The following is a 72,089-nucleotide window of genomic DNA, read 5'->3' on the forward strand; positions in this document are numbered from 1 at the left end:
CCTCTAAGTTTTGGCTATGGTGAGAAGTCAAGATAACCATGTTTTTTTCATGTTTTCTCTTAGGATCTCTTGTTCACTCACCATAAGCTCTAAGAAAACGTGATTTCTAGCTGCCTTGAGGTAAAAAAATCTTTCTTTTCATCATCGTGAAGCTTCATTCTTCATGGTTTATATAGTTCTAAAGTTATTTTTTATGTTAAAATATGCGTAAAAGTGCTTTTTGAAGTTTGTTCTTGGTTCAACTTTTGACAGCTGCAAAAGAGATAAAGTTTGATAAATTAATCAATGATTGGTTGTATTCTTGAAGTGTAAAATCAGATTTTGTTCCTTTAGGCTTGATTTTGAGTGTTTATGTGATGTTTTGATCATGAGATCTTGTTGTTTTAATGCTTGAAAATCAAGTTATTGAAGGTTGTGAAGTTGTTGTTGTTGATGCTGAAAAACGTGGCATTACAGCCATGATTTTCAAGAGATTTGATGTGTGTTTGATGTGTATTTGATGGCTGAAACGTTGCTCTTTGGTTTGGTGAAAATCAAGTAAAAATCGGTTATCGAAAAGATTGAAAAACTAGCTGAAAATCAGATAAAAATATGATGAATTTTTGAAAAAAAAAATGATTTTGGTTGTTGAAAGACAAGAAGAACATTTGGTTTTGTGGATTTTGGGGTCAAATCATAATTATTGAAAAGTTTGGGGTTTAAAGTTAATTAAAAAAAGTTGAGGGGCTAAGGTGCAAATATTAAAAGTTAAGGAAGTCAAAATACAATTTTCAAAAAGTTCAGGGGTCAAAATATAATTTTTGAAAGTTGAATAAAATATTATTATTTTAATAATAAAATATTATTATTTTAATAATAAAATATTGATAAAAGGTAGTTTTTTCTAAAAACCTCAGGAAGGCAATTTTGAGTCCAAAATTTCTTAATTCTCTTTATTAAACACCTAAGGAAAGGTATAAGAGAAGTTATTAAGGTATGTAAGGTAATGGAAAAGAATTTAGAAACTTAAAATTTGAAAATATATTAGGAAGAAAAGGAGTTAAAAGCTATATAGTAGTGTGCTTAACCTTACAGAGTAACCAGAGAATTATGAAATGAGATCACTGAGATGTTGTGATGCTTGATATATGATTGTGGAAAGATGATAAAGATGATTGCTAAGTGACGGAAAGTATGGTTATATGTGATTTATGAGCCTTCGGGCGATGCTTGAGAATATTGTGTGGAGACGCACCGTATTGTGCTGTTGCTTCCCAGACAGGCTGCGGTAAAGAGAGTACCAGCCCTGCAAGCTGAATGCTTGATAGAGGCCTGACTAGCATACCTACGGTATATTGAGATTTGAGCAAATACCAACCTTGCAAGTTGAGAGTACTTGGTAGAGAGTATGTGGTACTTAATCTGGGATTTAGTTCTGGGAAGGCCTTATCTGACCTAGAGGGTCGGATTGCGTCGGGTGCGGGTTAAAACCGACAAATGAGCTCATTACCTGCAGTAGGACCAGACATGCATCATACTTGTTGCACATAGCTGTGTGACTGCATATTGAGTGTGATTGTGCATATGTCTCTTGTTTCTTCTGCTATTTGTGTTTTGGCTATACTGTTGTTATGTATATATATTTTTGTCTGAACTTAATTATGGTTATGTGGTCACGGACGTTATAAATGAACTTAACTCTAAACCCCGACCTTACTAAGAACTCCCCAGTTCTTACCCCTTACACCTCTTCAGATGGACACGGGAGTCCTGCTCTACGAGATTAATCATCCGTATATCCACGACGACCTAGTGCGCGCCTGCGAGTATTACATCTATCGTACGGCACCTTGTGTATGAAATTATGTAGTACGTGGTAGACCTTTTCAGCATCTTATTAGTACACCTTTTTTTGAATCTCGATGTACCCTATAACTTTTCTCCTTCTTGGATGCAACCTGAGGAGGACCCCGAGATCGTAGATATCTCTTGTGGCAGTAATGAGCCAGATGAGTCACCAGCGAGTGAGAATCATCACCTGCCCAATGATTTTCTGTGAGGGGCTTTTGGATCAGAAACAGTACGTTAGAGTGTTTCCCTCACTTTTGCTAGTATGCTCAGAGAGAATAGGCATGTCGTAGAGTTAGGCTAGCTTGGGTGCCAGTTTAGGGGCTTTTTGGACGGGTCTGGCCCTGAGGCGTCTTATGTACATATATGTATATATTATATAAGTGACTAACTAAGGAATGCTATATCATAATTCTGTACTTGTATGATTGAACTACTTTTGTTTCATGATATATATTATATTGTGATGTTTTATATATTGCCTTCTATTAATCTATGATTGCGTATGCTTATATTTTCTTATATATTATATGTATGCGACCCTAAATTACTATTGTTTTAAAGAAAAAAATACTCGAAAACTCGCGAGGTGTTAACAATGAACAGACTTATATTTATTAAATATTACTTAAGTTGGGAAAAACGAGTTGGTAACGTTCAGCTTCTAGTATGATCATGACATGCTGGGAGTTGGGCCGTTACAAACTTCATGATTTTTGCCATTCTTAATGCTATTCCTGAGCTACCACCCTACAACGGATTGATTGTGGCAAAACTTGGCGATGGAGAACTTTTTCTTCTTATCAGTAACGTTGTAGGCCGTATGTTTTCAGCAGCCTATATGGTGTAAAACATTATGTTTCAAGGTCAGAATACTGTAATAGCTTATGACATAATAATATCATGTACATCTTTATCTTCTAAGAGTCGTCTAGTTCAGAGTAGGTAGGTTGAGACAACTCAATTTCGACCAGTTGGACATTGGTGGCTGTTGTAGTAACAGGTGATTCATCAATTGGTGATACATTTTCTCCTTCCACTTCTTTATTGGTTCCATCAGAGGTAGCAATACATGTTTAATTTGTTGGTTGTGCACTTTTTTCTTCACCCTCTTTCTTTTTTACAGCAACCTCAGCAATAGCAGCAGCATCAGCCAATCTCTTCTTTTTGCAACCCCTCTTAGTGTGACCCTTATTGTAAGATTTCGAATTTTCAAAAATTAAATAACGAGTTATTTGTAATTTATTATATTTATTCATAATTTTATTTTTAGAAAATTATTTTACAAAAAGTAATTAAATCAAAGTTATGAAGGTTGTCTTACATGATATATCATGGCTTGTGGCTGTCATTAGGGTTGCTGTTGCAATTTACACTTTTCTTGTTTGTAATGATGATATATAGGTAAGTGGCAATTTGAGTGTAAGATCTAGGCATAAATTGGGTGCAAATTGAGGCACTATATGCTAGTAAATAGGGGTGTTCGCGGTGCGGTTTGGTTCGGTTCGGTTATTTAGGAAAAAACCATTCGATCCGATCGTTTATTAAATTTGCGGTTCGGTTTGGTTCAGTTTTTTTGCTGAGACCATCCAAACCAATTAAAATCGATTTGGTTTGGTTCGGTTTATTCGGTTTTTTTAATTATTCAAAAAGATTTTAAATAAACAAAAAAATAAAAAAAAAACTACATTTAACAGAGACCAAACCCTAAATTCATTATAAGATACAAATGTCCCAATTTCACATACCCTAGCCTCAATTTCACAAACCCTAGAATCTAACTCGATCCAAATTTATCAATTACAGAATTCAAACCCTAAACCTAATCCTAATTTTACATTAACAGAATTCAACCCATAGCAATTTCATCAATCAAAAATCAAAACATGTATTAAAATCATTGACAACGGAGGAACAGAGGTAGACCAGAGGCAGAGGTGGTGGTGAAGCTGTGAGCACTGAGCAGGACGCAGTGAGCAACAAACTGCATAATTATGCAATTCACAAAATCACAAAAACAGAATTAAAGATCACCTGTAAAAACAAAATCATAGAAAAACAAAATGAGCAATCAAAATAAAATCATAGAAAAATAGATGCAGAAGCACAAAAAGCAAAATCACTAACAGAATCATAAAACAGAATTAAAAATAAAAAATATAAACACAGAATCATAGAAAAATAGAGGCAGAAGCACAACAAAATAAAATCACCAACAGAATAATAAAAACAAAAATTGAATACCTAACTTGGAGGCAATGTCATGGACGACGACGGCGCCTGCTTGTGCGTGGAGGAGACGGTGGCTCCAGTGCAAGGAGGCTAGAGAGACACGGCGTAGAGGAGACAGCGGCTGCAGTGCATTGAAGACGACGAACGAAGGGAGAAAAAGAGCCGCACCGAGGAAGGGAGGGACTGAGGGAGGACCGCGCTGAGAAGATGGAACCACGACGAGGAAGGGCCGCCGCGAAGGTGCTGTCCGCGATTCCAGGGGCTGAGAGGACGACGACTTTGTGAACGGTGGGAAGAGAGTGTGGAGAATGGGGAGTGGAGAGAGTTAGGGAATAGGGGCTTTATACGGTGAATGGCGGCTAGGTCATCTAAAGGGAAGGGGGTTTCACTTATTTATACTAGGGTTTTTAAATAAACCGATTCGGTTTGGTTTGGTTAGGGTTTTCACTAACAAAATCAAAAACCAAACCGAACTGCAAAAAAATAGCAAAAAATCATTTTTTTCGGTTTTTTTGATTTTCAGTTTATTCGGTTTTCGGTTTTTCGGCTCGGTTGATCGGTTTTGTTTGGTTTGGATCGATTTTGAACACCCCTACTAGTGAACATCGATGTCATGTTTGAATAGAATGAGTTGTTAGCATCTTATTTCATCTTTATTGAACTTGATTATGAGTAATTACTATATTTAGCTATCAAATAAAGCATCATAAAGTTCAGTAATTACTAATATAATTAGCATCAGGAGGTAATAATAGAATGCATAAGTCAACAATAAATGATGCATAATTATGAAGCTTGAGGGAGTCACAACATCACCACCTTCTTTACTTATAGTTGCCTCTTTTGAAACTTGATCATCCTCTTCAATAACTTTTGGGCTTTTGGCAAGCAGATTGGGTGTTCAATGTACACACAGACCCTACTTCCATTCCTCAATGCAACTTTATACAACTATATTATGTCCTTAGACCACCATCAACCTCCATTCCAGGTACTAATCAATAGCGTTCGCTGACCAAAGTGTATCCAATATATCTATGGAGATCAATAATAAAAAATTTATTCAAAGTGTCAACATTAATCCTTGGAATTTCAGATTTCTCACCACCTTCATACACGATTTTTACATCCTTTGTTCTCTCAAATTTTTCTCTATGATATATCTCTAAAGTAATATGCAATGTAGCTATCTCTGTAACACAATAAAAGGTCTAACATTAGTGGCCATCTCACAAACTATGAACTAGTGAAATTCTAACTCTGTAAATTCACCATGATTATGGTTTCAGACACAATAAACACAACAATATTCCAGCCACAAAATAATATTTAGCTTAAATAAAAGGATCAAATAGGATTCAGTTACTGAAAAACTAAACCCTACCAAAAATTCATTAACAATAATAATTCAATCTTTGATATGCGACAAAAAATTCTAACAAATTAGAGGTTACAAGGAATCAATAATTTTGGTTGTGAAAGGATTACCTCTTCAATGACTTTGACTGTGAGATCACTCTCGTACAGAGTCTCCTGAAGCAACTGCAACTAAAAACTACTCTGTTATGACATGGTTGAGTTTCGCGCTCAAGAGGTGATGCCTACTATTCTGTGCTTAACTGGAATTTGAAGGGGTTACTAATTTTTTATTATTTAAATAAATACAATATACATAAAAAAAATAATAAATGATCCACTTAAGAAAGCTCTCTTGCCATGTTAGGATGGAAATGAACACGTGAGACATGAGAGGGAAATAGATCCTCTCCATTTTTTTAATACTTGAGAAAATAAAGTGTGATCTCTCACCTTTTATTCTATAAGTGGGACCAAAATTAAATAGGAGAGAGAGAAAAAGCAATGAAGGGTGAAATCCTACACCGGACACCATCTAGTTTTTTTTTTTCACTGGAGAGGATCCACTCCCTATAAACAAAGCCTTCTAACGTTTTGGTCATATTTGACAAATGGAACTATATAACTGTGGATATTTGGGTGTTGTTTTCTAAATTTATGGGTACTCTTATAAGCAAATACATCTTTTATGGGTACTTTTGGTAGTTTAATCTAAATTTTGATATCATAATTTAGAATAAATCTCAATTTTAAAATTTTTATTAAATTAGACAATTTTATAATTTTAATTATATTATAATTTTATTTTTGTGTATTTAATTTATGGATAAAATATATTTTTTGTTTTTAAAGTCTGTCAAAATTTTTAAAAATATTCCTAAATTTTATTTTGTTTCAATTTTGTCTTTGGAATTTTCGATTTGTATCAAATATATCCTTGACAGCTAAATTTTCAAAAAGTTTAGGACCAATACAGTAAAAATGTATGACAACTATGTTTGATTTGCATGTGTTGAAGGTTGTTATTGTAAAATTGTTGCTAAATTGATTCTAAATTTTTTGAAGAATTAACCACTATGGATATTGAGTTTGAAAAATAAATAACATATTGATGATGACAAACATGTTGATTTAGGTTAATAACCCAAGTGGATTTTTGATGATATAATTCAAAGTATGCACGCTCAAATTGTCTTTATTGCAGCCTAAACCAATGAAACCAAAAGCTTCTAAGGGTAAAGAATGAAATTGAATCAAACCAAGCCCAATGCTAATCAAGTCAAAGGGAAGCAACCCTAAGCTAAGGCGAAGTAAACACTAGAAGAGAGGGAGCTTCACTTTTGTATTCAAACACCAAAGAAGAAGAAAGGAAAAGCTAATCAAGAAAGCTAATGTCAAATCAAGTTAATCAAAAGCATGTTAAGCAAGTTCAGAGGTTAAAGGTAATTTATTTCCATTTGCATGCAAGTCAATTACTTCGCATTTTTTTCTTTTTTCTGCACCACCATTTTGGACAAGATGAAGAAAGTGGTGGCTGAATTTTCTCCGCTGTAAATCAATGGCTTACATCGTTTCTTGGAGTCAAAGCACAATTTTAAGGGTGTGAATTTGGGAACCTCACTGAACAAACAATTTGCTGCTGCAATCATCTCTTCGATTAAGCCCAAATCAGATTTCAAATTCCTAATTTTGTGGTCTGAATTAAGAAAAAGATAAAAGGGATTACAGTTAGTTCAAGGACTAAGAAGTTGACCTTTGTAAAAAAAAATCCTAGCCATAGCTCAAAGAAGATACAAAAAGAAAAAATATTTTCATTTTAAAGACAAGGATAGAGAACCCGAATTGGAGAGTAGAGTGAAATCTCACAACAGAGTTTGAAGTCTTGGAAGCATTGCACCTACACTAAAGGGAGCACTCTACCAAGATGAAGAACAACGTTTTGAGTTCAGAAGTTGGGTCAGCGCATAGAGTCAAGACTGTGAATCATCATCTCCTCCACAGTTTACTGTTTGTATTTCTGTTTCAATGTTATATCTTTCTTTGTATTCATGCAGAGATAAAAAGCAAGAAAGAGAGGCATTGAGAAAAAGTCATTGAGAGAAAAGACGGAGAGAAATACTTGGAGAGAAAAGCCAAGAGTGATTTCGGATTTCTTTTGGTTGTATTTCTATTTTCTGTCATGTACTTGAAAGGTATCCCTTGCTAAGTTGGGTAAGCACATAATATGTTGAGTCTCGGTAGTTACATAGCCAAGTTAAGTTTATGTTGAAGCTTGATGCGTCTCTGATAGGATTATGTTGAGTTCATAAAAATTGGTGTATGTAATACTTGGAAAGATAGTAAAAATTCTACCAACATTGTAGTAGAGACTGGATGTAAATTGCATTGCACTAGACAACTGAACTATGATACATGGCTATATTATCTTCTTCTTCCCTAGCCAAATTATAAGTTCTGGTTTGAGGCTTTGTTAATCAAGTTAAAAGAAGGCCATAGCCTATAAATTCAACCCCCTCTTTAGGCCATCAAGAACTTTTAGGTATATTTGATGCAAATAAAAAATTTTTGAAAAAAATTAAAATAAAATAAAATTTAAGAATATTTTAAAAATTTTTAACAAACTTCAAAAACAAAAAATATATTTTATTCTTAATTTATTTTTTTAATTTTACATAAAATCTCAATTTTTAATTTTTTTTGTTACTACAATTCAATTTCAAATTAAAGAGAATTAGAATATTCTCTCTCTTTCTTTTTTTTTTCTATATATCTATAACAATATATAATGTGAGTACATGGAGTTTAATATCCAATTTTCTTTCCTATTTTAACCCTGCAAACATAATTTAAAACTAACTTTGCAAACGGTTACAAAAAATTTAGGCATAATTTCTTCCTCAATCTTCACTCAAATAATCTACTTTTTTTTTAATTTTTTACTATTTCTCTAATTTTATTTACTTCTCTTATTCAACTCTAACATTTTCAATTTTTGAATAACTTTTTAGATAACTTCTTAAAATAGATGATGACCATGTCAAATGTTAATTTTCGAGCCAGGTATGAAAAGAAGAAAAGAATAATTATGATGAAAGGAAGTGTTTAATCATCATCAATAGTTATAAGTAATTTTTGATAGATCTTATTATATTTTGAGATATTCAATTAAATTATATTTTGTTTAATTTTATGTTAATTTTAGTTTGTACCGTTTTGTTGTGAGTATATTGTACTTCTGATCAGCAGTTTGGTTTCGCTCTAATTATTCCATTAGAGGTTTTGTTGTAATTTCTTAAAAAACATTACCATTTTTGTATTTCTATTGATGTCTCTTTTCTCCTTCCTTCAACACACTCTGTTAGTCCTTTACCTTGCTTTGCTGCGGTTATAAATTTTCTTTTTCTTCAATTTACTTATTTGATCTATATTTTCAGTTATTTCTCAAATATTTTAATTTATTTTCAATTTTTCACGTAGAAAAATAGCATTATATCTTTTTCTCGCATCAATTTGATTTAGCAAGAAAAAAATTTCTTTATATCTGAATATGTATTTTTTATTTATTTTTTTAACATATCTGTATTTAATTATCTATCAATGATAGGATGAAAAAGTTTTATAAATATTTTTTTAATACTATTCTCTTTAAATTGCTTTATATGGGATAATTTTTTATTAATTTTTTAAATTATTAATTATATATAGTATTGTATTTAAAATTTGAGTACATAAATATTTAATTTTAAATTAAACTAAAATAAATAAATCATATTACAAAAAGGTTTATTAATTTTGTTTTTTATAATATTTTTTTGACATATTGACTAAGTTATTTAATTGGCATATATATAAAACATACAAGAAAATTCACACCTATCAAATATTCCTTAAAAAATTAGTATGCTAATTTTCTAAACTATTAATTATTTAGTGCACTTTGACATTTAATTATGTAGAGCACTGAATTTGACATTTATTAATTTTTTAAAGTATATTACAAAAATTTTAAAATTAATTAATTTAATATTATTCGTTTGATAAATAACAAAAGATTATTTGATTGACATACAAAGGACACAAAAAATATGCACATACTAATGACAGAATGAACAAACTCCATATAATATTAAAATATGACAGGATAAGAATTTTGTTAATAAATTTTGTTTTTTTAAATAATCTGACAACCAATAAATATCTAAATATATATTTTTAATATTTCAACATTCATTATTATTTTCTTCTTTTTTTTTTCCTATCTCATGGGGTATGTAAGTTTTAATTTATTATCTTTTTATATATCTTTTATTTTTTGAATTATTTTATTTTATTAGGTATTTTATTTTATTTTATTTTATTACTTTAAAAATTTTAAGGTCTAAAAATCTCTTATTTAAACGATTCCAACTATATAATTAAAAAGTGGTTCAAGAGAATAGGTTTAAACTTGGACAATTTAATATTTACTAATGGATAACTATTAGAAGAGAAAAATTATTGCATAAATAATAAAAATGAGTTGATAATATATAGACTAATTTGAACAATAAAAAAAAAGTAAAATAAGTAACAAAAATAAGATATAGAATTTTATTTTTTATTATATGGTACAAAGATAATATACAATATAATAAATCATAATCTTCTCATATATAAGAACGTGAAACTTAATATTACTATTTTATATTGTTATAGATTTTTGTCCTTAAAAAAAACTAATCTCATTTAATTTTAATTTTAAACTTTTAGGATAAATAAAAAGACATGACATTTTATATATTAAATAATTTAAAAGATACTTATTATATAAGAAATTAAAAATATTCTTACCTAAAAAAATATTTCATAACAAAATTGAGTTTGGAGAGAGAGAAAGAGAGAGATAAAAATTTCTAACTAATTACAAAAAATCAGAGCCATCAACCTATTAAATGAGTAATATCAAATGAGGATTAAAAAAGAAACTACAACGATGAATTTAAAAATTTTTTGTTTCTCTCTATGTAGTGTTTCACTTTAAGTAACTAGTTTTTATGGATAATAATCAAATGACAAATAAAATAGTAAGAAGATTCACATTAAATTATGAAAATTCATCTCACCTTTATAATACGATGACATTATTTTAAAATATGCAAAACAAAATAATAAAGTACAGTTTAATTAATGTGCACAATAAAATAAACATGAAACTTATATAATAGTAGTCAAATGTGGATAGTAATAATTGCCTTTTGTCTAAGGTAATATATTAAACTGCGACTTCAATTTATAATTATTAGTTAAAAAGCTTATATTATTTTTTATTATTTAGTTAAAAATAATATATTTTGATATTATCTTTTAGAATTATTGACATCAAATTTTAATAATATAGTAAAAATTTTGAATATTTTTTGTCTTAAATTTCTTCTTAATAGAACAAAATAAGACAACTAACAGGCACATAAAAAAAATTATAATTTTTATACATTTAGATATTGAAAAGACACAAAAATAATTTCTTTAACAAAACTTCAACAACTCATAAAAGTTAATAGAATATTTGGTTATAAATCAAGGTGATAGACAAAATTAAAAGTTGTGATAATGATATTTGGTGATAATTAATAACTATCGGGTGAAGAGAATATGGAAGGAGAAGAAGACGAAAAAGGAGAACAATGCAATATCACAGTGGCATTAAGGCAATAATAAAAATATAAATTAACAATTTTAAAAAAATAATAAAATTAAAGATAATTTTAAAAGTTGAATAAAATTTAAAAATATTTTTTATCAATTAGAAATATGCATAAAAATAAAAAATACTTTAAATATAATTTTTTATCTCTGATTTAAATTAAATACTGTTAAAAATAAATAAATAAACCTAATAACATTTATAAATGTTTAATTTGTAAATAATATTTCTAAATCTTTATTTTAATTTTTTTATACATAATAACAACATAATGAAATTTTTTAATATCTTATTTAATTTAAATTTATAAATCTTATACGTTCTAAAAGTTAAATAATTTAAAAAATATTTTTGTTTTAAATTTTTTATTCTTAATATTTAAATTATATTATTAAATTTATAATTTTAAAAATAAAAATTAATCTCTTAAAAATAATAGAAAAACAACTAATAGTGCCTGTTGAGCTGCTAGTTACAATAATGTTAGAAAGATAATAATGTAAAATTATCTTATTTAATTTAATATATATATATATATATATATATATATATAACATCTAAAATTAAATACTTATTGCATTTAATATTATGAATGTTTTTTTAGAAGTAATTAATAAATATAAAATAAAATCATTTTTAGCTGATCTTAACTTATTTTATTATTTTTCGAATATATATATATATATATATATATATATATATATATATATATATATATATATATATATTAAATTCATTAGTTCAGCAGCAACCACCTTGTAGAGCACTAAATAATAGTCCCCCATTTGACAATACAATATATTCAATTCTTTGTGGACGGCACCGCAAGGAAGTCTTACTACATATTTTTTTTCTCACTTAGTTAAGAAACATGAAATTAACTTTTATGTTTAATTATTAAAATATATTTTCTTATAATTTTATGTTATTTACCGTTAGATTCTTACAGATTAATCTTTAATTACGTTATACGAATTAATTAAATTTTGTGATCAAAATAAATCTGTAATAATGCTGCTTACGTATATACATATTTTTTTTAGTGAAATAAGCTTTTGTATTTAACCTTACAAAATTAGATAAAGGCCTATTAAGTTATAGTAGATATCTAATTGAAAATTGAAATAAACTAAGTATTACGGTGTAATTATACACCTAACTTTTATATACTAATACCACAAGACCTGCATCATATATATGTGTTAAAAAAAATCAAATTTATTAATATTTATCTTTTAAAATAATAATTAATTAATAATAATAACACAAAATTTATTTATGAAGAATCACTTTATCACAAATAATAAACAAATAATACTATATATATTTTCAACTTGAACATCACAATTAAACAAATCTTCGGGGTACACACTAGTCCAAATTGAGGAATTGAGCCACCTCTTATAAGTAGTAATAACAGTTTCTTGGATGTGCCCGACTGTTAAAACGTTTTTGCATTTGGATTTACAAACGTGCACAACATTAATTTACATATTGCAGAATGCATATATATTTGACTTATGTTACTCTAGTAGTAGTGTATATATGCTAATTTAAGCGTCAAATATACTGGACCACAAAGGATTTTTTTTCTTCTTTGATACTACTAATTAATTGCACAAATTAAAGGGTCCATTAATTTTGATTAGAAAATAGGTTTACATTTTGAAAAATAATTTTTTAAGATGGCAATTGCATAATTTAATTATTTTGTAGCGAAATACTCAACTATAACTATTAGCACACAATCAAATTTTTACTTGTGTTTTTTTTTTTTTTAAACAAAGAAGCTCAACACAAAAATAGAATAAAAATACAGAGAAACAAAAACTAACCAACATTAACTGTAACCACCTAGTAACTTACTAAGCAATAACATGTTTGTCATCTTCAATATTGTCATTAATAATAAAAGGGATCCTTACACCGCCACTCCTAGTAACTAAGACTAGACATATTAATAATCTCTTCTACGGTTCTACCCCCTTGCTAAAAGTGCCACCTATCAAAATGAAATAACAATGCGCACCACACCTGCCAAGTAAATTCACATCCAAAAAATAAGTGATGAACATATTCACAATCTTTTTTTTTTTTGTATTCACCCTGCCTATCAAGACAATGTAGGGGTTAACCGTGGGGAGCTTTCGACCACCGGGGAGATTTCGGGAAGGAATCAAGTGAGAGAACATAAGATGAGAAGACACCACATCCAACTCAAAACCTTAAGGTTTCAAGTTAATTGGTCTATCATCTTATAAACTCCTCACTCTTCCTTACTTTCTTTGATGTGGGACTAACTTCATGTACTCCTCACACTTGCAACACTAACAATCTCCCCCTCGAGTGTGAGCCTCCACATCAAGCATCAACTCCCTTCTAGCTCTTCCACATATGAGAATTCGTCCATCACACCGCCACAAAACACCGCGGGACACGCCGTTCGGACCACCTTTGCTGAGAAGACTGATAAACCACTATTTTGTGATTTATCTTGTGCTCAATTGAGTGGTTTTTATCTACTCTTTACCCACTTATTCATACTATTTGCATGGTTTTATATTTGCCTTCCTAATTATGTGCTTTGATTGAAAACATGCTTCTTTGATCTTATATTTGCTTATTATTAATCCTCTCTTATTACCATTAGATGCCTTGATATGTGTGTTAAGTGTTTTCAGATATTATAAGGCAGGAATGGCGTGGAGGATGGGAAGAAAGCATGCAAAAGTGGAAGGAATGCAAGAAGTTGGAGAAATTGCTAAGCTGTCCAGTCTGACCTCTCTGCACTCAAACGATTATAACTTTAGCTACAGAGGTCCAAACGACGCGGTTTCAGTTGCGTTGGAAAGCTAATGTCCGGGGCTTCGATTTGATATATAATATGCTATAGTTCCCCTAACACTAGGCGACGCGACCGCGTGATCCATGTGGCCGCGTCGCAGTGACGGAAATCCAGCGTGGCAAAATTCAAAACCAGCGAATTCTGGACTGTTTTTGACCCAGTTTGCGGTCCAAAAAACACAGATTAGAGGCTATAAAGTGGGGGAATGCATCCATTCATGGGGAGGCTCTGATAATTCATAATTAGGAGTAGATGTAGTTTTTAGAGAGAGAGGTTCTCTCCTCTCTCTTAGGATTAGGATTTAGGATTTCTCTTAATTTTAGGAGTAACTCTCGATCCAGGTTTAATATTCCTTTTACTTTTAATTTCTCTTTTACTTTCAGATACTCTCATGCTTTTATTTGTATCTGATTTATGTTGCCCAATTGGCTTATGAACTTTTCCATGTTAGATTTTCCTACTTTGAATGTATTTTATTCGAGGTATTCTCAGATTTAATTTTGCTTTGCTTTATTTATATTGATGCTTTTTAATTTAGATATTTTCTTCCTTTTGGAAAACTCATTGTTGATTGAAAATTTGATTTCTTCATTTCATTAATTCAAATTCCAATAACTCTAGTCTTTCCCAAAGAAAGACTAGGACCTGAGGAATAAAAATTAATTCATCCACTTAACTTACCTTCATAGTTAGAGGTTAACAAAGTGGGAGAAAAATCCAATTCTCATTACAATTGATAAGGATAGGATCTCCAGTTCTAATACCTTGCCAAGAGTTTATTTTTATTATTATTATTATTTTATTTTACTTGTCATATAACATATTCCCACCTTACTTCCAAAACCCCAATTTACAAACTCATAACCAATAATAAGAACATACTTCCCTGCAATTCCTTGAGAAGACGACCCGAGGTTTAAAATATTCGGTTATCAATTTCAAAGGGGTTTGTTACTTGTGACACCCAAAACTTTTGTACGAAGGGATTTCTGTCGGTTTAGAGACTATATCTACAACGCGACTGTTTTTATGACATTCTTTACTGGCAAAAATCCTAACGTCAAAATGCCGCCGTTGCCGGGGAATTGCAAACGTGTGCCTTATTATTGGTTATTGTAAATATTTTTTTGATTTTTGCTTGTTTATTTGTTTTTATTTTTGTTTTTATTTTTGCTTTTTCATAAATTAAGAGGTTATTCGTTTTTATTTAGTTAATAAAAAATTTTTTTTTCAAAAATTTGTTCTTAGTGACATCTTGATCTTCAAGTTGTTCTTCGCGTTCATCTTGACCTTCAAGCTGTTCTTAGTTGTTTTCTTTGTTTTGATCTAAAAATTTGAAATTTGGTGTCATTTTATTGTTTTTCTCTTTCCTCATTAAATTCAAAATTATTTTTAATTAATTTTTTTCGAAAAAAAAAATTTCAGATTTTTATTTTTAAAATTTTTATCTTATCTTATCTTATTTCAAAAATCAAATTTCAAAATTCAATTTAAAAATTTTCAAAATTTAAATTTAAAAATTTTCAAATTTCAAATTTCAAATTTTAATTTTCAAATTCAAAATTTAAATAACTTTTTAATTTAAATTTATTTTTATTTTTTTTTATTTTTTTATTTTCTACTATGAACTCTCACCCCTTTGGCTATGAGTCTGGTTACAATTATGTTGCAGGAAGAAGAAATTACAATGAGAACAGGCATCAAGGTTGGAACAATCAAAGATGGGAGGAGCCACAAGGATTTGATCAACCCTCATGGCAACAACCACCTCCAATGGACTATCAACAACCACCACCATATGCCTATGAACCCTTTCCTCAACACAACTTTGAACTACCACACTCACAAGCCAACTACCACCATTCACCTCCATATGACCCTAACCCTCAACCACCATACCAACCACCTTATGAGCCATATGAACCATATATAGAACCACCCCAATTCCAATCCACTCACTCCCAACCACCACCACTTCTCTATGTGTCCTGTCCAAATCCGGCAACCCGAGAAGCAGAGGTTCGCCTAAAAAAAATAGTGGATCGATTTCAGGCAACCATTCATCAATTGGGGCAAGCAATAATGAGTCAATTAGCTTCCCGACGTTCGGACACTCAAGGAATCCCCATGGCTTCATGTGGACAATCTAATGAAGAACGTAGTATGAAAGAAATACTAGAAACTTCAGTGAACAGTACGGAGCATGACTTTGTACTGGAACAAGTAGAGGAAGCCGGAATTATTGAAGAAGAAGAAGTGGTTGAAGACTTAGGAGATTCAGAACCTCCATGGGAAAGTCCAATCATAGAACCTCTTTCCAAGACGGTTGAATTTGATGCTGAGGAGGGTGTACAACCTCCAAGGCATATCACAGTTGAAGACTTGGAAGAGGTTGATCAAGTGATGGAGATTCAACAAGAAGAAGCACAGCCTCCTATGCCCTTGGATAGCAATGAAGAGGAGATTCAATTGGAAGAAAGCTACCAAGAGGAAGATGTTGAAATTGAAGAAGCTTGCAAAGAGGTGGTAGTTATCAGAAAAGAGCACAAGGGAGTGGAGCTTGCAATTTCATTAAAAATACCTCCCCCTAAGTTGCCATCATCCTTCACAACATTCAAGTGGGTAAAATTCATATCCCTTAGCTTCCTAATTCCACTTGAATATGGGCTACTGGAGACGGATGGTCAACTTAGAGCTCTTTGTGGCATTAAGAGTAAGAGGAAGATGGCCAATGATAAGAATTGCCAAGCAAGGTTCAACATGGTTGTGTGCTCAAAGTTTAAATGCAAAGGTTGGTGTAAAGCTCAACTGAATGGATCTAGGAAGTTTTTTGGCCGCTTACGTGAGAATTCAGACTGCTTGCCACCCAGAGGGAACAATATTGCTCAACCAAAAGACGGGTGCAAAGGCAAGGTCTGGGACCCCGGAATCCATTCTACCAATCACCACTCTTGGGGCCTTGTCACTTGCTTTAACTTACTTGAAGGCTTTCTGCGCCTAGTTTGGGACCCCGGAGGTTACTGGAGATACAAACATTGGTGGAGATTCCTGGATGAGTTCAAGCATAAGCCACCATAGCAGGAAGCTCATCAAATGTCCAACTTAAGGACTTTAACTAAAAGTGCTAGGTGGGAGACAACCCACCATGGTATGATCGTCCTTTTTCATTTTTATTTAGTTTTATTTGTTTTTAAATTTTATTTTATTTTGTTATATTGAACCTGGAGTTTTGCATCACATTCATATTAACACTGCATTCTGCATTTTTCAGATTACAAAAAAAAATTTCGCTACGCGACGCGATCGCATCAGCGATGCGTCCGCGTCGCAAGGGGAGTGAAGAAAAAAATAAATGAATAGAAAGTCATGCTGGAGCATGGCTGGAGGCGTGCCAATGGCACAAATCAACCCACGCGACCGCGTCACCGACGCGTTCGCGTCGCATGGGAACCATGGCCCCCCACGCGACCGCGTGCCCCACGCGGCCACGTGCCCTGGATCTCGACGTAACAAGGTGTATGGCCGAAAGTTGAGCTGAAGTTGGGCTGGACCCGTGCTAGTAGCACAAGCCCTGCCACGCGAACGCGTCACCCACGCGTCCGCGTCATATTGGAAATAAGGCCACCCGGGCGATCGCGTCGACCACGCGACCGCGTCACCCAGAATTTTGGCAAAAAGAGTTTCGAACAGAGAGTTGCGCGACCGCGAGGCTGCACCCGTGCCAATCGCACAAAACAGGCCACGCGATCGCGTGACCCACACGTCCGCGTCACCTGACCTTATCACGCACCACGCGACCGCGTCACTCACGCGTCCGCGTCACAAGCGGCGCACAGAATATCCAGATCAGCCAATTTTCTTATCTTTTCTTCTCTAATCCTTATTTTTCTTATCTTTTCTTTTTTCTTTCTTCTTCCTTATCTTCTTTCCCTTCTCATTCTTCTTATTTTTTTTATTTTATTTTAATTTATTTACATACTTTCATTCATTGCATTATTTTCATTGGTGTTAGAAATTTATTTGGGTCATTATTTCTATATTTTACTTGTGGATTATTAGAGGAATTATTTGACAATTATATATATTTATTTTTAAAGGGTTGCTTGCATGTTCAATTTATTATTTTCATTAGATTATTTACCATACATGCTATGTGTTTGTGAAAACGCTCGTATGGCATTGTGCACTGCTTTTCAGTATCTTTTATCCTACTACTCTGAATGCCTGCTTTTCACAAAACCCTTTTTCATATCATATTCATTCAATATAATTGTCATTACAAACATGTTGCTAGTTTGAAAGACTTGGTAATCTAACTTGGACATTGAATGCTTGATCTATGCTACTCATGCCTTTGCCTGCATGCCAATAAACACCTTACATTCAATTGTTATTATATGCACTAGCTATTTTCCATTGATGACTTTGCACATGTACTCATGAGCGTGTGTTAACGTCATTCTTCTTTATTGTGCATTGATTACCACCTTTCCCGCTCTCTTCCTTGCTCTAACCCTTAGCTTTATAAGTCACTTTCTTTTTCCCTTTTCAGGATGGCCACCAAGAAGGGTAAAGAGAAAGCTACTCTCAAACTACCGGCAAGAAAAGGAACAAAAAGAGCCCCAACTGAGGAACCACAACCCCCGTCCACTTGCAAATCTCAGCATGCACCGAGGACGGTGCAATCTTTAAGTGTGGGGAGGTTGATACCAATCTCCGTGGGTTAGTACTTTCCTGTCTCAAACACCAATATTTTATTTTCTTTGTTAATTGTTACATTTGCATATTTAATTGCATGATTATTTGATTTTATGCATTTAGTTACTACTTGGTTGAAGTAATATTTTCTTTTTCAAGAAATTTTTATACTATTTCACTAATTTAAATTGAAAATTTTTTTTTGTTAAATTTGTTTGAAGTTGTATTTGGAACATGGTTTTTGAGTCAAAGAACACACAACCTGTGAGATTTTGAGCTTATTTACATGGTTACATTATTTAACCATAAATATTTTATTCCTATGTGTTCCCTTCTCTATGATTGTAATCTATATTTTGTTCCAACCTATATGTCCATTATTTAGTGTATTTACATGCTTGCATATGATTGAGGCCATTGTTTGATTTTAGCTCACTTATCCCAAATAAGCCTACCCTTTAAATCACCATTGTCAGCCACTTTGAGCTTTTTAATCCCCATTTATTCTATATTTTACCACATCACTAGCCTTAAGCGGAAAACAAATTAATTATCCCAATTGAATCTTTGGTTAGCTTAAGATAGTGTGTTAATTAAGTGTGGGGAAATTGTGGGAACATGGGTTAATGAGGGAATGTATCATGTTTCTAATTTATTTGAATATTGGGAATTTGGGAACCTACTCATAAAAAACCAAAATAGAAAAATAATAGAAAATCCATGTGCATTGATAAGATATGTTTATTTCTCTACAAAAAAAAAAAGAGAGAGAGAAAAAGAAAAAAATATATATATATAATATAAGTAAATAAATAAGGGGACAAAATTACCCCAATATTAAGTTTAATAAAAGATCAATGCACATGTGATAAAAATTAAAGAAAATTTGGTACATGAGTATGGGAATTATACAAAAGTGGGAATTATGGGTAGCTAGGCATGAATTTAAAAGTATATATAGTATATGTATATTAGGTGAGAGCTTAGGTTAATTAAAGATTCAATTTATAAAACTCACTTAGCCATATATATACATTTACCCTTACCTTAGCCCCATTACAACCTTGAAAAAGATCTCATGATGTTTGCATTGGTATATTAAATTTTGTTGATTGGTTAGATGAAGAACAAGGTTTAGAAAGCATGACTAGAGAAGAGTAGAGTGAATAACCCTATACACTTGAGAGATTAGAGTGATATACACTTCCAGTGAGGGTTCAACGCTTAAATTTTATGTTCCCTGCTTTCATGAGCTGTCTTCTTACAAGTTCACTTGCTTTTTATTGTATGATTTGAATTAGTGGAATCTGATTTATATTTGTCTTGGAGAACTTATTTACTTTTGACCAAGTAGATAGAAATATTCTGCATATATTTGCATTCATATAGGTAGATTGCATTTCATACATCTCTATCATTCCTCTTCATCTTTGTAGTTTCTCTTGAGCTTAGCATGAGGACATGCTAATGTTTAAGTGTGGGGAGGTTGATAAACCACTATTTTATGGTTTATCTTGTGCTCAATTGAGTGGTTTTTATCTACTCTTTACCCACTTATTCATATTATTTGCATGGTTTTACATTTGCCTTCCTAATTATGTGCTTTGATTGAAAACATGCTTCTTTGATCTTATATTTTCTTATTATTAATCCTCTCTTATTACCATTAGATGCCTTGATATGTGTGTTAAGTGTTTTCAGATATTATAAGGCAGGAATGGCGTGGAGGATGGGAAGAAAGCATGCAAAAGTGGAAGGAATGCAAGAAGTTGGAGAAATTGCTAAGCTGTCCAGCCTGACCTCTCTGCACTCAAACGACTATAACTTTAGCTACAGAGGTCCAAATGACGCAGTTCTAGTTGCGCTGGAAAGATAACGTCCGGGGCTTCGATTTGATATATAATATGCTATAGTTCCCCTGACGCTAGGCAACGCGACCGCGTGATCCATGCGGCCGCATCACAGTGATGGAAATCCAGCGTGGCAAAATTCGAAACCAGCGAATTCTGGACTGTTTTTGACCCAGTTTGCGGCCCAGAAAACACAGATTAGAGGCTATAAAGTGGGGAAATGCATCCATTCATGGAGAGGCTCTGATAATTCATAATTTTAGGAGTAGATGTAGTTTTTAGAGAGAGAGGTTCTCTCCTCTCTCTTAGGATTAGGATTTAGGATTTCTCTTAGTTTTAGGAGTAACTCTCGATCCAGGTTTAATATTCCTTTTACTTTTTATTTCTCTTTTACTTTCAGATACTCTCATGCTTTTATTTGTATCTGATTTATGTTGCCCAATTGGCTTATGAACTTTTCCATGTTAGATTTTACTACTTTGAATGTATTTTATTCGAGGTATTCTCAGATTTAATTTTGCTTTGCTTTATTTATATTGATGCTTTTTAATTTAGATATTTTCTTCCTTTTGGCAAACTCATTGTTGATTGAAAATTGGATTTCTTCATTTCATTAATTCAAATTCCAATAACTCTAGTCTTTCCCAAAGAAAGACTAGGACCTGAGGAATAAAAATTAATTCATCCACTTAACTTACCTTCATAGTTAGAGGTTAACAAAGTGGGAGAAAAATCCAATTCTCATTACAATTGATAAGGATAGGACCTCCAGTTCTAATACCTTGCCAAGAGTTTATTTTTATTATTATTATTATTTTATTTTACTTGTCATATAACATATTCCCACCTTACTTCCAAAACCCCAATTTACAAACTCATAACCAATAATAAGAACATACTTCCCTGTAATTCCTTGAGAAGACGACCCGAGGTTTAAAATATTCGGTTATCAATTTCAAAGGGGTTTGTTACTTGTGACACCCAAAACTTTTGTACGAAGGGATTTTTGTCGGTTTAGAGACTATATCTACAACGCGACTGTTTTTATGACATTCTTTACTGGCAAAAATCCTAACGTCAAAGACTTTCAATGCTTCACCTTGAATACCCCTTAAAACCACCAGACCAATTAACCATCGACTCTGATATCACTTGTTGGGTTAACCGTGGGGAGCTCTCGACCACTAGAGAGATTTCGGGGAGAAATCAAGTGAGAGAACATAAGATGAGAAGACACCATATCCAACTCAAAACCTTAAGGTGTCAAGTTAATGGGTCTCTCATCTTATAAATTCCTCACTCTTCTTTACTTTCTTTGATGTGGGACTAACTTCATGTACTCCTCACACTTGCAACACTAACAGACAAACCAAACAAACAGCTCCACTCTTAGAGGAACCAAGCCGAAATAGTCTTGGTGAAACTATAACTTGTTACGTCATCCGATGGCGTTTCCTCCTGCAACACTTGCACAAATGAGTTAGTAGAAAATACACAATGTCTATCAAACTTCCACACAACCCTATCCTCTCTGTCAGCTGCTAGTTTAACTAGCCTCAAAGCGTCATGTAATTGATTCATAAGTTTCAACTCCCATTGAAAATAGCTCACACTTCTATTGAAAGTTCCAAATCCACTCTAACCCATCCCAGAACCCACAGTCTCCTATGATAGATCCTTTTTGGATTGAAACAGAGAAGAGCCTTGGAAATCTATTCTTCAAAGGACCACAATATAGCTAGACATCCTCCCAAAATCGAGTTCTTTTACCATTACCAACTTCCATAGTCAACCCATTTATCATCTTATCTCTTACATGTTGTTCCTTGATTTGTAGTTGACAAATATCCTTCTATAGACCTCTCTAGTAGGTAATGTTTGGGTAGAAAGTAGCTCGTTAGAATTAAGATTATTACAAGAGCATACCACCTTTTTCTACAACGAACATTCTTCCTTTGAAAACCTTCACCACCACTTAAACAAAAGTGCTGTATTACAAACCATCGCATCTCCTACTCCTAGACCACCTAGCTTTTTCAAAGCCTGAACCACTTTTCATCTAACCAAAGCCATACCATTTCTACCATCATCCTTACACCACAAGAATTTTTTCTGTAATGAAATCAATTTCTCAGCAACAGCCTTCGACATCTTATATAAGCTTAAATAATATATTGGCAGGATATTTAAAACAGCTTTAATAAGCACCAACTTTCCTTATTTGTTGAGCACCTTCGATTTTCGTAAGCAGAGCTTTTCCTCCACTTTGTCTATTATTGACTTCTAAATTTTGACCAACCTCGGGTTAGCTCCTAGAGAAATTTCAAGGTACCTGACTGAAAGAGTAGCTTCCTGGTGCGGTAATTTCTAGCCACAGACTAACCGGCAAGTGCACCAGGTCGTACCAAGTAATACCTCAGGTGAGTGAGGGTCGATCCCACGAAGATTGAAGGACTAAGAAACAAGGGTTGATTAATCTACTTAGTTAGGCAAACAGAAAATAGTGTTTGAGAATTCAAAAAGCATTAAACAGAAGACATGCAAATAAATAAGTTAGGAATAAAATATGGAGAATGCAGTTAAGGCTTCAGAGTTATCTATTTTCTGGATTGACTTTTCTTATTAATTTATTTTAATCATGCAAGATTTAATTCATGGCAAACTATGTGTGACTAGACCCTAATTCCTTAGACCTTTCTAGTCTCCTCTAAAATTCATTAACCGCCAATTCCTTGGACACTTAATTCTAATTAGAGGGTAAAGTTCAATTCTAGTTTATATGCCACAGAAATCCTAATTACCCAAATATAAGAGGATTATATATCACGTATCCTGTTAAGTCCAGATAATTAAAATTTAGGAGAAATTGTTTTCAAGCTGTTGTTCCAGTAAAGAGCTTTTCCAAGTTATACAAGAACTCAATTAGAAAGAGGGTCATACTTCTGTTCCACCCAAATTCATAAAATAAAGAACAAAAACAATCCTTGAAATATAAATCAGTGCATGAATTAAAATAGAAAAATAATAAAATCAATCCATACAATAGACAGAGCTCCTAACCTTAACAGTGGAGGTTTAATTGCTCATGGTTCAGAGAGAAAAATAAGGATTCTGATAAAATGTATTTTCGCTGAGGTGGAATGGAATCCCCCCATGGAATAATTCCAATCCCCTTTTATATCTAATCCTAATTAATTTAAAATCTATCTTCTAAAACTAAAATGATATCTTTTCCTATTAAAAATTAAAGTTTAAATCAGAATTAATAAGAATCAGCGTTTTCTGCACGTGACGCACGTCACGCGTACGCGTCAGTCACGCGTACGCGTCGATGGTCTTCTTCAGGTGTCACGCGTACGCGTTAGGTACGCGCACGCGTCGCCATGGAAAGCACCAAATCACGCGTACGCGTCAAGTACGCGCACGCGTCGCCATGGAAAGCTCCAAATCACGTGTACGCGTCAGGTACGCGCACGCGTCGCTCCTCGCTGGTCATCTCCTTTAATTCTTGTGCTCTTTCCATTTGTGCAAGCTTCCTCTCCATCCTCTAAGCATTTCTGCCCTATATAGCCTTCTTCTCTTTTTCTGCAGAAGCTCCATCAAATCCAACCAAATGCTACCTAAAATAAACAGAATTGCACAAGACTCAAAGTAGCATCCATAGTGGCTAAAAGATAATTAATTCTTGATTAAACTCAACAAATTGAATGCAATTTCACTAGAAAAAAATAGGAAAGATGCTCACGCATCACAACGCTAAACTTAAATTGTTGCTTGTCCTCAAGCAACCAAAATTAATATAGGCTTAGAGTGTGAATTTGCATGAGAATGAGAATTCGATTAAGCTCATGTCTCTTCTTATAGTGGGGTTTACAACTACAATCTTAAATAGTTTTGGCATCTCACTCTCCTCTGAATCAGAAGAATGTCACTGTCACTCGGAATTAGAATCTGGATAATATTATGAATTCTCTGGTCTTTGTAACTGAATTTAACCCTTGAACACAGCAATTTTTCTTTTCTTTGGTGCTTTGCACCTTGAGCCTAGTCGTGACTTTAAATGTTTTGTCTCAAGCTTTACTTGACATAGAAATACCACAAGCACTTAACTGGGGAACTCTCTTTAAGTTTTGATTTTTCTTTCAGTTACTCCCAGACAGTGGTGCTCAAAGCCTTTGGCATACTCTGCTAATTGCAATTGATCTCGACTCTAAATGTTTTATCTCAAGGATTACTTGACACAAGAACACCACAAGCATATAACTAGGAAAACAACTCTTTGAGCTTTTAATCATGTCTGACCTCCCTAGTCATTGATGCTAAGAGCCTTGGACCTTGCTCTTTTTTTTTCTTTTTTTTTGCTGTTTCTTTTGCTTCAAGGATTAAATTTTTGTTTATTTCAGAGAAGTCATAATAATTCTCTAAATCCCTGTTCCTTGTACATCAACATTCTTTGATTCAAATTTAAATATGCACTGTTCATGTCATGCATTCAGAGTCACAGAAAATACCACCACATGTAAGTGAATAAGACTACTCTTCAATATAAACTCAATTTCTCATGCAGTACATCACTTCCTTTTTCTTTTTCTTTTTAGATTCAAGTTCAGTGAGCGTTATATGAGACAAATAACAGAATAAAACTAATTCTAAGAACTGAAAGTACTAAAGACCATGCAGGCAATCAAAGCAACAGAAAACAGAAAACAACAAAATAAGAACGGAAGAGAAATAGAATGAAGGAAACTCAACCACCTCATTTATGCTAGTGGCCATCTCATTCCTCCATGAAGAACATTCATCTCTTTTTGGTGCTATTAAAATAAGCAGAAAAGCCATAAGCGTAGCGACAACACCAAACTTAAAGGTTTGCTTGTCCTCAAGCAAAGAAGAACTGAAAACAGAGAGGGACATAGAGAGACATAAAAATTAGTATGATGCAAGAAGAATAAAAGGATAAAAGAACAAGAGAAAATTAGGATTGGGGGTGGATGATTTGAAATCAGGCGCTGAGGGGTTTAATTTGGGCGTCGCATGCGACGCGTACGCGTGGATCGCGTGAATTTCAAGTGACGCATACGCGTCTGGCACGCATACGCGTGCCCTTGGTTTGTGCGAATCACGTGAAGGCAGCCGCACGCACGCACAACTCTCTGCTCACGTGGCCTGGGAATCAAAATTTTCAGATGACGCGTGCGCGTCATGCACGCACACGCGTGGATAGCCAATTTCGGAAAAGACGCGCACGCGTCAGGGACGCGTACGCGTGATCAAGTTTGTGTCTCTAGCACACTTTCAGCCCCAAACCATCACAACTCTCTGCCCAAACACTCGTTGACGCCGTTTTTCAGGGTCACGCGTCTGCGTCAGGGACGCGCACGCGTGGGTGGCCAGTTGTGCAAACGACGCGCATGCGTCAGGGACGCGTACGCGTGATGCGGCTTATGCGTCGAGCATAGTTCCAGCTCCACTCCTGCTCAACTCTCTGTCCAATTTTATTTTTCAAGCACACACATATGACGCATACGCGTCAGTGACGCTTGCGCGTCGTGTGCTCTTTTTTTTTTTTTGTGTCACCTGAAGTATTCGGTTCCTGTTATAAAATAGCTGCATGTTCAGAAAAACAGTAAAAACTCAATAAAAATCAAACAAGTAAGAAAACTACTACGATGAAAAATAACTAAGGATACGAAATTATCGGGTTGCCTCCCGACAAGCGCTTCTTTACCGTCACTAGCTTGACGGTCAGCTCCTCTAAGGAGGAGGATCATAGGGGCTCAGCTCTTCACCCCTTACTTTGAACTTTTTTCCTGTGTCTCCATAAATAAGCTCAATATGCTCCAGAGAGAGGATTCTGTTTACTGTATAAATTCACACTGGATTCCTAGTCAACACCACCTTTTGTTCCTAGGGAGAAACCTTCAGTAGGGATCTTTTTGTTTCTCCATCCCCTGAGCATTTTCTTCTTTTTGGGAACCTACTCCTTGGTGGATGATGCATTCCCGACACCAAACTTAGGTTTGATGTTAGGAGGAATTTTATTGATTGTCACCAAAGGAAGTTTGAGCTGCAGATTCTGTGGTGCATCATCAGGGAGTTTTTGAAGGTTTGGATCAATGAGCTCAGTCTGCATGCACCTCTCCTCTTCACCTGCTGAATGTATATCTTTGAAGACATGAATGACCAGTTACTCATTATACACTCTAAGCACTAATTCACCCACTTCTACATCAATTAGAGCTCTCCTAGTGGCTAGGAATGGTCTTCCTAGAATTATAGAGGCATTCTCATCCTCCCCTGTGTCAAGAATCACAAAATCTGTTGGGAGGAAGAACTTACCCACTTTGACCAAGATATTCTCCACTAATCCGTATGCAGGCTTCATAGATTTGTCTGCCATCTGTAATGCTATCTTTGTGGATTGTGCCTCTTGGATTTGCAACTTCTTCATCACAGACAAGGGCATTAGATTTATGCTTGCCCCTAGATCACATAGGACTTTCTCAAAGGTTGTGCTCCCAATGGTGCATGGAATTTGAAAGCTCCCTGGATCTGGCATCTTCCTTGGCAAGTTATTCTGAATTATGGCACTACATTCCTTAGTCAGGACCACTGTCTCATCTCCATTTACAGGCTTCTTCTTTGACAACAACTCCTTCATGAACTTGACATAGAGAGGCATTTGCTCCAAAACCTCAGCAAAAGGAATATTGATTTACAACTTTCTGAAGACTTCCAAGAATTTTGAAAACTGCTTGTCCTTGGTCTCCTTTTAAAGTCTCTGAGGATATGGCATTTTAGGCTTGTATTCAGGAGCCTTTGGCAATGTAGGATAAGTTTCAAGAGAGTCTGGGAATGGGTTGTCTGCACACTTTAGAGGGACGTGCTCTACTTCTTCCTTCTTCTCTTCTGGAGCTTCTTTTTCAACTAACTCTCCATTGACCTTGGTCTCAGAGCCAGCTACTTTACCACTTCTCAATTGAATAACCTTGAAATCTTCTTTTTCAGCTGGCCCCTCATTAACTTGTGCTTTAATACTTGCCACTTGTCCACTTATCAAGGTGATAGCCTTGCATTCCTCTCTTGGATTTGGAATTGTGTTACTAGGAAGGCTATTAGTGGTCCTCTGATCGATTTCATTAACTTTTGTGGCTAGTTGGCCCATCTAAATCTCCAAATTCTTGATTGATGCTCTGGTTTTCTGTCTAAAACTTGTCAATATTGCTTCCAAATTATTGTTCTGCTGGGGCTGAGAAGTTGCTTACTGAGATGACTGAAACTGGTAGTTATTAAAATTCTTCTGTTGAAAACCACTGACGTGGCAGAAATTGGCGAGTTAAGAAATTATTAGAAGAGATACGTTGCAAGTACAGTTCTTAACCAACCAAAAATTCGCTTATCAATTTAGAAGGGTTGTCACAAAATTTAAATTAAAATATTGGGAGTATGAATCCCAGGTCGTCTTCCAACGAGTTGCAGAAAGGTGTGCTATTTTATTAATCAGATGTCTTCAAGAAAAATGGGTTGAGTTGAACAACAGGAATTTAAATTAGAGAATTTATGTAATTTTAAATGAAAGCCTTGGTTGGGAGTAGATTAGTTGGAAGCCCTATTCTTGTTGGAGTACTCTCAAGATTAATTGATAATTAAGGGTTATTCTGTTTAGTTATCCCTTACTAGGTAAGGGAAAGTCAAACAAGTTGGAAAGCTATTTCTATTCACAAGTCCCAATCCGCTTACTTGGAAGGATTGGTGTCAGTGACTAGAGAGCAATCCAACAATAAACTCAATTACAATTTTTTTAAGCATTCCAACGCAAGGTCTTCCTTTCAATCAACTCCCATCCAAGTTATGGAACTACTCGCTCTTTGTGAATGTAGAATTCATAACATAGAAAAGGAAAATAAAGAAATACATGATAAATAATAATAAAAAGACCAATTAGAAATAAAAATAATCCAATAGTAATTCTGAATAAACAAAGGACATGAAAGAGAAAGAGACAGGTAAAGAAAACAAACTAGAATGACGAAGTCTTGCTGAGGTAATAACTCTTCTCAATATCCCAATGCAAAAAGCAATAATAATAAAATCCTAAGAACTATGAATGTGTAGAGAGAAAACCTAGAGGAGGAGTAAAACTAGATCTAAAACTAAGATTGTGTGGAATGAATGTTCCCCCCCCCCGGTTTCTGCATGTTCCTTAGCTCTAGTCTGCTTTTCTGGGCCGAAGATTGGGTCAAAGTAGGGCCCAAAATCGCCCCCAGCGAATTCTGCAGATCGCGCATGTCATGTGATCGCGTCATTCATACGGACGCGTCATTCGGCGTTTTGCCTTGCCACGCGTGCGCGTCGTCCACGCCTCCGCGTCACTTGTGCAGTTCCAATCCGCGCGGTCGTGTGAGCCATGCGTCCGTGTCACTTTTCGCTGGTCATCTCCTCAATTTATTGTGTTCCTTCCATTTTTGCAAGCTTCCTTTCCAATCTCCAAGTCATTCATGCCCTATAAAGCCTGAAACACTTAACACACAGATCACGACATCTAATGGAATGAAGGAGAATTAAAATACGTAATTAAAAGTCTTTAGGAAGCAAATATTCAATCATGTAATAATTTTAGGAAGGAAGTATAAATGCATGCCAATCATATGAATAAGTGGGTAAAGAATTGATAAAACCATACAATTAAGCACAATATAAACCATAAAATAGTGGTTTATCAACCTCCCCACACTTAAACATTAGCATGTCCTCATGCTTAGTTGAAGGAGATAAAATAAATGAGTAGGAACATGTAAAACTCATGCAATGCAATACAACCTATATATATGAATGCAACTAGATGATTTTTTGTCCACTTGGTTAAAAGTAAATAAGCTCTTCAAGACAATTACAAATCAAATTCCACTAATTCAATTCTTATACAGTAACAACAGATAAAAGTGCAAGAAGATAGCTTCTGAAAGTAGGGAACATAGAATTTAAGCATTGAACCCTCACTGATGATGTATGTATACTCTAATCTCTCTAGTGTATAGGGCAATCACTCTATCCTTCTCTAATCATGCTTTCTAATTTTTGTTCTTCTCCTAACCAATCAACAATATTTAATATACCTATGCAAACATCATGAGGTCTTTTCAAGGTTGTAATGGGGCCAAGGTAAGGGTAAGGATACATATATGGTTAAGTAAGCTTGTAAATTGAATCTTTAATTAACCTAAGCTTTAACCCACACATATGTACATTCTATATAACTCAAATTTCATACCTAGCTACCCAAAATTTCTCTTTCACATTCCATACTCATGTATCAACTTTTATTTTAATTTTATCATACATGCATTGATCTTTGAATTCTTAACTTAACCTTGGGGTAATTTTGTCCCCTTATTCATTTATTGAGAATTTTTTTTAAACATAAATATAAAAAATAAACATAGCTAATCAATGCACATAAATATATTTATTCTTATAGTTTCACACGAGTAGGTACCCAAATTCCCATTATATTATCATGACACATTCCCTTATTATCTTTTGTTCCCACAATTTCCCATACTTAATTGACACACACAATTCTATCTTAAGCTAACCAAAGATTCAATTGGGATATATAATTGTTTTTCCGCTTAAGGCTAGTAATGTGGTAAAATACAGAACAAATGGGATTTAAAGGCTCAAAGTGGCTAACAAAGGTAATTGAAAGGGTAGGTTTGATTTGGATAAGTGAGCTTAAACAAGTAATGGCCTCAATCATATGCAAACATATAAATATATTAAACATTGGACATATAGGATGAAACAAAATGTAGATTACAATCATATAGAAGTAAACACACAAGAATAAAATAATTATGGTTAAATAATATAACCATGCATAAAGGCTCAAATCTCACAGGTTGTGTGTTCTTTAGCTCAAAAATCATGTTCCAAATACAACTTCAAGCAAATTTCAACATAAAATTTTTGATTAAAATTAGTGAAATTTTGTTCTAAAGATAGGGTCTTAGAAGAAACTTATTGTCTTTTCAATCAAGTAGAACATGCATGCAACTAATCTATTACTATGCAATTTATCCTATTCTACAAAAGAAAAACTAACTAAATATCCTAATATATTGGTGTTAGGGAAGAGAAATTACCTCCGGAAGTCAGGTACTGACCGACCTCCCCACACTTATGGATTTGCACCATCCTCGGTGCCATCTGTCAGGAACAAAGGTAGGCTGGTGGCAGTATCTCCACAGTCGGGATCGTCATGGCTCCCTGTGTTGGTAAAGGAAGTGGAGTCCGGGGTGTCTGAGTCTAGGGGTGGAAACAGGCCAGGCCAGGCCAGGCTTTAGTCTTAACAGGCCAGGCCTGTAATAGAGTATATTGGCCTTAGCCTGGCCTGTAGCCTGATATAGGCTTTTTAATGAGTATTGAGCCTGGCCTGTTGTTAAATCTGGCCTGGCCTGAAGCCTGTTAATAGGCCTGTTTTTTTTTAATAATAATTAAATTAAAGATATAATTTAATTTTTAAAATTATAAAATATAAAATATAAAATAATAAATTTATGAATAATAGTGATACAAAATAAAGACAAAATATCAATAAATAACTACTATTAATTAAAAAAAGATAATATATATAAATATATTCCCACTTGACTACTTCCAAAATATGTAACATATCAAAATAAAAGAGTTCATCAATATCAAGAGTTGTAACAAACCAACTAAACATAACATCAAATAAAAGCTAATAACTATTTAAATCAAAATACAGTAAAGGAAATGTTGGCCAATTAATCGATTAACCCTCTAAGCTTGCAAGTGATTTAATCTTCATGTTCCAACACCTTGAAAAAAAAAAGCAAACATACACATATCATTAGATTTTTAAATAATATAAATGCAACAAATACTTAGTCATATATCATGAAAATTCAACTTTATTGTTCTAACTACTCACATCATACCAATATCAATGTTTTCACATTTAAAAAGAGAAAATATTTTCTATAACATAGATACTTAGTCAAAAAGAGAAATATTAGAAAGTTAATTTTTACCTTTGGTTTTTTCTTCAAACCATACTTGTTTCGAAGCCAATCTCCTCCACAAATGAGAGCTTCAATGGACTCTTGATTTAGTCGAGAACGATATTCATCAATAACTCTTCCTCCAGCACTAAATGAAGACTCTGAAGCCACGGTTGAGACAGGAATTGCTAGTATGTCCGTTGCCATTTTAGATAAAACCTTGAATTTCAAGCTATTATTTTTCCACCACTCCAAAGCACTAAAAGACTTAGAATTGCCTTCAGGAATGTAAGCACTCTCATCAAGATAAACTTCTAATTCTGATTTTGTTGGATGAATGGCTTCTTTTTCTCGAACCATATTCAACATTTCATCAATTCCACTAATTTCCGAACTAACCACGTTAGAAGAAGCAACTAGACTATTAGTGTTAACTCCACTTATTATTGTCTCATCATGACACTTTTCAGCATATTCATCATACATTTCTTGCAATGTATTCTTCACTTTTTCAACATTTTCAACAGCCACATGTTCAGGTTTGTAAATGAAAGGAAAACAGAATTTAATAACATGTAATTTGCACCTAGGATCCAAAACACAAGCAAGAGACATTACCATATTGCATTCTCCCCAATATTTGTCAAACTTTTCTTTCATTGAGGTTGCCATTTCTCTCATGAAGGAATCTCTATCTTCAATAGCATCATCAATTACTTGTTTCACTCTCCAAACTTCAGGAAGATACAAGTTTGCAGTAGGATACTCACTACCAGAAATGACATGAGTAGCAAGATTAAAAACTTTTAAAAGTTTGCAAATCTTCTCAACTTTCCTCCAATCCTCTGATGATGGTTCGTAATTGTAGTGAGGTTCTCTTTCCTTATACACAGGAAACACAGATTTAAACTTCAAAGCCACAGATAACATGTTGTAAGTAGAATTCCATCTTGTGGGACAATCAATGATGAGTTTTTTCTCCTTCAAACGCTTGTTTTCAGCAATCTCAACAAATGTTTTAAATCTTGAATCATTAAAATTGACATACTGGACACTCTCACGAACTTTATGAATAATACCTTTAATTTTACCTAGCCCATCTTGTACCAACAAATTCAGAATGTATGCACAACACCTAACATGAAACAAACTACCACCAACAGGTAATGAGTTGTTATCTGAAATAGTATCCTTAAGAGCCCTTAGACATGAATCATTATAGGAAGCATTGTCAACAGATACTGAGAAGACTTTGTTTTCAATTTCCCAAGTCTTCAAACACTTGAAAATAGCATCCGCAACATCAATGCCACGTCTAGGAGCAGGTACCTGAACAAAACTCAAAATCCTTTTTTGAAGATTCCATCCTGCATCAATAAAATGACCTGTGATAACCATATATTCAATAATTTGATGACTTGATCTCCACATGTTAGTTGTCAAACTTATCTTTCTAACACCTTGTAACAAAGCCTTCAGTTGTTTCTTTTCAGCCTCATATATTGCCAAGCAATCACTTCGAGCAGTTTTGCGAGAAATTTTATGAAATTCAGAATTGGCATATTGGAAGCCCCACATCCAAACTTCATCCTCAACAATGCTGAAAGGATGCTCATGAATCATAATTGCTGTAGCAATTATTTGTCTCATCTTCTCTTGAGAATATCTTGCACCTGGTGTCACAAAGGGATTAATACTTGAATTGGAAGGTTGAAATGGAATCAATGGTTGCTTCTTTTGTGCAGCAACATGCAATCTCCTTTGTAAGCAACTACTAGAATGCCTCCATAAATGTGAAGTACTTGCTCCTTTTCCAGCGTAAGAAAACACTGATTTGCAATACTTGCAAATAGCTTTTGTACCTTCAGAACTTTCAACTTGATCAAAATCGTCCCAAATTGGTGAAGTCTTCTTCCTTTTTTTTGTAACAATAGTTTCATTACTACCATTTTCATCAGTGACTGGTTGATTTGTAATAATTGTTGTGTGTGTTGGTGCAATGCCAGTATCTGTTGTTGCCATTGTTGGTACTGACGGATTAATTTCTTCTCCATTTAAAGAAATAGAATTTGTCAATGGATTACTTGGAGTTACAGATTCAGCCATTTCTAAAGCTTATTGTAATACCTAAACAAAAATTAACAGACAACATTATCTCATGATTTTTTTTTTGCTTTCATCATATCAATGGCATAAAGTAAGAACCTTTTAACGAAAAAAAAAGATAAAATTTTATGTTCAGAAAAGTAGAAGTAATATCACAACACAAACAAAAAAAATCAAACTTAAAAGAAGATCTTTGACAGAATAAAATCCTAATTGATGAAAAATAATTAACATTATAACAATAAATATAAAAATAATAAAATAAAAAATAATGACATGAGAAAGAAGAAGAAGTGCTTACAGTCAAAGGAAGAGAAGATGAAGAGGATGATAGATTGGTAGCTGGTAGCTGGTAGGAGCGTGTAAAGTGGAGAAGAGAAAAGAAAATGACCGTGTTAATGTGTATTTCTTTATTAGTGTGGAGGGAAAGATTTTAGAATTATTTTATTTGATTGACTTTTGATATTCCAACATCAAAGATTAAAGATATTAAGAAAATAAAAATACACCTATATAATTAAAGAGATAAATGGCTGAGTGGATAAAGGTATTTTTATAAGTTAGAAGACCCAAGTTCAATTCCTTCCAATAGCATTTTTATTAGTATATATATATTTGCAAGCTCAGGCCGGCCCAACAGGCTATTTCAAAAGCCTAGGCCTGGCCTTTTAAATAATATAGGCTTTTTTAATAGCCTGAGCCTGGGCCTATTTTCTATCAGGCCAGGCCAGGCCAGGCTAAATACAGGCCAGGCTACAGGCCCCTGGCAGGCCGCCTGGCCTATTTCCACCCCTATCTGAGTCCTTGAATTTTCCCATATCAGCTCCTTAAGGTATGTGAATCGGCGCTTGTTACGGCGCTCTCTCATCTTAGCTTTGTGTTCCTGCCGATCTAACTTTTCAAGTATCTGATGGAACAGTTGGTTTGTTGTAGGTGCTTGTGCTGCTGATGGAGGGATGTCCTCAGCCGGTTCAGTAGGCTGGCTAGTAGTGGCTGCTGGGAGTCTAATATATTTTTTGTTAGGGACGTATTGATCATCCCGTGGAAGCATGGCTTTGGTGTCCCCAGCTCTGTAGGAGACTCTGGCTGCTGAGACGAGATCTGAGACCAAGACGGGAAAAGATAAGTTGCCTGCAATTTGTACGTGTCCCATTGCATTCCGGATGTGTCTTGCTAGGTTCAGAGGCTGGTCTGTAAGGATGCACCATAGTAGAATGGCCATGTCTGCAGTGAAGGAGGATTCGTAGGTGCTCGAAAAGACATAATGGGACATGATCTGTGCCCATACGCGAGCCTCCAAGGTAAGTGCTGAAGCCGATATTCCCTTAGGACGGGAACGATGGTATTCATAGATCCATCTGCTGCCAGGTAGTGCGATAAATCTGAGAACAGTGTTCCAGTCAAATTGGTACATCTGGTGCTTAAGTGCGGCTTCTTGAAATGCGTCCAGTCCTTCTGGAGTAGTGGGAAGATCTAAAGCTTGTTGAATGGCCTCTTCTGTAATGGGGACTTGCTTCTGTCGGACATAGACAGACTGTAGGGTTGGCAGGTGGAAATTAGAGTAGAACTCAACTACCCAAGAAAGATTAACCTGCCGTGGCTGTCTCTGGAGGAAACCCCATTGTCTTCGTTCAATTTGCGGCTCAACAAAGGTAGCAATATTGGGTGGGAGGATAAGAAGGTATACGTTGTTGTAGCTCCATTCTGCCAGGATAGGGAACATCTGCTCACAGTAGCGATTGGAAAATCGCGCAGTGTCCTTTGCTGGGAAGGCTTTCTCTTTTTCATCAACCTTTATAATCCTCTTAATTCTTTTTGTTGAGGGCTTGACTGCAGTTGAAGAAGGTTCTGCCACTAATGCTATTTTTGTTCCTCTCCTTGCTGTTGATTTGGGAGTAGCTTTCTCTTTTCCTTTCTTAGTGGCCATCCTGAAAGGGAGAAAAGAGAAAGTATGTCAAAATGTCAAGGGGTAGAGCAAGGAAGATGATGGTATGGGTGGTAATCAATGCACATTAAAGAAGAATGAAGTTAACACATGGTCATGACTACATGTGAAAAAAATCATAAATGGAAATTAGCCAGTGCATATGATGACAATTGAATGCAAGGTGTTTATTAGCATGCAGGCAAAGGCATGAGTAGCATAGATCAAGCGTTCAATGCCCATGTTAAATTACCACAAAGTTCAAACTAACAACCTGTTTGTAATAACAATTATGCTAAATTAATAAAATAATAAAAATAGTTTTGTGAAAAGCGGGCATTTAGAGTAGTAGAATAAAAGAGATTCAAAAATAGTGCACAATGCCATACGGGTGTTTTCACAAACACATAGCATGCATGGTGAGTAAGTTATGGAAAATAATAAACGGAACATGCAAGCAACCCTTTAAAAATTAACATATAATTGCCAAACAAGTTCTTAACAATCCACAAGCAAATCATAAGGAATAATAATGACCCTACTAAATATCTAACACCAATTAAAAGAAAAAGAAAATATGGATAACGAAAGTAAAAAGAAAAGAAAAGAAGAAAACATAAGAATAAGAAGAAAAATAAAAAAGTAAGAAGAGAAGAAGAAAAAGAAAACCTTGGTAATGGTGGTGAGAGAGAGAAAGTAGAAAGTGAGGAAGAAGGAAGAAGGAAGAAATAAGGAGGGAAAAGAAAAAGTAGGATTTGGGGGGAGAAAGATAAGATATTTTGGCACAATAGGTTAAGTTGTGCGGCGCGCAGGCGACGCGGACGCGTGGGTGACGCGGTCGCGCGACTTGTGCTTATTCGGATTGACGCGGTCGCGTGACACAGTTTATGCTACTGGCACGAGGGCAGCCTCGCGCTCGCACAACTCTCTGTTCAAAATCTTATTTTGCCAAATTTTAGGTGACGCGATCGCGTGGTCGTCGCGATCGCGTGAGTGGCCATTATAGGGATATGACGTGGACGCGTGAGGCACGCATTCGCGTGGTAAGGGTTGTGCGTCTAGCGCTAGTCCAGCATCACTCCAGCATAACTTTCGGCTATGCACCCTTTTCACGTCGATTTTCAGGTGACGTGGTCGCGTGGGGTGATTTGTGCCAAAGGCACGCCTCCAGCCACGCTCCTGCGTGACTTTCTATTTGCTTTCTTATTCTTTCTGAGCCACCTGCGACGCGGACGCGTCATTGATGCGGTCGCGTCGCGTGAAATTTTTTTTTCGAAATAAAAATATGCAAATGCAGATGCAAGCTAAATGTGCGAATAAAAAGAAGAGTTATTGAAAAAGAAAACTGTGAATAAAGAAAAGAACGATCATACCATGGTGTGTTGTCTCCCACCTAGCACTTTGCTTTAACGTCCGTAAGTTGGACGCTCCGCTAGCTCAGTCTTCGGCTATGTGTGGATCTTCCAAGAGGAAGATCTCGAGCTCTTTGTTTTTTTTCAACTTCACGCCATGGTACAGCTTTAAACGATGTCCATTAACTTTGATGAGTTCAGAGCTTGAAGGATGACTTAGGTGAAAAACTCCGTACGGCTCGGCCTTCTCTACTCTATATGGACCTTCCCATCTTGATCTCAACTTGCCTGGCATGAGCCTCAGTCGAGATTTGTAAAGGAGGACTAAGTCCCCATGTTGCAACTCCCTCCTCTTGATGTGCTTATCATGTACAGCCTTCATCTTCTCCTTGTACAGCCTTGAGTTCTCATAAGCTTCCAGGCGAAGGCATTCTAATTCTTGCAGTTGCAACTTCCTCTCAGCTCCGGCTGTTTCAAATCCTATATTGCATTCCTTTATTGTCCAAAAGGCTTTGTGCTCTATTTCAACTGGGAGATGGCAGGCTTTTCCATAAACTAAGCGGAAATGACTTATCCCAATGGGTGTCTTGTATGCTGTTCTGTATGCCCAAAGTGCATCTTGTAGCCTGGTGCTCCAGTCTCTCCTATGAGGTTTGACTATCTTTTCCAATATACGCTTTATCTCTCTGTTTGACACCTCGGCTTGCCCATTAGTCTGAGGATGGTAGGCGGTTGCAACTTTATGAATTATCCCATGCTTCTTGATTAATCCTGTTAGTCTCCTGTTACAAAAATGGGTGCCTTGATCGCTCACGATTGCTCGTGGTGATCCAAAGCGACAAATGATATGGTTTCTAACAAAGAAAACAACAGTGTTAGTATCATCAGTGCGGGTAGGAATTGCTTCCACCCATTTGGAAACGTAATCCACAGCTAACAATATATAAAAATAACCATTAGAATTTGGGAATGGACCCATGAAGTCAATGCCCCAAACATCAAAAACTTCACAGAAAAGCATAATTTGTTGAGGCATCTCATCCTTTTTGGATATATTACCAAATTTTTGACATGGGAAACAAGATTTACAAAATTCAGCAGCGTCTCTAAAAAGAGTAGGCCACCAGAATCCACAGTCTAGGATTTTTCTAGCTGTTCTTTGAGGGCCAAAATGTCCTCCACTCTCAGATGAGTGGCAAGCCTCTAAGATGGACTGGAATTCTGATTGAGGCACACACCGTCTAATTACCTGGTCAGCGCCACATCTCCATAAATATGGGTCATCCCATATATAATATTTAGACTCGTTTTTCAGCTTGTCACTTTGATGCTTAGTAAAGTTTGGAGGAAAAGTGCGGCTAACTAGATAATTAGCTACAGGTGCATACCAAGGGACTACCTCAGATACTGCTTGCAAGTTATCAAATAGGAAATTATCAGCTATAGGAGTGGAGTCATGCTTAATGTGCTCAAGGCGACTCAAGTGGTCTGCCACTAGATTCTGGTTACCACTCCTATCCTTAATTTCTAAATCAAATTCTTGTAGTAGCAGTATCCAATGTATAAGCCTTGGTTTGGATTCCTTTTTAGCTAATAGATACTTTAGAGCTGCGTGGTCTGAGTACACTACTACTTTCGTACCAAGTAAATAGGCTCGGAATTTATCCAGAGCAAAAACAATAGCAAGAAGCTCTTTCTCAGTAGTAGTATAATTAGACTGAGCGGCATCTAAAGTTTTAGACGCATAAGCAATTACGAAAGGATCCTTACCTTCGCGCTGAGCCAGTGCTGCTCCTACTGCATGGTTGGAAGCATCGCACATTATTTCAAATGGCTAGCTCCAGTCTGGTCCTCTCACAATTGGAGCTTGAGTCAGGGCGGTCTTCAGCTTATCAAACGCTTGTTTGCAATCCTCACTGAACTCGAACTCAATATCTTTCTGCAGTAGTCTGGATAAGGGAAGTGCTACCTTACTAAAGTCCTTAATGAATCTCCGGTAAAAACCTGTATGGCCAAGGAACGAACGGACTTCCCTCACAGAGGAGGGGTAAGGTAAACTAGAAATAACATCCACCTTTGCTGGATCTACAGAAATGCCAGTATTAGACACAACATGTCCTAGTACAATCCCTTGTGTAACCATAAAGTGATATTTTTCAAAATTCAATACAAGGTTTGTACTAACACATCTATCTAACACTCTAGATAAACTATCCAAGAAAATATTGAAGGAATCACCATATACACTAAAGTCATCCATAAAAACCTCCATACAGTCCTCAATAAGGTCAGAGAAAAGACTCATCATGCACCTTTGGAAAGTAGCTGGTGCATTGCACAAGCCAAAGGGCATTCTCTTATAAGCATAAGTCCCAAAAGGACATGTAAAAGTAGTCTTTTCCTGATCTTCAGGAGCTATATGAATCTGGAAATAACCTGTGTAACCATCTAAAAAGCAATAATGTGATTTACCTGACAGGCGATCCAGCATTTGATCAATGAATGGAAGAGGATAGTGATCCTTACGAGTGGCTTGGTTGAGACGCCTGTAATCAATGCAGACTCTCTAGGCGTTCTGTACTCTGGTTGCCATGAGCTCTCCATGCTCATTCTTCACTGTAGTGACTCCAGACTTCTTGGGCACTACTTGTACTGGGCTCACCCATTCACTATCTGAGATGGGGTAGATGATATCTGCCTCTAGTAGTCTGGTCACTTCCTTCTTAACAACCTCTAAGATAGTGGGGTTCAGTCTTTTCTGGGGTTGACAGACAGGTCTTGCCCCCTCTTCTAAAAATATTCTGTGCTCACAAACTTGAGGGTTGATGCCTACTATGTCTGCCAAACTCTAACCAATTGCCTTCTTGTGCCTCCTCAGCATACTAAGTAGCTGCTCTTCTTGTTGAGAAGTGAGTTCCCTTGCAATGATAACTGGAAACTTTTGTTTATCCTCAAGGTAAGCATATTTGAGGTGTGGAGGGAGGGGTTTCAATTCTAACTTCTGCTCATGGTCAGGCTCTGGGTTGTCAATGGTAAAGCACTGTCATTGTTCTCAGAAAGTGTCCCCACACGCGGACCTTGTCCTATGTACTTCTCTTCAAATTCCTCCTGGTGAATTTCAGCCACGGTTTCATCTATGATGTCACACTGGAGGATAGAATAATCCTTCGGAGGATGCTTCATAGCTACATTCAGATTGAAGATTACTACTCGGCCATCTATTTCAAAAGAGTATGTTTCTGAAAAAGCATCTAATTTGGACTTTGAGGTCTTCAGGAATGGTCTTCCTAATATGATTGATGATGGCTTCTCTGAGTCATTTTGTGGCATCTCCAGGATATAAAAATTAATGGAAAAGGTGAGTCCCTTAATGCTCATTAATACATCTTCAGCAACTCCAGCCACTATAATAATGCTTTTATCTGCTAACACAAAATGAGCTGCCGACCTTTTTAAGGGAGGGAGCCCCAAATTATCATATATAGACAAAGGCATTATACTAACACATGCTCCTAAATCACACATGCAGTCAGAAAATATCACACCACCAATAATACAATTAACCATACATGGACCTGGATCACTACACTTCTCAGGTATACCTCCCATTAAAGCAGATATAGAACTACCTAAAGGAATAGTTTCTAATTCATTAATTTTGTCTTTGTGTATACATAAATCTTTTAGGAACTTTGCATATTTAGGTACCTGCTGAATAACATCAAAATGGAGAACAGTTACCTCAATCTTTTTGAATATTTCTACCATTTTAGGATCAGGTTCCAACTGCTTCCTGGGCTTCCTTGCAAGTTGTGGAAATAGAATAGGAATGGCGTTTTCTGCAGTGTCTGCGCCCTTTTGTGCTTCTTCCTGTGATTGAGCTTTTTCTTCTTCAGCCATGTCCTGTATGTCCTTTTCCTCTTCAACATCTTCTACTTCCACTACCTCTTCAGCTGAGGTGTGTTCTGGTGGGTTTGGCTCCTCTTGATTCCTCTCTTACAGTGTAGTTCCGGACCTTAGGGTGATGGCATTGATGTCACCCTTCGGATTGGGCAAGGGTTGAGAAGGAATTCCACTGGAGTTTGCCTGTTGAGTGTTTGAAGTATTGGGTGGTGCCAGCTGAGAGATGAGAGCTTGTATGGCGGATTCTAGGCCATTAAGTGAACTTTCCATCTTCCTTTGTCCTTGTGCAATGGATTGAATGGCCTCTTCACTCGGAGAGGAATTAGATTGAGGGATCTGCGAAACTTGTTGCTGGTTGTGCTGTGGTCCTTGGGACTGCCTCAGGTGAGGTGCTCTGTAAGGCTGGTTCTGGTTCTGCTACCTGTTGTTGTTATTATTCCACCTCTGATATCCTTGATTGTCTCTGCCTCCTCTGTTATTGTTGTCCCTCCAATTCTGTTAGAATTATCTCTCCAACCTTGGTTAGAATTGTCCTGCCATCCATGGTTGTAACTGCCACCTTGATTGTACCCTTGGTTGGGGTGGTCATAGAAGTTATGAGTGGCTGCCACGGTGTTGTCTTCCTATTGGAGCTGCGGGCATTCATCAGTATAATGGCTGTAATCAGCACATATTCTGCACACTCTCTGTGGGACTAGCTGTTGGCTTTGATGCGCTTGTTGTTGACTCAACTGCATCTGCTTCAGTAAGGTGGTCATTTCACTTATACTCTGAGCCAGAGCAGTAGTCTCCTTGCTAGAAGATACCTCTGCAACAGCTTTTGACCGGCCTTGTTTCTGCCTGTGATTCCTTGTAGATTCAGCTAAGTCGCTGATCAATTGCCATGCCTCATCAGTGGTCTTGTACTTTTTCATAGACCCATTGCTAGCACTTTCCAATGTAGTCTTATCTTGGGGCCTCATGCCCTGTGTTACGTAGCCGAGCAACACTATCTTGTCAATCATATGGTGGGGGCATGCTTCCAGAAGGTTGTTGAAGCGCTCCCAGTATTCATAGAGAGTCTCAGATTCGTCCTGAACAATCATGGAAATGTCTTTCCTCAGTTTATCAGTAACTTCAGCTGGAAAGAATTTTTCCAAAAATTCCCTTCTAAGTGTATCCTAGTCGGATACAGTTGCTGCGGGTTGAGTGTAGTACCACTCTCTCGCCTTTCTCTCAAGAGAGAATGGAAAGGCTTTTAACAAAATAAAAGTTTCATCTGCACCATCGCGCCTGACAGTAGAACAGGTTGCTTGGAAATCTCTCAGGTGCTTGATAGGCTCTTGATCATGTAAGCCATGAAACTTAGGCATCAAGTTTAGCAGTTCAGTCTTTATTTCAAAGTTCGTAGCCACCGCTGGATGATGCGCTTGAAACGGTTGTAATGAAAAATCAGGGGCTCCAGCCTCCTGGATAGTAATTCTCCTAGGTGCTGCCATGTCACCTGCACATAAAATCAACCGAATCAGCAGAAAGGGAGCCTGTTTCTTACTCAAGTGACGTTTTAAATCCGCCCTCAGAGAGGACTAACTGACGCCGAGCTTGCCTTATTCGTGAAATAGTTCTTTCAATCTCAGGATCGAATACTGGCAAGCTTGGATCAGGAAGTGAACGCGTCATTTAACGAAAGAAACATGAAGCTCATAGTAGCAAAATAAAATAAAATGCAAACAAATAAATTCCAATTAATAACTTTAGCACTCTATTACAACTCTCCGGCAACGACGCCAAAAATTGACGTGGCGAAAATTGGCGAGTTAAGAAATTATTAGAAGAGATACGTTGCAAGTACAGTTCTTAACCAACCAGAAATCCGCTTATCAATTTAGAAGGGTTGTCACAAAATTTAAATTAAAATACTGGGAGTATGAATCCCAGGTCGTCTCCTAACAAGTTGCAGAAAGGTGTGCTATTTTATTAATCAGATGTCTTCAAGAAAAATGGGTTGAGTTGAATAACAGGAATTTAAATTAGAGAATTTATGTAATTTTAAATGAAAGCCTTGGCTTGGAGTAGATTAGTTGGAAGCCCTATTCTTGTTGGAGTACTCTCAAGATTAATTGATAATTAAGGGTTGTTCTGTTTAGTTATCCCTAACTAGGTAAGGAAAAGTCAAACAAGTTGGAAAGTTATTTCTATTCACAAGTCTCAATCCGCTTACTTGGAAGGATTAGTGTCAGTGACTAGAGAGCAATCCAACAATAAACCCAATTACAATTTTTCTTTTAAGCATTCCAACGCAAGATCTTCCTTTCAATCAATTCCCATCCAAGTTATGGAACTACTCGCTCATTGTGAATATAGAATTCATAACATAGAAAAGGGAAATAAAGAAAGACATGATAAATAATAATAAAAAGACCAATTAAAAATAAAAATAGTTCTTATATTAATAAACTCTAAAAATAATCCAATAGTAATTCTGAATAAACAAAGGACATGGAAGAGAAAGAGACAGGTAAAGAAAACAAACTAGAATGACAAAGTCTTGCTGAGGTAATAACTCTTCTCAATATCCCAATGCGAAAAGCAATAATAATAAAATCCTAAGAACTCTGAATGTGTAGAGAGAAAACCTAGAGGAGGAGTAAAACTAGATCTAAAACTAAGAATGTGTGGAATGAATGTTTCCCCCCGGTTTCTGCATGTTCCTTGGCTCTAGTCTGCTTTTCTGGGCTGAAGATTGGGTCAAAGTAGGGCCCAAAATTGCCCCCAGCGAATTCTGCAGATTCTGCAGATCACGCATGTCACGCGATCGCGTCATTCATGCGGACGCGTCATTTGGCGTTTTGCCTTGCCACGCGTGCGCATCGTCCACGCCTCCGCGTCACTTGTGCAGTTCCAATCCGCGCGGTCGGGTAAGCCATGCGTCCGCATCACTACGATTTCCTGTATGTCGTGCGGTCGCGTGAGCCATGCGTCCGCGTCACTTCTCGCTGGTCATCTCCTCAATTTCTTGTGTTCCTTCCATTTTTGCAAGCTTCCTTTCCAATCTCCAAGTCATTCATGCCCTATAAAGCCTGAAACACTTAACACACAGATCACAGCATCTAATGGAATGAAGGAGAATTAAAATATGTAATTAAAAGTCTTTAGGAAGCAAATATTCAATCATGTAATAATTTTAGGAAGGAAGTATAAATGCATGCCAATCATATGAATAAGTGGGTAAAGAATTGATAAAACCATACAATTAAGCACAGTATAAATCATAAAATAGTGGTTTATCAACCACCCTGAGAATTATTATTAAAATTTTGTGGCCTCTAAGGTTACTCTCTCCACCCAAATTTTGGGTGATTTCTCCACCCCTGATTGTAGGTCTGAGAATAGGGATCATTATTGGGATTTCTAGGAGCACTACCCATGTAATTGGCCTGTTCAGAAGAGGATTGAGCATAATCATAATTATCATTTTGCACAAAATTACCTGTCATGTCATAAGAGACCTCTTGAGATGGATTTTGGGTGTTGATAGTTGAGACTTGCATGCCACCCATCCGCTGAGTAAGTAGATTTATTTGTTGAGACATAAGCTTGTTCTGAGCAAGAATAGCATTAAGAGCTTCTACTTCCATAACACCCTTCTTCTGAGGAGTCTCAGAGTTCACAGGATTCCTGTTAGATGAGTATAAATATTGGTTGCTAGCAACCAATTCAATCAGCTCAATAGTCTCCTCCGGTGTCTTCTTCTTGTGCAGTGAACCACCTACAGAATTATCTAAGCACATCTTGGACATTTCACCCAAGCCTTCATAAAAGATGTCTAGTTGGGTCCATTTCGAGAACATGTCCGGAGGACATTGCCTAGTCAGTAGCTTGTATCTCTCCCAAGCTTCATAAAGAGTCTCACCATCCTTCTGCCTGAAAGTCTGAACCTCCACCCTAAGCTTAGTCAGCTTCTTTGGTGGGAAAAATTTAGTAAGAAACTCAGTAACAACCTTGTCCCAAGTATCCAAACTCTCCTTGGGTCGAGAATCTAGCCATAGCTTTGCTCCATCCCTCAGAGCAAACGGGAAGAGCATGAGTTTGTACACCTCGGGGTTCACTCCATTTGTCTTCACATTATCACAAATCTGCAGAAAATTAGAAATAAATTGATTTGGGTCTTCCTGGGGAAGACCATGATACTGGTAGTTTTGTTGCACCAGGGTGACCAATTGTGGCTTCAACTCAAAGTTGTTCACAGCTATAGGAGGCACCACAATGCTTTTTCCATAAAGATCTGCAGTAGGAGCAGAGTAAGAGCCAAGCACTCTCCTTTGTGGCTCATTCTCATTCGAATTTTCCACATTGGCATTAATAGCATTATTAGGATCCATAGTGGATTCTGCAGTCTTGTAGAGTCTTGCTTGTTGCAAACGTCACCTGAGAGTTCTTTCGGGTTCAGGATCAAAGTCTAAAAGAGGTTCCTTGTCTCTGTTCCTGCGCATAAATAAACAGAAAACAAGAAAAGATGGGAATCTCTACGTCAGAGTGCAGAGAACTCCCAGTGAGGTAACCTGTATAAAATAATAAAATAGAAATACTAAATAAATAAAATAGAAAATTTCGAAAATGATAACTGAAATAAAACAAAAAAATTCGAAAATTAAAAGGGAAAATAACAAGGAAATTAAAATGAAATTTACTAGGTGACACCAAACTTAATTTCAGAAATTAAGGAAAAATATTAGTTCTATTTATTTATTTAAATTTTTTTTTGGAAATACTAAGCAAAATTTAAATAAAATTAAAAGTAAAACGCCTAATCTAAGCAATCAAATAATTAATAGTTGTTAATTACTATCAATCCCCGACAACGGCGCCAAAAACTTGGTGCAGTAATTTCTAGCCACAGACTAACCGGCAAGTGCACCGGGTCGTACCAAGTAATACCTCAGGTGAGTGAGGGTCGATCCCACGAGGATTGAAGGACTAAGCAACAATGGTTGATTAATCTACTTAGTTAGACAAACAGAAAATAGAGTTTGAGAGTTCAAAAAGCATTAAACAGAAGACAAGCAAATAAATAAGTTGGGAATAAAATATGGAGAAGGCAATTAAGGCTTCAGAGTTATCTATTTTTCGGATTGACTTTTCTTATTAATTTATTTTAATCATGCAAGATTTAATTCATGGCAAACTATGTGTGACTAGACCCTAATTTCTTAGACCTTTCTAGTCTCCTCTAAAATTCATTAACCGCCAATTCCTTGGTCACTTAATTCCAATTAGAGGGTGAAGTTCAATTCTAGTTTATATGCAACAGAAATCCTAATTACCCAAATATAAAAGGATTATATGTCACGTATCCCATTAAGTCCAGATAATTAAAATTTAGGAGAAATTGTTTTCAAGCTGTTGTTCAAGTAAAGAATTTTTCCAAGTTATACAAGAACTCAATTAGAAAGAGGGTCATACTTCCGTTCCACCCAAATTCATAAAACAAAGAACAAAAACAATCCTTGAAATATAAATAAGTGCATGAATTAAAATAAAAAAATAATAAAATCAATCCATACAATAGATAGAGCTCCTAACCTTAACAGTGGAGGTTTAGTTGCTCATGGTTCAGAGAGAAAAATAAGGATTCTGATAAAATGTATTTTGGCTGAGGTGGAATGGAATCCCCCCATGGAATAATTCCAATCCCCTTTTATATCTAATCTTAATTAATTTAAAATCTATCTTCTAAAACTAAAATAATATCTTTTTCTATTAAAAATTAAAGTTTAAATCGGAATTAATAAGAATCATCGTTTTCTGCACGTGACGCACGTCACGCGTACGCGTCGATGGTATTCTTCGCGTGTCACGCGTACGCGTTAGGTACGTGCACGCGTCGCTAAGCAACTTTACTTTTCACGCGTACGCGTCAGGTACGCGCACGCGTCGCTCCTCGCTGGTCATCTCCTTTAATTCTTGTGCTCCTTCCATTTGTGCAAGCTTCCTCTCCATCCTCTAAGCATTTCTGCCCTATATAGCCTTCTTCTCTTTTTCTGCGGAAGCTCCATCAAATCCAACCAAATGCTACCTAAAATAAACAGAATTGCACAAGACTCAAAGTAGCATCTATTGTGGCTAAAAGATAATTAATTCTTGATTAAACTCAACAAATTGAATGCAAATTCACTAGGAAAAGATAGGAAAGATGCTCACGCATCACTTCCTTGCATCCCAACAAGTTGCACATACTTTGCACCCATTGTTGGTCACAATTGATTAAGATCAAATCGGATTTGTCAAAATTGATGCTTAACCCCGACATCAACTCAAAGCATCGTAGAAGCCTCTTGTATTTCTTAATAGTCTCCTCCTCTAGCGGACAAAACAACATAGTGTCATCTGCAAACTGAAAATGCGACAATTCTATGTTGTCTCTCCCAACTAATAATGGGGATATACGTCTGTTCCTAACTGCATTTCCGACCATTCTATGTAGGACGTCAACAACAAGTACAAACAAAAAGAGAGATAGTAAGTCCCCTTATCTCAAACCTCTTTCCATCTTAAACGACTTTATTGGTGAACCATTTATCAAAACCGACATAGAAGTTGTGCCGACACACTCCATAACCAACTCCCTTCACTTTCGCCCAAATCCCATCTTCTGCAAAACGATATCCACAAAGATCCACTTGACTTTATCGTAATGCTTTTGAAAATCTAGCTTGAGTTTTTTTTTTCCTTATTTTAAGCCAATGCACAGTTTCACACACAATAAGTGCCCCATCATGTATTTTACGACCCTTAACAAATACACTCTGAGTCTCCCCAACCAGTCTTGGTATCACTGATCTCATCCTCCTAACTATCACCTTCGAAATCACCTTATACACACATCCAACCATACTGATCGGGCAAAGGTCTTTGATTTCCTTAACCCCAGTGAACTTGGGAGCCAACGCAATCCATGTAATATTAGAGTCTTTTGGTTGTCTGAATGTCTGAAAAAAACCAGTCACAGCTGTCGTAAACTCAGTCTCAATCTCATCCCAATACTTCTTAATAAAGTTCATGTTATACCCATCACTTCTTGGTGCTTTAGATGATTTACAGTCCTACACAACCTCTTTAATCTCTTCAACTGACGGCAATACCTCTAAAGCCACAGAATCCTCTTCAGATATCATATCCACCAGTCTATCCCTGAAGCTCACCACATGAGACTCCTCTTGATGATACAGTTGCTTATAAAACCCTCTGATAGCAATCTTTATTCTAGCTGAGTTTCTAACTAATCTTTCATTAATTACCAGAGCATCAATCCTGTTATTCCTCCTCCTCGAAGAAGCTATGTAGTGAAAGTATCTGGTGTTTTTGTCCATGTCCTTCGCATGCTGAGATCGTGACATCTGTTTCTAGTGCAACTCTTTTCTAACATACCATATTTCACAGCAAGTCACCAATGCCTTATTTCTTGCCTCCACTGTTCCATCATACTATGTCATCTATCTTCATTATCTCTTCCTCAAACTTCATAATTTTCTTATCCATATCACCAAACTTGCCCTTGTGCCATCTTCCCATAAAAACTTTCAAAGCCTTCAATTTTTCTGTGAAATATACCTCCCCTAAGCCCCTATATTCCTCCTTAACCATTATTAGAAAACCTTCATTTGTAAATCATGAGTCTAGGTTTCTGAACGGTCTTGGGCCGCCTCTCATCTTTGTATTTTTCACTATCATCGGATAGTGATCTGACAAGCCCCTTGGTCCTCCTCTTAGGCGAGTCTCTGAGAACTCCTCAATCCATTCCAGACTAACCATCACTCTATCAATCCGACCACATGAACAACCTCTAAACCATATATACTTATGGTCATTAAGGGGTAAGTCCACTAAGTGCATATCTTGTATCCAATTCTTGAATACGTCAACAGATACTGTTAAGCTACTAGTACCTTTTCTTTCCTCTACCTAGATAATCTTATTAAAGTCCCCCATAAAGTAACAAGGGACCTAGCATAATCTAGCATTATAGCTCAACTCCTCCCACACAACAAGTTTCTCATCTCTAGTATGAGCGCCATAAACCAAGAAGAAAGTGCAATTAAAATTATTTTTTAATAAAATCCCTTCAACACACAACCATCTCTCTCTTTTATAGCAATTATTCTTTCTAAACTTAATTTCATCCCATAGTAACAAAAACCCACCCGATGTACCATTAGACGCAATATATTCCCATCCCATACTATCGCACCCCTAAAGCCGCACTATATCAAATCTCGTCATTACATACCTTTTAGTCTCAATTAATCCTAACATATTCAGTCTATATTTCTTCTTTAAGCCCTTTACCATGCTTAACTTTCCATCTCCACTCAACCCCCTAACATTCCATGAACTAAAAATCATTCTAAAAGATTATTACATACCTTTTTTTTATTTTTGGGTCTGTAGTGTTTTGCTTTCGACATTTGTTTTGCCAATCCCTTTTTTTTTAGCATTTTCTTCATTATGAGCTTGGAGAATTGCGATAATATCATCTTTTTTATTGTATAATATTGCACCAAATTCCACTGCTAATTTCCATGTCCTCTTGTTTTTCATCGTTTGCTCCTCCACTTTCAAACTCTGATTGTCGCTTGTACCGCCATCAATTCCATCACCTTCTCCCTTGTTAGAGTCTCCCCAATTTCATCTCCACCGTGCCCAAACTCACCTTGCCTACTGCCGAACCTCTATGTTTATTAACAACATGAAATTCATGATCCACATGCTCATCAGTCCAGGTCCTATTTGCAGTTTCACTACTAGCCTTGTTCTCACCCTTAGTACCCGTGTTCCCAACATCATCCCCTGCATTACACACCTCCCTGTTACCCCCCATATCGACAACATCTTCATCATCTCCATAGCCTCCCATTACCGAGTCCTCAGCATCCGCAACCCCTGCTTCACCTGGGTTTATTATGTCCCCTAATAATTTAATTTTGATGCATTGTCAATACAAAATAATTTTATACATGTATTCAATTACGTAATATCACATCAGTAAAAATAACCACCATCTTTTAGATTATTGATTGTACTGCGTAAAAAGTCACCCAAAAAATGAATATAATTGAACGATTGTGTAAACGGTAATGTTTAGGAGACAAAAAATAATCAATTTAAATTTAACTTATTTAACATTTATTTATTATAGAGTGCATTAAATAAAATCAAGAATAGTAAGTTTTGATAGTTTTTGACTAACTTTTTGTTTTTCAAAATTTTTTTATTATACAAAATATTTTAAAAAACTGTTAGTGCATTAAAATTAATCTGATATATCAATTGTAAATACTTATGTAGATACTTGTGTGTGCAAAGGTATATTGTTCTAAGATTGAATTAGGACACGCATAGCATTTTTTCTTTCCAAAGATAAGATGTGTAATTTTATATAATAAAATGGTTCTGTTAGATAGACAACAGAAAATTTGAACAACATAAATAATGGGCCGTTTTTTGGTCCATCGAAGATAAAAAAAAATTCACCCCAATCAAGTAACAAAACTTTTTTACCTTATCTTTTCAAATTTCTAACCATCCAACACTATTGCCTCTCCTGAAAATCCTATCAGCACCATTGTTGTCCAACCAGTTCCCCACTGAATTTGCAACAAGAACAATCATCCCTTTTGTATGTAAATAAACATCCATCCCTTTTATATGTAAAATAAAATATAATAATGAATTTACAATAAGAACAACCATCCCTTTTGTATGTGAAATGAACATCCATCTCTTTTGTATGTAAAATAAAATATAATAATAGATTTGCAACAAGAACAACCATTCCTTTTGTATATAAAATGAACATCCACAGGCAAATAAAACCTCTAATAAATACCTTGTCAGAAATTTGCTCCTCCACAATATTACCATCTGAGTGAGTATTGTTCTTATATGGATACTTGGAGGGAGAGCTCAGCCTCTAGGAATCGATGTCGAGTTGTTATCTTCGGTGCCGACCTTTGAGCTTTGTGGTAATCCGAGCTTTACTCCAAGAGGATGTCCAATCGCGTAGAGCTTTGAGCAAGAAACAGGGGAGAGTGTACCTGCAAAGGCACTCCGAAACTTAAGTCAGTATTGAGAATTCAATGTATCTTTTAGGATAGAACATCATACCTTTTTATAGGTGATAATGTATAAATTGGTTATGTTCCTGCTTTATTTCCTGTATTAAAGAGCAATAATAAGGGTGAAACGTTAGGTTGGACGTTTCACTTTTGTGAAGCAGTCCGTTAAGCTGATTTGTAACGTCACTTTTTAATAAATGACATTGATTGTCGATTAGTAACTGTAATACCGATTAATAACGTAAATTGTCGAGTAATGACTGCAATGCCGAACTATAACGCCAATTTTCTGGGTAATAATGTGAACAATGCCGAGTTATGAATGATAAAGCCGATTTATAATATTGGATTTGTAATGACCAGACCACAGCCCCCAAGCTTAGCCTGAAAAAATGTTTAATGAAGCAGGTTGAGCTTTTAATGATGTATGAGTCGGCTGCTGAATAGTTCGGTGTGTGCTTCTGTCTTGTAGCCCCCAGGTTAAGGTGCTTTATTGAACAGTTACTGAGACTATAGGCATTCATGATTAGGATAGAAAAATAATTAAATGAAGGTATTAATGAGTTTGCGTGTTTCCAAGGTGGGTTTATTGGGTTTGACGTGACTGATTTGATGGGAAGTGGAAGCGAGATTTTGGGTTAAAGTGTGTGAATTAAAGTTTAGGAATTCTGAAGGTTTGCATGCTTGCTGTTTTATTTTTCTCAAGCGTTTTCAACCAAAACATGAGTAAAAGAGGTGAGTGTCTCTTAGTTCTTTTTAGTTTTTCTGCTTAATCGTGTTCTCTTCTTCTCCTTCTCTGCTTCTGTTTTTCCAATGGGTTATGAGAAAGAAACGAAAGGGGAGGTAGATTGGTCTTATGACTGGGTGAATGATGATGTAAGGGATCGTGTTTCTCTGTTTTTGGATGTTGGTGCTGTGAATGAGATAGATAAGTCTAAGGTTGCTAGGGCTAATTCTGGGGTTCGATTGGAGCTGCTCTCCTGTACGGTTGACGATAGAATTTTTCATAGAGGGGAGGGTTTTGAGCATTTTTTTATGTATAGTTGTGTTTTGGAGGAACTAAGGGTGAGAATTCCTTTCAGTGATTTTGAGCGTAAAGTTCTGAAGCAATTGAACTGTGCGCGCTCACAACTTCACCCCAATGGTTGGGCTTTCCTTCGGGCATTTGAGATTCTTATGGAATTTTTGGAAGAAAATCCATCAGTGGAGTTGTTTTTCTCATTGTTTCAGGCGAAGGGTGTTTGGAAGGGTGGTTGGGTGAACTTGAACAACTCTCCGGGGTTTGGTGTGTTCAAGTTATATAAATCGTCTTTTAAGAACTTTAAGGAAATGTACCTTAAGGTAAGTAGTTGCGAGGATGACTTTCCGTTCTATGTGGACGAGCATTTGGGGAAAAAAATTTTTCTCTGGTGGTGTTCAGAGCCTCAAAATATTTTAGGACCTGAAACTATAAGTCCAAAAGATGAGTGCATAATTGAGCTTTTGACTGAAGTTGTTGATCGGAAGGAGTTGATTTCTGTTTATGCTCTGCTGCACTGGGAGGAAAATAAAGCTGCTGTTATAGATTATCTGGGTAAGATTTTGAATTGTGGATGTTGTATCATATCTGACGTTTTTTGAACATGTTTTTGTTTTTCTTGGTTTTCAGGTAGTAAGTACCCAGGTGTATCTGCAGCGAGTTTGAGGTCTCGTGTGAAGAGCAAAGGTTTGGATAAGGAGGTATCCTCATCGAAGGCAGATAAGGTCGGTATTGGCGAGGTTGATCAGCCAAGGCTAGGGAGGAGGAAAGTTATTGCTAAGAAGAGAAAAGGTGCTGTGGTGGATTTGTCCGACATTTCTGATGATGAGAAGGATGATGTTCCGATGGAGGAGGTTCATAGGTTTTGTGATAACCAGAAGAAGTTGCATGATTTTGTTGAGCAGAGTGAGAGGTCGTCGCTCTAGGGGAAAGATTATCCTTTCATGATCACTGCTGATGAGGTATGCCAGACCCCGTCTGATGTTAGTTTGGCGGAAGAGGTGGGGGATGTGGCGATTGATCAATATATGCAAGTGACTTCTATTTTGTGAGGTAAAAAGTTTATATTTGTGTTTTTGTTTTGTGGAAAAGTAATGTGTTAATGTCTGATCCTCAGGTTGTGGGTCTGCCGCTGGCGACTTTAGGATGGAGCCGTGAAAAGATTCATCGGAAGTTGGTTGAGAAAAAGGAGGATCCGAGTTTGAGGGAAGAGTTGGCTATAAAGGTTGCTAAGGTTTCCGAGCTTGAGGTGAAGTTAGTTGAGGTTGAGAAACATTTGAAAGAAGTGAAAGAGAGCTATGCCAAAGATGTTGAAGATTTAAAGAAGAAAGAAGCAGACTTATCTTCTATGAGTACCCGTATGATCGAGGTTACTGCTCGGTTGAAGGTGGTGGAGAAGAACAAGCAAGGAGAAATTCTTGATTCCTTCCTTGAAGGATTTGAGAGGGCTGTTCTTCAGGCGAGATTTCTGGCTCCCGAGGTGGATTTCTCGGCAATGGATCCAGGCAAAATAGTGCAGGATGCGTTATAGTTGAAGATGGTGGTGCTGCTGAGCAAGGAGATGAAAATGTTTAGTTTGTGTGTTGTTTTGCAGCTGTTTGACTTAATTTGCTCTTAATTTTGTGATATTATGTATGCTGCTGTTTTGTGAACAACAAACTGTTGGTATTTCAGGTTACATGCTGTCTTCTGCATGTTAGGACTATAATATGATATTGTTATTTGTATGATATGTGGGTGGTTTTCTGGTTTGTGAATGTGGCATTGATGCGAAATATAGTAGTGGTACTAATGGTGTAGTGCTATTATTTTGATGGAGAAGTACCATGTAGAGGACTGATTAGGCCGAATTCGTGATGCCGAATCAGATAGTGAAAATTGTATTGTGTTTTAGTGAGCAGCTATGATTTTAATTTAAAATCGGTTAACATGTATTCAGTTGCGAAGGATTTGTTCGGCAGTTTGTTAGTCTGACCCGTTATTTGTTTAATATTTGCGGCATAGTCGGGTTATAGCATTCTGATTCTTACTAAGAGATTTGATGGATTTGTTGAATTCGGAATGACTGGATTCCGATTTAGATCGGTAATTTGTTTGGTAAATTCGGCTTGCGATTAAGATCTGATATTTGTTTGAATGAATTTCTATTATAAGGTCTGCTATCGGATTCATTGATTGTATCTGAGTATTGGGTTCCGTTTTAAGGTCGGCAGTCGGATTGACTGATTGTTTCCGAGTGATTGGGTTCCGTTTTAAGGTCGGCAGTCAGAATGACTGATTGCATCCGAGCGATCGGATTCCGTTTTAAGGTCGGCAGTCAGAATGACTGATTGTATCTGAATGATCAGATTGATAGTATAGATCGGCATTATATGTTTATGCATGAAGCGAGAAATGTAGAAAGTGATGAGTTGATAAAATGAAATATTTATTGAAGAACCTTTGATTCCAAAGGCCCAGGTAGGCTAGCCTCGTTAAAACCTCTCTAAGCAAAACCCTTGTGGGAAAAATCTTGGTAGTAGGAAAAAGAGTACTGGCATGTCCCTGGTTTTAACTGTAATATGACTTTAAGGAAGATACATTCCAAGTGTTAGGGAGATTTTTACCCTCTAGGGTTTGTAGTCGGTAGGCTCCATTGCCGATTACTTCTGTGACTCGGTAAGGGCCGTCCCAATTAGCTGCTAGTTTGCCATGTGGTGATGGTTTCCTAGCTTGTTCTGTTTTTCTAAGCACAAGGTCATTTACACGGAAGGATCTTGGATGAAGTCGTTGGTTATATCTTCGGGCAATGTGCTGTTGCATGGCTAAATATTTGATTGCTGTGGATAATCTGAGTTCTTCAATGAGATCAAGTTCTGTTTGCCGAGCTATGTCTTGTGTAGTTTGGTCGGCCAATTCTATGCGTAGTGAGGATTGGGAGATCTCCACTGGTATCATTGCGTCTGAACCGTAGACTAAACGGAAGGGTGTTTCCTTTGTGGTTGAGTGAATTGTTGTATTGTATCCCCATATGATCTCTGGGATAAGCTCGGCCTAGAGGCCTTTGCATCATCCAGTTTCTTTCTTAGAGCATGTAGTATTACTTTATTTGCGGCTTCAGTTAACCCATTTGTTTATGGGTGCTCTACTGATGAGAAGTGTTGTTTGATTTTCAAGTTCTGCAAGAAAGATGTGAATTTTTGATCGGCAAACTGGCGAACATTATCTGTGATAATGTGCCGAGGAATGCCGAATCGACAAATAATATATTTCCAAACAAAGAAAAGCATTTCTTGTGATGTAATCTTGGCTAGAGGTTGTGCCTCTATCCATTTGGAAAAATAATCAATTGCTACCACAAAGAATTTTACCTAACCTGCTGCTGTGGGGAAAGGTCCGAGAATATATATGCCCCATTGGTTGAACGGCCAACTAACCTCGGAACAGTGTAGGAGTTCGGCCGGGAGATGTGTAACCGAACTGTGTTTTTGGCAGTTGTTACAGCTTTTAACTTTTGCTTGACAATCCTTTCGTATTGTCGGCCAATATAATCCAGCTCTGAGGATTTTTGAAGATAGACTTCGGGCTCCGAGGTGTGTACCACAGATCCCTTCATGTGCCTCAGCAAGTGCAAGCTCGGCTTCTGTTCTACAAAGACATTTAAGTAATGGATGAGAGAATCCTCGTCTATATAGGCAATTATTATAAATTGTAAAAAAGGAGGCTTGTCGGCGGAATTGTCGAGCATTTTCGACGTCGCCTGGCAAGATCCCTGTCTGGAGATACTGTATGTATGGGGATCTCCAATCTGCTTCCTGTGTTACACTTAAGACTTGTGTTAGTTCAATGCTTGGTTTGAGTAGTGTTGACTGATAAAGTAATGACCCATTTGGTTGAGTGCTGGCGAGTTTAGACAGAATGTCAGCTCGGCCATTACTCTCCCTTGGTATGTGCTGTATTTAATATTTAGAAATTTTTGAAAGTAAATTTTGTACGACATCCAGGTATTTTGAAAGCAAAGGGTCCTTTACTTGGTATAAGTTGTTTACCTATTGGACGATAAGCAAGGAGTCGCAATATACATTAAGTTCAGTGATGTTTAGGTCGGCAGCAAGTCTAAGGCCGGCAATTAGTGCTTCATACTCACTTTGATTGTTGCTTGCTTTAAATGAGAAGTTGAGGGAATGTTCGATGACGTTGCCATGGCCATCATCAAGTATGATACCTGCTCCACACCCTTGTGGGTTGGAGGATCCGTCGACGTATAAAGACCATTCGATGTAGTCTTCAGTTGTACTTGGTACTGAGAATTCGGCAATAAAGTCGGCCAAAAACTAGGATTTAATGGATGCTCGGCTTTCTTACTTGATATCGAATTCTGATAGCTCCACCGACCATTTTATTAGTCGCCCAGCCAGCTCAGGTTTCTGCAGGACTTGCCGCAAAGGTTGATCTGTTCGAACATGGATTTCATGGCTCTGAAAGTATGGTCGGATTCTTCTGGCTGAGAAGACAAGGGCGAGGGCCAGTTTCTCAATGTTCGGGTATCGAAGCTCGGCATTCTGTAAGGTTTTGCTGGTAAAATAGATCAAGAACTGTTTCTTTTCTCTTTCTGCGACAAGGGCGGAGCTTATAGCCCAGTTAGTGACAGATAAATATAAGAATAATGGCTCCCCTTGTAAGGGGATTTGTAAAATTGGTGGTTTTGAAAGAGTTTCTTTGATAGTTGTAAATTCTTGTTCGCATTCATCAGTCCATTGGAAAGCTTTTTTGTTTTTTAAAGTTTGGAAAAAAACATGAGGACTTAGAAGCTAGGCAAGGTAAGAATCTAGAAAGTGCAGCAAGTCTCCCTGTTAACCGTTGGACTTCCTTGATGGTGTGTGGACTTGTCATGTCTAAAATAGCTCGGTATTTTTCTGGATTTGCCTCAATACCTCGGCTAGTGAGCATGAAGCTGAGGAATTTACTGCTTTGAACCCCAAATGCACACTTTTCGGGATTTAACCGCATGTTGTATTTTCTTAGCTGTCCGAAGATTTAGGTGAGGTCATCAAGGTGATTTTTGCCGATCTTTGTCTTGGCAACCATATCGTCGACGTAGACCTCAATATTCCTGCCGATTTGTTTGGCAAAGATTTTGTCCATTAGACGTTGATATGTCGCACCTACATTCTTAAGGCCAAATGGCATGACTTTATAACAATAGTTTCCATAGTCAGTAATAAAGGCTGTCTTATTTTGATCGGATGGATACATTTGGATCTGGTTATAACCAGAATATGCATCCATAAAGCTGAGTTTTTCAAAATCAGAGGCATTATCAACTAAACAATCAATAGAGGGCAAAGGGTAGGAATCTTTGGGGCATGCTTTGTTGAGATCGCTGAAATCAACACACATGCACCATTTACCGTTATGTTTTTTAACTATGACGACGTTCGCCAACCATGTTGTGAATCTAATTTCTCAGATGAAGCCCGCGTTGATGAGCTTCTTGGTTTCTTCTAGGGAAGCCTGTTTTCGGTCGTGGCCGAGGTTTCTCTTTTTCTGTGCTACAGGTCGTACAGATGGATCTAACGCTAACTTGTGTGATATGATGGATGGATCGATGCCTGACATATCAGCTGGGGTCCAAGCAAACAGGTCGGCATTTTGCTGTAAGAATGCTCGGAATGATGATTTTTCTTTTGAGGATAAAGTTGAGCCGACGTATGTGAATTTGTCCGTGTTTTCTGTGAAATAGATTTTATCTAAGTCTTTTGTTGGGGTTGGCCTTTCTAGTGTTCCTGCTCTGGGATCAAGGTCGGCCAGCATGTGTTGGTCGTTCATGTTGCCGATATTGTGAACATGTGTTCTTGTGTTATGGTTAGGTCTTTTGAGACTATTGTTGTAGCACTCCCTGGCTTCCCGGGCATCACTGTGAATGGTTGCAATTGTGTTGTCCTGCAAAGGAAACTTAACACAAAGATGAATTGTAGATACTATAGCGCCGAACCTATTTAAGAAAGGTCGGCCAAGTATTAAATTATAGGGACTGAAGCATCAACAACTAAATATTGAATGTCTGAAGTTTTTGACGAGGGAAACTTACCAAGTGTGGTTTGTAACCACATAGAGCCCATAATCGGGACTCGCTCACCTGAGAATCCTACCAAGTCACCAGTGGAAGGTTGGATGACGTTATTGCTCAGTTTCATTTTCTGGAATGTTGAGTAAAAGAGAACGTCGGCGCTGCTTCCTGGGTCGAGCAACACCTTTTTAACTAGGAGATCTCCAAGCTGTAGGGAGATTACAACGGGATCATCCAGATTTGCTATACTATTGTCATGATCGGCTGTCTGGAATGTTATCTGTGGAGATCGCAGCAGCGGCTACTATTGACTTTGATCGGCGTTGATGGAAAGTATAAGCTCGGCAAGATCTCTTTCTTGCCGAGCTTGTGGCTCCTCCACCTGCAAAACCTCCGGAAATATAGTTAATTGTAAGTGTTGGTAGTTTGGGATGGCTATTGTTCGGTCGGTCTCTATCTCGGCCATGTTGTGTAACCGAGCTCTGGTCTCCTGAAGGAGGTGCTCGCTGCTGCATGTGGCCGCTGATGTATTTGTCTAGGTGACCCTGTTGAGCTAGTCGCTCCAGTAGGTCTTTGGCGATGACGCAGTCGTCGGTATTGTGTTCGTACTTCTGGTGGAAGGAGCAGTATTTTGATCGGTCGGTGCCTTTTGAATCTGGGTAACTGCCAGCTTTTCTTGGTAGCTTGATTAATTTCAAATTCAAGATCTCCTTGATGATATCATCGCGCTTGGTGTTGAATTTGGTGTAGGTCTCATATCGTGGGATTGGTTTGAAATTCTTCTTGCTGTCCCGTGTTTTGTCGTCGTCTCTATAGTGAGGCTTTTCTACTTTCCGAGCTTGTCGGAGTTCTTCGATGTTGATCTATCCTTTAGATTTTTCACGGAATTCGGCCATAGTTTTTGGTTTGGCCATAGCAATAGTTTCCTGGAATTTTCCTGGTCGTAATCCACTTTTTATGGTGTGTAGTTCCACCTCGGGGTGGAGGTCGGGTATACTTATGGCTATCTTTGGGAAGCGCGTCATGTAGTCCTTGAGGCTTTCGTGCTGGCCTTGCTTGACTGTGTTCAGGTAATCGGAGTCATGTAGGTAGATGGCTGATCCAGCGAAGTGCTCCTCAAAGGTCTTTGATATGTCTCGAAATCGAGAAATAGAACCTGCAGGCAAAGAACAAAACCAATCAAGTGCAGGACCGTCTAAGTAAGATGGAAAACAACGACATAAAACTTTATCAGATGCACCGTTTACTATCATTATGGAGGTGAATTTCTTGATGTATTTCTTTGGATCACCTAACCCATCATAGGGAGTTAGGGTGGTCGGCAGAGTAAACCTTCGGGGTAGCACGAAGTTCATCACCTCCGCCGTGAATGGTCCAGGGGAGCTTTCCTGATCGTCATTCTCTATGTCTTTCTGAGCTTCCTTATTATGTTCGGGTTGCTCCTCTTCCTGTCGAGCAGTGTCTGAGACATGTGTTGGCCCTGACTGCTGCTCGGCTTCTTCTGTCCGTTCTTGTCGGACATTGTTGTCTTCAGTTCGAGTGTTATTCAAGTTGGCAATTTGATTTGCCATTCTTTGGTTCTCCTCGGCAACGGCTTGCCGCAACTCGGTCACCATCCGAAGTAATTCAGATGGTGTGGGTGGAGGTTGTTCATCCATGACTTCAAACGGGAACCTCGAGGCCGATGATATATGGAGAGGTTTATATTTTCGGCCCCACGGTGGGCGCCAATTGTTCTTGTATAGATACTTGGAGGGAGAGCTCAGCCTCTAGGAATCGACGCCGAGTTGTTATCTTCGGTGCCGACCTTTGAGCTTTGTGGTAATCCGAGCTTTACTCCAAGATGATGTCCAATCGCGTAGAGCTTTGAGCAAGAAACAGGGGGGAGTGTACTTGCAAAGGCACTCCGAAGCTTAAGTCAGTATTGAGAATTCAATGTATCCTTTAGGATAGAAGATCATACCTTTTTATAAGTGATAATGTATAAATCGGTTATGTTCCTGCTTTATTTCCTGTATTAAAGAGCAATAATAAGGGTGAAACGTTAGGTTGGACGTTTCACTTTTGTGAAGCAGTCCGTTAAGCTGATTTGTAACGTCACTTTTTAATAAATGACATTGATTGTCGATTAGTAACTGTAACACCGATTAATAACGTAAATTGCCAAGTAATGACTGCAATGCCGAACTATAACGCCAATTTTTTGGGTAATAATGTGAATAATGCCGAGTTATGAATGATAAAGCCGATTTATGATATTGGATTTGTAATGGCCGGACCAAGTATAATGATCACTAATGTAGGACGATGGAGTTGTAGAACCTTCTTCACTGATTGAGGAATCCATTAACGAAACAAAAACTAACGTATGCAAACCCAAACACGTTAATAACAGTGTCTGGTGAAACAACAACGGCAATGAGCGGGATTACTGTACACGGCTGCATCAGCATGGGCTGTGGAGAGACAACGGTACGCGGTTAGGCTGCGGCGGTATCGCCGTGGGGGTGCGGCGATGTCGACACAGGTTGCGGGTGGGACAGCAACGCAGGGTGAGGCTGCTGTTACAAAGTTTCCCGGCAGTTCCGAGGCTTTTGAATTGGCTGCGAAGTTCTACTACGGTGTCAAAATCAACTTGTCCCCTTCCAACGTGACTTCTCTTCGCTGCGCCGGAGAGTTTCTAGAGATGACGAAGGAATACTCCGAAGACAACCTCATCCAAGACAGAAAAGGTTCCTCTCTAGCTCTGTTCTCAACAACATCAAGGACTCCATTACAACATTAAAATCCTGCCATTTGATGCCTATGGCAGAGGAATTAGGCATCGCGAGCAGGTGTATTGATTAAGAATGTGTTTAACTGTTAATCCTATTTTTTTAAATTTTAAAATTTGAAATTAAATAATTAATTAAAAATCTAATTTTTAATTTTTAATTTATCTTTTTAAAATTATTGTTCACATTGTTTACAATCACTATTTTCTTATACTTTCTCTTTATTTTATTCTGGGATTTTTGTTTTTTTTTTTTCATTTATTTATTTTGAGATGTTTAATTCAAGGGATTAGTGGGAATATATTTTCTCAATTTTTTTAATAATTGAGGAAGTAAAATATGATCTCTTACTATTAATTTTATAAGTGAGACAAAAAAAAAATATGAAAAAAAAGTAATAAAGAGTTAGAAATTATACTTTACTTTCTTAATTTTTTTTAACAATAGAGAGAATTCATTTCCAGAATTAGTTAATTTTTGGGTGAGTATGAGAATGGGAAAGGAAAGAACCAGGTAATGGGATCGGTGGTCGTTTATAGTAGTTTCAACTTTCAATATTAAAGTTTGAATCAGTGATCACAGTGCTGCTATTTATTCTTTGATCTGAAATTTATTTTGGGTATAATTTAGACCTTAATTTGCTTACAAGACATGAAGTGAATAAAAAGTTTAGAAGTAAATTAACGACGTTTTAAATTCTATCCTTATCATGAGTCGTGTCTTGAATCTTAAACCTCGAAAAAAAAAAATCATAGTAGAAATTTGATTTTTACGTAATCTATGGGTTGTAAAAAAAATTATGTAAATAATTAATTATACATTATTATATTTAAAAAATAATTAATTTTTAAATTTAATTATTCTATAAGTTCTTATAATTTTATTAAATTTTTAATTAGATCTTTATAATATTCTATTAGTTATTATATTTGCCCTCTTCTAGAGTTTTTTTTGTACTCTTTACAATGAAGTAATCATTATTTTTATTTATTGTAGTTTATTATTATTATTATTATTATTATTATTATTATTATTATTATTATTAAGCTTCAATTTTTTTACAACAATGTCTGTTAATTTTAGTAGTGAGAGAAAGAGAAGAGACAAAGAATAAGAGGAGGTAATTTAATATGATAGAAACTTACTTCAAAAATTTTATTGGAAGATTATTAGCGGATAGAACTTTCAGTATTGGTATAATTGAAAAGGGTATTATATTTCAGTTCTTCTTTGTCAATGAGGTGGATATTATAAGGATTGAAAAGGGTGTGTCATGGCTATTCAAGAACTATATCTTGAACCTGAAACAGTGGAAGGAAGACATGCCAATATATGAGAAAGAATTTGCACAAGTTTTAATCTGGATTCAATTATGGAGTCTTCCAAGACACTGCAAAACGAAGAAATTAGGCTGGAAGAATAAAAGTGTATTGAAAAAGTATTGAATTTGGATTTTTATCTACATAAAAAAAAAAAAGAGAAGATAATAAATATTAAAATTAACCTAGACATTACAAAGTCTCTGCAAAATTATCAAAATTGTAGGGAGAAATAAGAAGATAACATAATTAATATGATAAAATATGAAATTTTTGTCACTATTGTGGTATGGTTAGCTATAAAACAAGAGGCCGTAATGAGTAACTAAAAGATACCGTTAAAGGTGATGTGAAAGAAGATGAGCGGAGTGCTGGCTAAGGGCGAATCAAATTAGGAAAAGAGAAGAAGAAATTTAGAAAGGGAATAAGAATCATGATTCAATATTTGGAGGAAGTAACGACAAAAAATCTAGGAGGCCTATTTTAATTAGTTTTCTCAATGATTTTGCTAATTTCAATATCAAAGAAGAAATAAGGAAGGGCTATATATATATATATATATATATATATATATATATATATATATATATATATTTTGCAAACTCAAAAATTGTAGATATCAGTTAGTAGAATAGCATAAATCTACCTCTTCTAACTTGCAAATCAGGATCTCTAAGCTGAAAATAAGACTAAAGCGGGAGAAAGAACTGGGGATAGTAAGTTAGGGAGAGGTTATTAGATGCTTGGAGACTAAATTGAAAGATGCTTATGATAGTGAGGAGGTATTGGAGAGAGAAATCACGTGTTTAATAACTGAATTAGGGTGATAGAAACATGAAGTACTTTCACTCTAAATTCCAGCAAAGAAGTAAGAAGAATATTGATTAACCAGCTGGAAGATGAAAATCGTGAGGTGAGAACAAAACCATCTAAAATCGCTACCATAACTTAGATGTATTTTGAGAAAATTTTTTAAACTTCTAATTTGACGTAACCAAAGATGAAACTAGAAGACTTGAAAAGAAAAATCTCCAATAAAACCAATAGAATGCTCACCAGACCACTGAAAATTAAAGAGTTTGTATTTTTCTATAAATTTATTCTCAGCACCAGAAGATGATGGCTTCACGTTTAATTTTTTTAAGTTCTTTTGGGAAACAATAAAAAACATATGATCTAGGGGTGGCAATGGGGTGGGTAGGGGAGAATTTTTGCCCTATCCGACCTCTCCCCATCCTACAATAACTCGCATCGAACTCGCCCCATTTCTACTCGCAGATAGTAAAAAGTTAAATTGTAACCCGTCCCGTCCTATCCGCCCCTATAATTATTAAATCTAATAAATAAAATTAAATTTTAAAATTTATATAACCATCATTACATACATAACATAAATTAAAGTAAAAAATTTAAATATAATATAATATTATTAATTATTTTATATATATTAAAAGTATATATATTTATATACACCGGGACGAGTAGGGGCGGGTTTAACTTAAACCCAATCTCGTTCCGCTCCGCACAAAAACCTGTCCCCTTAAAATCATGACGGGTAATTACCCGCTTCGAGCGGGTAAAAACGGAATGGGTATCCACGATTCAAATAATGTTGCCACCCCTAGGATTGTGATCAGAGCAGTGCATAGTTTGCATAGTTTCTGCTCGAAAAAAAGGATTCTCAAAACTTTTAACTATACACACATTTACCTTATTTCTAAAGTTCTTAATACTACAACTATTGACTTAGGTGCAACCTATAAATTTGACTAGTGTTTTCTACAAAATTAATTTTAAAATTCTGGTACACCAATTATAAAGAGTGATAAATAATAGGGAAAATTACACTCTCCTCTCCTGCGAGATGCTAAAATGACACTTTCTTCCTCTCTATTTTATAAATGTACATTTTCCTCCCTTCTAACTTTTAAAAAACCTCCTCTTTAATCCATTTTAAACTTTTTGTGTTAACTAATGTTAACTTTATCCATTTTTTAAGAAAAAATAAATTATTTTTTAAAAAAATACCTATTATTAAAAATTTTACTTTTTATCATTAAATTTTTCTTACCAAAATATCTTTTAATAAATTATTCTTTTATTGATTAAATTGTATTTTTTAAAAAATTTAATAATTATATAATTTTTTTAAAATATCCTTTAATAATTTTTTAATTATTAAATTATAATTTTACCAAAATTTTCGTTAATAATTTTTTTATATTTTATTATTAATTTTTTAATATCTATATATATTATTTTAACATTAAATAAAAAATTTTAGTAAGATTATTTTTTAATATCAATATATATTAATTGTTATATATATTAATAGTGGTAAGATTTTTTTATATAATGTTAAAATAATATATATTGATATCAAAAAATTAATAGTAAAATATAAAAATAATTATTAACAAAAATTTTGGTAAAATCACAATTTAATAATTAAAAAAATATTGAAAGTAGGTATCTTAGAAAAAAATAATTTAATTATTAATTTTTTTTAAAATTATTTTAATAAAAATAAAATTTAATCAATTAAAAATAATTTATTAAAAGGATATTTTGATAAGCAAAATTTAATAATAAAAAATAAAACTTTTGTTAATGGATATTTTTTCAAAAAATAATTTATTTTTTCTTAAAAAATAAATAAAGTTAATATTAGTTAATACAAAAAATTTAAAATGGATTAAAGAGGAGGTTTTTTTAAAGTTAGAAAGGTGAAAATTGTACATTTATAAAATAGAGGGAATGAGCGTGTCATTTTAGCATCTCGCATGGGAGAGAAGTGGAATTTTCTCTAAATAATATGATCAGGGAAAATCAGAGTATTTCTATAAAGGGTAAACTCATTAGTGATAATGTAATGATAGCTCATGAAAGAAAGAGTGAAGGACTCCAATATCCTTTCAAAGTCAAGTTCTTTTTGTGGAAATTGCATGATGGAGTTCCTTCTCGTCAACGCCTGAAGCAGAGTATAAAGCATCCCAACGAACTGCCCACGTTGTCAATCTGTAGAAGAGTCGACGGTGCACTGTTTGGTCACTTGCCAGTTGCCCCTATGCACTGAATGTGGAGTGTCTCCGGTCTACTAAGGTTGCTGTCGATTATTGAAGAAGATGAATTTTGAAGGTGGTGGCTGATGCTTGTTGATATAGTGAACAAAGGATCAGATGATGTTCGAAGACTCTCCTTTGCTGCAATTGTTCTTTCGCAAATATGGAAGATAAAAAATCAACTAATTTTTTAGAGCAAAAATTCAACTCCAATAAGCATTTTTGAAGGCGCTGCTCAATTGTAAGAGGAATTTGCTATTAGAGTTTTAAGACATTACAGCTCAATTGCTATGTTGTGTTATTATTAATGATTTTTTTAGGAGATCCCTTTTTTTATGGTTTTTTATTATTCTTTTCATTTTTAATAAATGAATCTATCTTAGACAAAAAACAATTTCGAATCTAATTTAATGATTGTATAAAATTATTTATAGGTTAAATTCATTTTGCCAACCATGAAATTAGCATATATTTTATTAAATGGCTCCGTTAGATAGAAAATAAAAAATTATGATAAAATTAAAAGTATTTATACGTGATGTGAATGTGTTTAATTATTAATTTTAAATTTTAAAATTAAATAATTAATTAAAAAATAAATTTTTAATTTATTTTTTTTAATTCATTATTCATATTATTTACCATCAACATTATTTTCAATACTTTCTCATAATGAAAAGATGGTATAAGAAGGGATCATAAAATTAAATGTCAAAACAAAAACAAGTAAAAAAGCATATATATTTTTTATGAATCCATATATTTTTTTAAGGTTTAATTACTCTATTGGTCTATATAGTTTTATCAAATTTTTAATTAGGTTCTTATATTTTTTTGCTTTTCAATTAGGTCCCTATACGGCTATTCTGCTTTAATTTTGTAATTAAGTCATTCCTAGTGTAAAAAATATTAGAGTTAATTGAATATTTCTTCGCAAATTGAAGATATTTATAATTAAAAACTTAATTAAATATTTGAACACGTGTATTTTGGTAAAAATATTATGTTAATTTTAACATTTTTAACATAAAAATGACGTAATTATAAAATTAAAAACAGTATAAGAATCCAATTAAAAAAAATATAGAGACTCAATTAAAAATTTGATAAAATTATAGAGATTCACAGAATAATTAACATTTTTTTAATGAACCCAAACAGTAACTCTAAACATTAGAGTTACAATCTAGCTAATAAACATTTCGAGATGGTACACAAAATAAATTTACATTAAATTAAATTTAGAAAGGAAAATAGAAGGATATCAGCATTCTCTTCCATCTTAACTTTTATATAATTCAATATTAATTAGCAATGAGTTTTTGAATTTTTTTTACTAATAATAAATTTAAGTTCAATTTAAATAAATAGTTTAATTAAACTCTTTTTAAAAAAAAATTAAACAACAAATACTTGTATTTAAAATAACTTTTAAATAAATTATTTGTATTTAGTTTTTTAGTCCTAAAAATATTTATTTTAAAAAAAGAATAATAAAAACTTTTTTATTATAAAATTTTTTTTTTAACTTCTTCATAAACACTTAAATAACTTTTTAAAAGGTTATAATTTAATTTTAAAAATTATACCAAATATTAATGTTATAATTTTTTATAAATTAAAAATAAAAAAATTACTTATAGACCTATCCAAACTGGTATATATAAGGTGGCCTCTTTAATTTCGACAAAAAAAATTAAAGGTTTATTTAGTTTATGTTTTATTTTTTAGTGTTTTTTTATCTTTTAAAAATAAGATTTTATTGTTATATCTTTTTTCCGTAAAATCCTAGAAAAAGATAAAAACTCAAAATAAACAGATTTTAGGGGTGAGTTTGCGAGTTCCAAGGGAGAGAAAATGAAAGACTTTAAAGGGAGAAGAAGGAAAAGAAAACAGAGGGCTTAAAAATTTTAATCGTTATTATCTTTTTCACAAATTTAGAATACATAAAAAATATTCGTTTGAAGAATTTATTGTATATATTTTTACAAATTTTATGCTTGCTACAATATAACATATTAGATCTAATATTTTTTAATACAAGTAATTAAAAATAAAATCAAATGAAAATCTTTCAATTTGACAAAAAAAAAAAAAAAACTTGAAAATGAGAGGCTTGAAAGGATTTGGACTTTTGGAGTGCTACTAAAACTTTCCAAAATCTTCACCTTTGCAAATAATAGTCTTTAACTGAATTATTAACATTTTTTATTTTTGATATTGGAAGAAACATGGAGTATAATAGGGTTATGGGAGTGTGGGATGTTTCACACAAATGTGACGACTGTGATCAAGAAATTGGACGGCCAATTTGAAGCACAATAAAGGGACGGTCCGATTAGGGGTTGGAAAGGTACACAAATCGGACCGTCCGATTTGCACTCCCAGCCACGTGTCAAGCATGCATGCTGCCGAGTCCCTCTGCTTCTTGTATACTCTCCAAACTGAATACCCATTCTCCAACTTTCACTTTCGTTCTAACTTTCACTTTCATTTTCCAACCCCACCACCTTTACTTTCATTCTCCTCCATTGATGAAATGAAATCCGACCTTTGAAGAAAAAAATATTGGACCACTAACCTTTAACAATGTCAAGAAGAAGGAGAATAAAAGACGTCAATCGTCCGGAACTCCACATTACTAATTATCTTGATTAATGATCATCCTAATTATGTAAGTTTTTATTTTAAAATATTTTAATTTAATTAAAATAATAGTTATAATGTTAGAGATTAGTAGTTTATTATAGTAATAATGTTAGAGATTAGTGTAGTAATAATTTTTAAATGTTTTGATTTAACTAAAAAATAATAGTAATAATGTTAAAGATTAATTGTTTATTATGGTGATAATATTAAAGATTAGTGTAATAATAAGTTTTAAATATTTTAATTTAATTAAAATAATTTTAGGAATTAGTAGTAAATAATTATAGTGATAATGTTAAAGATTAATGTAATAATAATTTTTGTTAAGATTATAGTACAATGTATGATAATAAATTTATTATTGTTATTAATAGATTGTAGTAATAATTGTTATTAGGTATGATAAAGAAATAAAATAATTAATATTAATTATTATTAATAAATTTATTGTAGTAATAATTTTTATTAAGATTATTATACACGTGTGATAATAAATTAATTATTATAAGAATATAGTAATAATCTTTATTAAGATTATACGTGTGATGATAAATAAATTAATTAGTATTAGTTGTTAGTAATAAATAAATTTATTGTAGTAATAATTTTTATTAAGATTTAGCTACGATAATAAAATTATTATAGTATAATATAGAAGATATATAAAATTTATTGAATTAATTATTTTTATTATGAGTATAATATAGATATTTAATAAAGGATTAATGATTTATTAGTGTGTTGTTAGAATAGAATAGAATAGTTACTTGAGATTGTTTGTTATGTTGGAAGTGTAAAAATTAGAATATAATAGAATAGTTACTTAATTATTATTATTATTATTATTATTATTATTATTATTATTGATTGTGTGTTAATATGATTATGTTTTACTGGTTATTTGATTTTATTCTGTTAAATTTAATTTGTTAATTAAATATAGTTATATTTGTTTAACGTGGTCTATGGCTACATTTTGTAGGGTTTACGGATGTTGCAATATGACTATTACATACCGCCGGATCCGTACAATCAACTTGTGGAGGGACATTTACGAGAAACTGGCTTTTATCATCTTTTTTAGATTGAAATTGTCCAATGTCAATAGGCATTGGTTAATACTTTGATCGAGAGATGGTGCTCTGAGACTCACACATTCCATTTTTTGGTTGGTGAGTGTGTTGTGACGCTGGAAGATGTGGTGATAATTCTTGGTCTTTCGACGAATGGTTTGCCAGTTACAGGACCGACACTCAGTAATTATGAGGCGTTAGAGGCTGAATGCTTGGATTAGTTTGGTGTTGCACCTAAGAAGACAGAGTGTAGAGGAAGCTTCATCAAGTTGACGTGGTTTCGAGAACTGAAAGATCATTTAGTGTTCGCTGATGGTGCAGATTTTACAACCATAAACTAACCGGCAAGTGCACCGGGCCGTACCAAGTAATACCTCATGTGAGTGAGGGTCGATCCCACGAGGATTGATGGATTAAGCAACAATGGTTGATTAATTTACTTATTTAGACAAACAGAAAATAATGTTTGAAGGTTCAAATACATTAAACAGTGAATCAGAGAATTAAACAAGCAAGCAGTAAATTAGTTGTGAATAATATATGGGGAAACAGTTAAGACTTCATAGTTATCTATTTTTCGAATTGAGTTTTCTTACTAACTATTTTAATCATGCAAGATTCAATTCATGGCAAACTATATGTGACTAAACCCTAATTCCTTAGACCTTTTTAGTCTCCTCTAAAATTTATCAACCGCCAATTCCTTGGTCACTTAATTCCAATTAGAGGGTGAAGTTCAATTCTAGTTTATATGCCACAAAAAAATTCTAAACTCAAATATAAGAGGATTATATGTCACGTATCCTGTTAAATCCAAAAAATTAGAAATTTAGGAGAATATGTTTTCAAGCTGTTGTTCACGTAAAGAGCTTTTCCAAGTTATACAAGAACTCTAGGGTCATACTTCTGTTCCACCCAATTTCATAAAATAAAGAACGAAAATAATTCTTGAATTATATGAATCAATACATGAATTCAAAAAGAAAAATAATAGAATCAATCCATACAATAGACAGAGCTCCTAACTTTAACAGTGGAGGTTTAGTTGCTCATGAAAAAGAGTGAAAACTAGGATTCTGGTAAACTGTAAATTGGGCTGAGGTGGAATAATGTGAAATCCCCCTGTTGGAATCCCTTTTTATATCTAATCCTAATTAATTTAAAATCTATCTTCTTAAAACTAAAATAATATCTTTTCCTAAAAATAAGATTTAAATTTAAATCAGAATTAATTAAATAATCAAGTCTTCAATTGATGGAAGGGGACCACTTATTTCGTTTATTCTACAGCTTCTAATCTGTGTTTTCTGGGCTGAAAACTGGGTCAAAACAGCAGTCGAAATCGCCCCCAGCATTTTTTGCGTTTTCTGAATGTCGCGCATGTCACGCGTACGCGTCAGTCACGCGTACGCGTCGATGGCATTTTTCGCGTGTCACGCGTACGCGTCAGGTACGCACACGCGTCGCTGAGAAACTTTGCTTTTCACGCATACGCGTCAAGTACGCGCACGCGTCGCCATGAATAGCTCCAATTCACGCGTACGCGTCAAGCACGCGCACGCGTTCTTCCTCACTGGTCAGCTTCATGGTTTCTTCTCTTTTTCTGCAGAAACTCCATCAAATCCATCCGAATACTACCTAAAATAAATAAAATTGCACACAATTCAAAGTAGCATCCATAATGGCTAAAAGATAATTAATTCTTGATAAAACTTAACAAATTAAATGCAAATTCACTAGGAAAAGGTAAGAAAGATGCTCACGCATCACAACAGCAAACTTGAATTGTTGCTTGTCCTCAAGCAACCAAACTAATATAGGCTTAGAATGTGAATTTACATGAGAATGAGAGTTTGATTAAGCTCATGTCTCTTCTTATAGTGGGGTTTACAACTGTAATCCTGAATAGTTTTGACATCCCACTCTCCTTTGAATAAGAAGAATGTTACTGTCATTCAGAATTATAATCCGGATAATATTATGAATTCTCTGATCTTTTGTAACTCAATTTAACCCTTGAACACAGCAATTTCTCTTTTTTTTTGGTGCTTTGCACCTTGAGCCTAACCGTGACTTTAAATGTTTTGTCTCAAGTTTTACTTGATACAGAAACACCAGAAGCACTTAACTGGAGAACTCTTTTGAAGTTCTGATTTTTTTCTTTCAGTTACTCCCAGACAGTGGTGCTCAAAGCCTTTGGCATACTCTTCTAATTGCAGTTGATCTGGACTCTAAATGTTTTGTCTCAATGATTACTTGACACAAGAACACCACAAGCATGTAACTAGAAAAATAACTCTTTGAGCTTTTAATCATGTCTGACCTCCCTAATCATTGATGCTCAGAGCCTTGGACCTTGCTTCTCTCTTTTTCTTCTTTTTTTTCATTGCTGTTTCTTTTGCTTCAAGGATTAAACTTTTACTTATTTTAGAGAAGTCATAATAATTCTCTAAATTCCTATTCCTAGTACATCAGCATTCTTTAATTCAAATTTAAATATGCACTATTCATGTCATGCATTCAGAGTTACAGAAAATACCACCACATGTAAGTGAATAAGACTATTCTTCAATATAAGCTCACTTTCTCATGTAATACATCACTTCTGTATTTTTTATTTGAATTCAAGTTCAGTGAGTAATACATGAGATATCTTTTCGGAATTAAAGCAATTAAGAGAAAACTAAACTAGACCTAGGATTCTAACTAATAAGGGATCATGCAACAAACAAAGCAAAATAGCAAAAAACCAGAACGTAATATAGTAAAAGCGGGAAGGAATATGGAATGAAAGGAACTCAACCACCTTAGTTATCCTAGCGATCATTTTATTCTTCAGGTTGTGCTCCTTCTGTGAAGATGATTCGCCTCCCTTTGATGCCATAAGAATAAACAGAAAACTTCTAAGCGAAGCGTCAACACCAAACTTAAAGGTTTGCTTGTCCTCAAGCAAAGAAGAACTGAAAACAGAAAGAAACAACTATTTATGATGAAAGAAGAATAAAAGGATAAAAGAACAAGAGAGAATTAGGATTGGGAGAGAGAGAACGAAAATTAAAACTGGGCGGCGAATTAGTGTAGTTGTGCGGCAAAGGCGACGCGTACGCGTACAGCACGCATACGCGTGGGGTGCAAAATTTCCTTAATGACGCGTGAGCGTCAGGCACGCGTCCGCGTGTCCTTGATTTTGTGCGATTCACATGAAGCTAACCGCGCGCACGCACAACTCTCTGTTTGCGTGGCTTGGG

At 35.3% G+C, this 72,089-nt stretch overlaps 3 protein-coding genes across 3 annotated transcripts; all 3 read right to left on the reverse strand.

Annotated features, from left to right (window-relative positions):
- Positions 1-31,314: 31,314 nt before the first annotated feature.
- LOC107627094 (zinc finger BED domain-containing protein RICESLEEPER 2-like) lies at positions 31,315-33,624 on the reverse strand. The gene is made up of 2 exons (XM_088504431.1): positions 31,549-33,624; positions 31,315-31,335 (listed from the first exon to the last, which is right to left on the reverse strand). The coding sequence occupies exons 1-2, from the start codon at positions 33,622-33,624 to the stop codon at positions 31,315-31,317; spliced, it is 2,097 nt and encodes a 698-aa protein (XP_088360557.1).
- Positions 33,625-47,410: 13,786 nt separating this feature from the next.
- Positions 47,411-48,179, reverse strand: LOC107627095 (uncharacterized). The gene is made up of 3 exons (XM_016329959.1): positions 47,895-48,179; positions 47,532-47,771; positions 47,411-47,434 (listed from the first exon to the last, which is right to left on the reverse strand). The coding sequence occupies exons 1-3, from the start codon at positions 48,177-48,179 to the stop codon at positions 47,411-47,413; spliced, it is 549 nt and encodes a 182-aa protein (XP_016185445.1).
- Positions 48,180-54,465: 6,286 nt separating this feature from the next.
- On the reverse strand, positions 54,466-54,852 carry LOC148573457 (uncharacterized). Its single transcript, XM_088505779.1, has one exon. It carries the CDS (start codon positions 54,850-54,852, stop codon positions 54,466-54,468), a length of 387 nt encoding a protein of 128 aa, XP_088361905.1.
- Positions 54,853-72,089: the final 17,237 nt, after the last annotated feature.

This window comes from Arachis ipaensis, chromosome B2 (assembly GCF_059453495.1).
Source record: "Arachis ipaensis isolate K30076 ecotype BB chromosome B2, ASM5945349v1, whole genome shotgun sequence".
Lineage (NCBI taxonomy): Eukaryota > Viridiplantae > Streptophyta > Magnoliopsida > Fabales > Fabaceae > Arachis > Arachis ipaensis.

What these genes read in the sequence shown, in the direction of transcription:
- LOC148573457 (XM_088505779.1), bottom strand. Translation starts at nt 54,852, where the DNA reads ATGATACCAGTGGAGATCTCCCAATCCTCACTACGCATAGAATTGGCC.
- LOC107627095 (XM_016329959.1), bottom strand. Translation starts at nt 48,179, where the DNA reads ATGTCACGATCTCAGCATGCGAAGGACATGGACAAAAACACCAGATAC. An exon ending in CAGTTGAAGAGATTAAAGAG is followed by an intron (nt 47,772 to 47,894) that starts GTTGTGTAGGAC and finishes GGTTTTTTTCAG; the next exon opens with ACATTCAGACAACCAAAAGA. An exon ending in CACTTATTGTGTGTGAAACT is followed by an intron (nt 47,435 to 47,531) that starts GTGCATTGGCTT and finishes ATCGTTTTGCAG; the next exon opens with AAGATGGGATTTGGGCGAAA.
- LOC107627094 (XM_088504431.1), bottom strand. Translation starts at nt 33,624, where the DNA reads ATGGCTGAATCTGTAACTCCAAGTAATCCATTGACAAATTCTATTTCT. An exon ending in GTTTGAAGAAAAAACCAAAG is followed by an intron (nt 31,336 to 31,548) that starts GTAAAAATTAAC and finishes TTTTTTTTCAAG; the next exon opens with GTGTTGGAACATGAAGATTA.